Here is a 55,559-nt window from a genome sequence, read left to right as displayed (position 1 = left end):
ATTATAGATTTAGAAATTAAATATTTTAACGGATACTACCTAATATAATGAATAAATCGCGTTTAAAATCCGTTAAAATCTTTAATTTCATTTTATAACCTACTCAAATACGAGCCTCCTAGCCCATAGGTTGATTACAAAACTAATTTATCCTGGGTATGTGCGTAATTATTTTAGGATAAACTAGTATGGCCTAGAATAAACTGATTTATCCTATTGGTCTTAGGATGAACTAGTTTGGCCTAGGCTTTACCAGTTCATCCGATCGTGTATAGGACGAACTAGTTTAGCCTAGGCAAAACTAGTTTGTCCTGAAATCGGGTTTGGCCGATAACATTTAAGTACATCAGTTATTTACAAAAATAATAACGTCGTTAATTTTCAGTCATTTGTAACGAATATGCGAAGCATTTCGAAATCATTTTGCTCTAATTATAAAGGGACTCGATTTAAATGCCAAATATTTACCTTCGAATGTTAAATTTTGATGAATTATAAGGAATCTCGGGTGTTAAATATTTTGATAATAATTTGTTATTTTTAGCTTTTAAAATAATTGATGCAGTGGTTACTGCACTTCGACTTTGTATTAGAGGATGGATTCGATTCCCAGCATTGTTAAAATATCGTATAGTAATATTTGGGTTTTTATATACGTCTAAATATAGACGATATGTAAATACGTGGGTTGGTAGGTACATAAACTAATTCTATGTAATTCTTTATTATGACAACCAGCAAATAATATTTATTTAATATCAATTGCTTGGTAGTGCGTGACTTATCATTCAATTCAAGAATTAATAATTGTGCGTTTACATCGCAAATGCTGGCTTACCTTATGTTTAAAATTGGAAGTAGATCTAAATTAAGTATGACAGAAATTTTTTATCATAAACATTTTGTACCTCGTTAGATCTCGTTCTAAGGATCACAGATTTGTCTTTTCATTATTATTTCATCATTCAATGACAATAAACAATTAGGAAAAAATAATTGCTTCATAAGGAAGCTATGTTAAAAATGTAAACAACTCATATCAGTGTACATTCTGTACAATGAAATACATTAATATAGGTGCTTATAACGTAGATCAAAATTGCCTATTAAATTGAATATTGTTAACAATATCAAGGCCTTAAAATTTGTGGACAGATCGGCAAATCACACTTTCAACAATAACTTTTATATAATAAAAAAAAAAAAAATAAATTTGTATTGTGTCTCATGAAAACCAGTCGTAAAAATTGCATAAAAAGATATCCTATTTTATACCTTATCTAATTCTAGGTAATAATAGTAACAATCATTAGTATTAAGTAAACATTCGTAAATGAAGATATTTAGCTGTATTATTTCTACTACACTAGGTTATAAGTTAATTGTAAGTAAGAGAATAATTTCTCTCACTATAGGTGCTATAATACTCGAATTATTTATGTTGTCAAACCGATAATAAGTATATGCATAGAATTTAGTTTTATATTTAATATAGACAAAATAGGTTTTGCAAATAAAATTTTTTCCAAATCAAAGGATTTGGCAATATGTATTTTTATTTACAAAGGTAGAGTCCCCGAAAATGCGAACTCTCATGGGCGGTGACAGTCTTGTAAAAAGCGAGTCCGCTCTTTTGTTGGTTCTAGAATTTGAAACATCATCAATGTTAATATCGTATCAAAATAAATTATACATAATATTGTTTATAAAGCGGAGAAGTGAAACATGCATTATGCACGTGTATTGGCAGAATTGCAACATTAAAGCTACGAATTAATTATTCGTAGATTTCAAAAAAACAAAACAATTGAAATTTAAACGATCATAACCTCTCATATTGTCCATCTTAAATCTAATTGGACGATTTCGAAAAATGTTATGCACCTACTAGTTTGCTGTATGAAACTATAAATTAGATACAGTTTTTAAAGAAATAAACCAAATCACATTACAAAATAGTTAATTAAAATATATGTAATCGCGGAACTAAATCAAATCAAATGAAACGTCCGTTTATGTTTGTATATTGTACTGAGAAGTGACTTCACGGTGTCTCTTAAATTAACTAGTGTAAGACTTAATGTAGGTGCGACTTTTTAAATTTTCTTTTTTCGGTAGTATAACATCTAATGATCACATCCAAATGTGGTTATTTTTCTCGATTTAATTTACGTTATTATGTTAGCATACAAAATTTGTATTAACAGTTATCATATAAATACGCTCATCGGTATTACTGTATAATTTTTTTAATCAATCTTTAATTACTAAAAAATGATAAAATATTAAACTCGAGCAGTGTTAGAATAATTTCTTAAATTGATATTAAAATCCTAAAGCTTTTGATGCTGCCCTGCTCCAGTCAAAACTGTTAATAATTTAAATCAATGAACTGAAAGTAAAAGTCTTATCAACGCTATTCTGCCATCACTCGACACCGAAGAGAATCATTTTACAAACAGTATAAATAATAGTAGTTCAACCAATGGCGACAGTTTCTCCCGCGCGTCCGAGCCGACATCTCGCGTATTTATAAAATACGAATATGATACTATGAACACTTCTCTTATATCAATATGTCGCCGCTCAATTTACTTTTTTTCCTTTTAACTCCAAGCTGCTACTCGCTGAGCATCGGAGTGAGTGATAAAAATGTGACGAAGCGTGCTGCAAATAGCGAATTCTTTCCAGACTGGGTTCCCTTCAAGAACAAGCATGGTGAGGAGCTCGGAGAGTTCGTGGCTGTGGCCAAAGCGAAACCGAAAAAACGACTCGCACCGCCTATGAATTTCATACTAAAAGCTGTCGCTGAACCAAACGGCGATGATTATTATGATAAAGGTCAAGGCGAAAGCGATAACGAAGATTATTATGAAAAGAAGGAATGGTCTGACTTAAACAGACCTGCAGAGCCCGTTGATCCGAATAAACCTATAGGCCAAAATATATCTGATATAGATGGAATCGTAAATATAATTACCAAACCTGTAGACGATCCCGTGATAAAAGCTATACAAGTGCGTAACAAAGAAAATCAGGAAGCAAAGCAAAAATCAGAGGAAGAAAATCAAAATGTTAGTGAAGAAAAGGAAAGCCTTAAAACTAAAGATGAAAAACAAGATATACATCCAGAGGCTGAAAGTGATGAAAAAGAAGAGAAACGCCCGAGACGATATGAAGATGATGTCGAATACGAAGAAGCGAGTTCTGAAAAGCAAAAGCCTGAAGTCGTCGATGAAGAAAAGCGTGAAAGTGAGGAAAAGAAAGCAAAACTGTTAAGTAGCGTTGATGATTTAAAAGAACGACATGCACAAGAGCAACGTGCGATAAATGAAAAAGTAAAAGAGGAAGAATTATTCCGAGAAGATTTTGAAAGAGACAACTTAGGATCTAGTGAAGAGAATGATAAGTACGCAAAAGGTAAAGGACCCAAATGGAAGAAAATAACTGATTATGAAGAATACAACGATGATGTTGGATCAGTAGAGGATAAGTATAAACTCAATCATGAAAAAACAACAACAACGACTACTACACAATCACCTAAAAAGAGCAAAAAGCGCAAATCCAAAAAGGAAAAATCTGTTGCTACTGGTAAGCTGTCAGTTTTTAGAAATCCTCAACTGTATATGATCTTTGATGAAAACGAAAGTACAACACCAAAACCCAAAGCAGAAAAATCTAATGAAAAGTTTTCAGCCAAATATTCGGCAGATGATGACAACGTAAGAATATCATTAGTTCCAGCAGATGATGATTCAAAGGAAGGTGAGCCAACGCGATTCTTCCCTAAGAAAAGGAAAAATAAGCGCAATAAAGCAAAAACAACTGCCTCGCCCATAACATTTAATACAGAAAAGATAAGTCTGCCAACAACAGCGTCTGATACAACCGGTTTTGACGCATCGGCGTCTGACACAACTGCTTCGGATGTGGATTCGTCTGCGTCCAACACCGCACCGTCTGCGTCTGACGCAATCCCTTCTGCAACTTCAGGCGCAGACGTTGACTCTACGCATGCGTCAACTGATAAAGAAGAAGAGAAGAAGATTGCAGATTACAGCCACGAAAAAGGTGAGTTTTTTTGTAACATTAATTCAAAACGTACGTTAAGAGCTAGCGCGCACGAGCAACTTTGTCTCCGCAACTATTTTGTCTCTCCCATCAATTTGTATGGGGAGTTGCGTCGCTACGTGCGCGCACTTTCATACTAGCCCATGGGTGGAGAGACAAAATAGTTGCGGAGACAAAAAAGTTGCGGAGACAAAGTTGCTCGTGCGCGCTAGCTCTTATTTAACTTGCAATTATATAAAACATGATTCACTCAAATACTATTTTTTTATAAAAGCCGGTGATCTCAGTGAAAAACAAATCAAATCAAATAATAATTACAATAGTATTATTATAAAGAAATTATTAATTATGGTAAACAGAGGCTAGTGGGCTAGATCAAGATTTTTTATAGGACTTGGGCGTATCTATACATGAGAAAGCATAAATAAAAAATACAAATAAAATATAAAAATATCGTGTATTGGTTGGTAAAAACCTTTTTGTATACTGATATTGTTTTGAGCGCAAATTACGCAAGGTAATATCAAAAAATTACTTCACACTCGTAAATATAATATTTAACATTTTATACTAGAGCATCTACAAAAGAATATCTACATGTATTCAAAGTGCGATTTAAGTAAAATAGTAATCATATTTCATTAGAAATTCACGAAACAATTTCCAAATAGGTAATATCATAGGAACAATTCAGAGCTGTATATCGAGGTCCATCCACTTTGCATTTTCGACCGACGCATTTCTACCAAAATATACTGAAGCCTCGAGCGATACAGGCGAGAGACAATCTGCTCTACAAATTTGCTCCTTATTCCATAGTCATACGGTCTCATTTAAGTTGTTGTCAGGATTTTTAAGTTCACTCCGTCAAAAGTACCTAATTTCTAACAAGGGTTCCGAAAGATGGGTCAAGTAAGATACGACATGATTACCGTATTGACTATCACGCTTAAATGATCCCTTTTATCTTAATAAAATATTTTTATGAAAGTTCTTAAGGACGACAAATCTTATTTTTCTGATAATGATCCAAATATTTTTTTGAACCGATATAACTTACAACGTAACTTATAAAGTTTTTACTAACTTAATTATATGGGTGATTCAGGTAATCTACCTAAATCTTAAAATTATTCACATTCACTGAATAAATAGGTAATATTACAAAAACAAAAGTAGCTATGTTTGTCTATCCGATGAATTTCCATATAAATGGAGTCTAGGAAATAAGGAAACGTGATTTAGATAAATATAAACCGACTTATTTTAATAGATGTCCTTTGAATTTTGCCATGAAACTCAGAATTCATTTTACCTCAGAATTTAAGGACTTTACAATAAAAAATAGCGTGTTCTGCTTCTGACATGAGTGCCGAGCACACATGTCAGAAGTGAAACTTCTCTAGCAAGATTCAAAGATACCAAAATCGTCGCCTTACTCCATAACGTGACAGTATTGCCATGACGCGACTTTTAAATTTTACTTTCATCGCGCTTAAAGAAAAAATTTATCGAAAATAAGTGGCGGAGAAATTGATGAATATACACCAAAAAATATCTCGAACAAAGATTCAAATTTTTTGAAGTCATTAAAAATAGTAAATAGTATCATCGAAGTTTTTTTGGTTCAAACTGAGGGCAAGCGATACCTACGTGACCACTTTTTCGTCGTCACGGTGTTAAATCTATTTACCTATCTGTCGGTTCAATGGACCTTCGTTTGATGGAAAAAAGTTAATAGATTTTTTAACGGAGATTTGTAAAACAAATGCTTAATTGTTGGGTAAACAAAATAACTGTAATCTTAATGTTGTTTTTTGTGTTTATTTCATAGCGTTTTTCTAATAAGAAAATGCCGGTTACATTATATTTTAGATGTAAAAGGGTTTTGTTTGGACAAGATGATAGTGTATTTAAGTTTTCGGCAAAATGAAAATAAATGAATATTTCAGGACAGGGCACGATCTGATCCCATAATAAGCTTTCGCTTGTGTTATGGAAATCAAATGTCTGGTAAACAAACATATAAAATTTTAAATAAATACTTACATAGACAATTAAGACCTAGATACAGAGCAAACATCGATGTTCATCACACAAATATTTGCCCTGGGTGGGAATCGCACCCACGACCTTTGACGAAGGCAGGGTCACTACCAACCAAGCCAACCAGTCAGTCAAATAAAACGTATATTTTTTAAAACACTAGTTTAAGACCTAAGATTAGACAATAGACTTCTTTCTTACATAAATAGGAAGTGTGAACATTCTGCAGATTTTGCAATTTTATACTATTATGTAAGTCAGGCTTTGTCCACTTAAATTAAATTATATCACTTGGTGCAATACTTAGAACTAATTCCTATTTCTTTTATAGTAAATGATTTCTTTAACATAAAAGCTGAAAATTTTGGTTAAAACTAGTCTTGGCTAATCGGTAATGAACAACAAAAGCCTACGTTACTCAATAAAAACTGCTTTCTAGGAACCTACTGGTAAATAATAATTTACAATATAGGCATTAGGCAATGTATGTTTAGCTTTAGATAAGTGATAAATGTTTGGTAAGGTTTTTCAATGCATATCCTACTAATATTATAAATGCGAAAGATTGTGAGGATGTGTGTGTGTGTTTGTTAGTCTTTCATGCAAAATTCTACTGAACTACAATGGAATTTAGCACACATATAGAGGGAAACTTGGATTAACACATAGGATAGGTTTTATCCCAGAAATCCCACGGGAACGGGAACTATGCTGGTTTTCCTTTGAAAACGCGGGCGAAGCCGCGGGCGGATAATTATAATAATTATTAAGTACCCTACATACTATCAGATACTTTTGCAAAGAAATAAAGTTGTCATTAAATACGGATAAATCGCTTTATCCAAGTCAAATAAAAAAAAAATGAAATTTACACCCAAATCCCAATTGATTACAAAATCTGTTTATAATAAGCGTGATAATTTATATTTAGCGTACAATTAGTTACAGGTCAGAATTGAAAGTGTATCTATAGAAAGTGTACAAAAATTCCGACCTATTGAACTAATGTCAGTGACGAGATATTTAAAAACAATTGGGTCATTGTTTTCTTTTGCAATTGACTGTACGCAAAACGGCCTACTGCAAAAATTTCAAGGCCTTTATTTTTACTTGGTTTGTGATTTAACTTCGTTAGTTTATAATAAAAGATTCAAGGAAATAAAATGTCTTCAATATAGAAAATAATACAGTTTAGCGCTACAGCCTAATTAGGTACTTCATACGCTTAGGATATAATATGTAATCTTCCATTCAATAATTACTGTAAAGTGTATAACTTTGTATAAGTAACAATGAATTTACATCAAACGAACATGATGAGTACAATATGGAGGTCTTCAAGAGGAGAGTGAACAGGTAAATTCTAGGGCAGCGCGCTCCATCTTAGGCCACATCTCAGCTTACCATCTGGCGAGATCGTGGCCAAGCGCTCCCCTATTGTACTGTAAAAAAAAAACATAGAGCTAGAGCTAGAGCAAGAGCATTCTCGTGATATTTTAGTGTTAACGAAGACTCGTATTCAGTTTAGTCTTTTGGAACGCACTAAGAACAGCGAAAGAATGCTCTACGCCTGTTTACACTAAAAGAATTTGACATAGCGAGGTTAGAATGAACATTTGAATGTCTGATGTAAATGCACCATAATGTGAGGCTGTGAGCGCAAAATACTTAATTCTATCTCACTTTGATCACTTAAATAATCCGATAAGGCGAAATTGTATATCTTTTTAATAGTATTACATTTTATATTGTATCAGGGAATGAGTGTTTTCTTTGTAATAATAATGAAGAAATTAACTGTATTTTCACGCTTTTTAATAGCTGTTAGTTTTCCAACATCGATTATTTGTATTATCAAAGATTGTATCGGCAGGTAGTAATCGTTCCATAATCTAAATATCATAATTAAGGTGATTTTTTCTATTTCTAAAAATAGAGATAATAATTTTATTTATATGATAATCATTTATGTACCATAGGTGTTACACCAAGTTACACCAAGTTTAAATATATTCCTCATTCCTTTATAATTATAACGAGATTATTATTTATTAACAGAAAAAAAATCGCTCTTGACACAAGAGGCGAGTAGCTTTTTATGTATAGAAATATGTATTAAATAAATAATATTTTTTTTACCAGGTGGAGGTCGAAAACACGAGTCGGAATATTCAGAAGAACACGGAGAACACGGCAAAAAGGCTTATGAGGTAAGAGTTTGTTTTAAGTAGACTTTCTCCCACTTTTTCTAAGTGTGAAACTTTAACAAAGCAGTTATAAAGAGATGAAAACAAAAACACATTGCAATCGATATTACATTTTTGAGGTATTTATTAACTAAATGCCTAAATATGATAAAATCATTAATTTAATAGATATTATTAATTTTTAAATGTTTGATTCATTTGCTGCTACAGGACTAAAAAAAACTTATTTCTATATTATGTATAATAAATTAGAGATACCTACCTAAAATTATAATAGTCTAAATATAATATAAGTCATCTTGTTTCCTTCCTAGATATTATTTTACATATCAGCTGTACATATTTATATTGGTAATATAATGCAAAACAGTAGAAACGTGTTAAATAAGCGGTAACACCTCATAAAGGTTTTACAACCTCCCAACTTTGTTGATGCGTGTCGTAAAATACGGCATCATATATTTATTATTTTTCCCTTACTAGCTTTTACTCGCGATTTTGAACGCATTTTACAATTGAATATTTTTACGCTTAGTGAAATTACTTGAAAGTGAAAGATACGTTACAAATTACAATAATCGATGTCAAGGCGTTTAAAATTTGTAATAAAACGTTTTTTTGACTAAATACTACCATTACCGTAGTATATTATTATTAGTCTGTGCTATTACGCTTATTTTTTCCGTTCGCGTGTTTGCGTTGCACGTTGACAAACATTCATAGTCATAATACTGTTGTTTCTCGTTTCAGTTTTCAACAAAAAAACTAATCTACGGCACTTTATGATTATTAAATATATTTAAAAATCTATATTCATTCCTAAGATTCATTCAAAGACGTTTTACGGGTCGTGCATATACCTATAGATAGAGTCAACTGTATTACCAATATAAGTATGAATGCGATATTATAATAATTGGTTATCAATATTATTGTTCTATCAAAACCCCGTAACTAATCCCATAAGACGTATTATCCCATCTATTTTTATCTCCACAACATTCTCATAATAATATATGGGGTTGTTTCAAGGAAAAATTCTTAAAATAACCTTATTTAGCTCAAAATATTGGTCCCCCGTAGCTTGGTAATCCTTGCCATGGGTTATATGATTTATTAAGTCCATGGTGAAGTAAATCAGTTGCTAATAATAGCCCTTTGCCCTTCCGTGATTTCATAGCAGATTATAGTAACTGTTTTTGTTATCAAAATATGTTCCCGAATTTGTTATTAACGAGCCTGTTAGAAAAGTTCGTAATCGATTATTTTTCTACGTCTATCTCTCGAAAGAAGAGTAAAAACATGTTTGTAAGCCCTAAGCCGTTATATGATGTTATTATTGAGCTAGTTTACAATGAGAAGAACCTTATTTTTAGTTCTTTTTGCATCTATGAAAAATAAAAAAGGAAATTACCTACTATTTAGAAGTTGAATAAAACGGCAATCCAATTTGATCATACGATAAAGCTTTGTAAATATTTATTGTAAATCATCATCATCAGACCCTGTTTTTAACCGACTTCAAAAAAACCGTAAAGTTTTTTTATATCTGCAATAGTTACGGAATAATCGCCTGTGCACACTTAACGATTACACCCTGTATACTGTATAGGTAGATAGTGCTGTCACTCTCCCACACTGGAAATAATATTGCAATAAAATCATGGTACAGGGGTGCATAGTAAACAAGTTGTACCTAATATCGGATCGCAATTTCAATTCGCACCGCATCATGAAACAAATCTCCAGTGACCGTTATAATCCTGTTTCCTAATTTTCTCTATTGGCCTACGATTGGGAGTATTTGCGTAGTTTTAAGGGATACATAGATAATTTATTTGTTATTGTAAACTATATTTTTACCTTCCTGTTATAAGTAAATATTTTTACGTATAATATAGTAGAGCCCAATGGTTCAAAAAAAGTTTATTTGAAGAAGCCATAAATATAGGTATAATGGGGAAGAAATGAGCTTAATTAAGTTTTCTCTTTTATTCTTTTAATTTGCCTTTTTTCTATAAAAAAAAGTATTTCCTCAGGTAAATCCTAATATACGACTACAACAACAAACTTGAAAGGGCAAAATGTAATCCAATTTCAATGTGTTGATTTTGAATTATTTAATTACAAATGTATTATTTGTTTAATTTGATTTGGTTTTTGAGAGAATCATTTAAAGTTTTTAACTTTGATAACTTGAGCTCAACTTAGGTCAATACTAAGTCAGATTCTAGATATAATATTGTACCTATTTTACACGCGGACTTGAGCTGGAGAACGTTCAGTCTATCACAAAACTATTTGAATATCTAATATTTTCAATTTAACAATAATGAGATCTTTTGTTTAGGTTTAAATTGTTAATTTTTAAGCATATGCATCACTATCCATATTTTTAAATAATTATTAACTAGTATCCTACGTATTTCCGTTTCTGCAACATGTTCTCAGACCAACATTATGTAATGTTTTTTAAAATAAAAATATGTCTTAGCGTTTTACAAAAGTATGGTCACAAACAAACAAACTTTATCACTATAAATAATTAGTCTATACTAATATTATAAAGAGGAAAGGTTTGTATGTATGTATGGTTTTCACGCATAAACAACTATTGGACCGATTTTCATGAAATTTGGCACAGATAATCTTTAGACCCTGAGAAAGAACATAGGCTAACTTTTATTGCGAAATATGTACCACGGGCGAAGCCGGGGCGGACCGCTAGTAATTTATATTTTGCATTTATAGACAGCATCAACAAGATCATCTAAATGGAGACACACAGTCGATCCTATAAACTATTATTATACACTATCAAGATTAAAACCATGGTACATAATGGATAAAGTGAGTGGTGAATGTTCCTAACGTATGTAAATAAATATGTTTTAACATCTGTACCAATTTAACCCTATATTTTTTCAATTAATCGTCGATAAAATTGTAAAACAATGTCTTTAAATATTGCCTGTGTAAATAATTATTTAAATTATCTCTCTTTAATATTTTGATCAAAACATTAACAGAATGAATGAAATGAATGAATGAAAATCCTTTATTGCTAAAGGCATAAAAACAAAAAGCAATAGACAATAAATTTAAAAAAGCAAAGGGCGGCCTTATCGCTTGGTAGCGATCTCTACCAGGCAACCTTTACATTACTGTAAGGAAAGGAAAGAAATAAAATAAACTTTTTTAATTCTAGCTGAAATAAAAATGCTTTCAAATTAAAAATAATAATAATCGTCCAATATACTTGAAACTGAATTCTGATATCCAAATTTACAAGAGACAATCAAATTTTTCAACTATGTAGATTTCAGATGAATATCTATACATGGTCTAGACTAGACACTAGAATAACATAAGTTGTACCTACTACTTGCCACAGAACTTAGCAACTATATTCTGCTGAAACTAATCATACATTGTACATGTATACCTCCTACCCTAGAAATATAGAACTGATCTTATAAGCCACTATAGCTTCCGCCCACGACTTTGTACGTGCATTCCCGTTTTTCCCCGTTCCCGCAAGAATTTCGGGAAATCCTTTCTTAGCGGATGCCTACGTCCTAACATCTACCTGCATGCCAAATTTCAGCCCGATACGTCCAGTGATTTGGGCTGTACGTTGATAGATCACTATATCAGTCACCTTTGAATTTTATGCTTGAGGCGATAGAGAGGCGTGCCAAGAGGCTCATAAACGACGATGAGCTAGTAGGCAAAAAACTCCAGAGCCTCGCTCATCGTCGCAGAGTGGCCAGCTTATCGGTTTTTTACCGGATACACTTTGGTGAGTGCGCTGCGGAACTACACGAACTTGTTCCGCCATCCCCGTTCTTCCACCGATCGTCGAGGCGCACAGATTCTAGGCATCGCCATATGGTGGACGTTCCATGTACCCGGACTAAGCGGTTCGATTCCACATTCTTCATTCGAACCGCTAGCGTCTGGAACGCGCTTCCTGAATCTGTGTTCCCCGACGAGTACAATATGGGGGTCTTCAAGAGAAGAGTGAACCGGTACCTACTAGGGAAGCGCGTACCATCTTAGACCGCATCTTAGCTTTCCATCAGGCGAGATTGCGGTCAAGCGCTTCCCTATCTTAAGTAAAAAAAAAAAAAAAAAATGTATATTATATAGATTAGACATTTTAACACGATTTTATAAGCTTCACCTGTATGTTCATCGATTCCTTTAGACTCGAATTTGACCCACTTTAAACGGACAGATTTAATTCAAACTTAGTACACTTATCAAGGATGGGTGACAATATAATAATTTCAAGAGTTTGACCGCGTTTTAAGATTTTAAACTACTTACATTGATTACTAACTGTGCCCTGCTGTTTTACCCGCAGTACTCTGCTCCTGTTGGTCTTAGCGTGATGATAATATTATGTAGCCTATAGCCTTCCTCGATAAATGGGCTATCTAACACCGAAAGAATTTTTCAAATCGGTCCACTAGTTCCTGAGATGAGCGCGTTCAAACAAACAAACAAACTCTTCAGCTTTATAATATTAGTATAGATTTATCTTACATTATTTCTTACATAGGAACACCAGTCGAATGTTCATGAACAAAAACTACCATTGTTTTGTTTTCACGATGTGTTTTAGATGATCTAATAATAACAAACTTTGGACAATCGCTAATATTGATAAGTTTTGTTTTCATTATACATTTGTTTGTATAACACAGTAGAGCTAGTGTGTTGGTTATATAATAATAGTTCCCACAAATTGTTTCATGTATGTTTTATAATTCATGAGATTTCGTTTAGAGAAGTGTGGCTTACTTTGTTATATTGTAATTAATCTTAAACAACATTAAGCATTTTAGGGCTGATTTTTCAATCCTTGGTTAAATCTTATCCGTCCAATAAAGTATTACACAATAATATACAGATATCACCTAAACACTGTCAAAAAGTGGGCAAGTAACACATTTTTAAAATGGTTGTTTAATACGATATTCGATGAATAAGTTTTAATTAAGGAATGAAAAATCGGCTCTTAATGATATATTTATTATTTATTTTTTTTATCTTACGGCTAACATGTTAACCAACTAAAAATGGATGACAATAGTTGTATAATGTTGAATGAATCTAACGATAAGTACTTCAATGCATAGGTTCCTACTTTATCGCATGTCGAAAACAAGTACAAATAATACATTTTAATCTTGTATACCCAGAGAACTACGTACCAAAATCTACCAATAATTCAATTTAAAATTTCTTATTCCAATTTCTATACGTTCATATGGAATCTTTATCTAACAATGTCCAATACTTTCAATTGAAACTTCAATTATCTCCAGATAGAGTCTAGGATTCGATTCCAGTTCCAGCCATTAGACACTAAGCACTATAATTCATAACTTGCTATCTGGTCCGTTTTAATTTGTATAAATTATATAAGTTCGCAAGTTGTCATCAAAGACACTTTTACTATGAGTTCTCATTCGCAACTCGATCTTTCTCACTTCAATTTCGAAACTTATTTCATCTAGCTATGTTTTACAACCAACCTGTATTATCTGTATAACAGAATTATGTTTCTAAAATTGACAAAATGACACTTATAAAATAATAGTCACAATAATGATTAAACAGGCTTACCTTTAACTTTTAAATAAACGTTAAAAATGTAGGTATCTTGTGCCTGAAATAAGGACGACCATACGACGACCATAATAACCTGAATTTATTTCACACGCTTTTTTTGAAAGCTTCATTTCATATTTCCCACACATATACCTACTGCTACTTCTACTATTTAGTAATCTCTAAAAATTTTAAGACATAAATTTAAATAAAAAACTTCGAGAAACATTCGAGTATCCTTAGTACGCAAAGTTCACAAGTCAATTACAGCAGGACGGTACAACTGACATGACTCTGGTTTCGTTTTAATTAACCAACTTCCATTAACAAGATACCGGCTCTGATCTTTTATCAACAAGCTTGTCCGTTCATTTCGATGATTTTATTGTTTATAAGTCATTGTTCTAACTTCTAACCCGCTGTATTCAAAGGATTATGTTCCTTTATGCGTTCCAGTTAGTTCCTCTTTGGACAGGATTAATAAGATTATCTATTGGTATTAATTAATTAGTTTGCTTATGAGACTGCATTTTATGAAGTAAAAAATTGATGCATCTAGAAAATATTTTTTCTATCGATTTTTATGGAAAAAATTTAAACAGCGAAATACCTAGAATTAATTTTGAATACAACGAAATTCTAACATTCCAAAGATGCTAATGTAAACTAACGTAATTTTTTAACATCTGTAACCAAGCCAACTACTAAAAATAACCTTACAACTGAAATGTTCATTATTCAGGGGTACCACGAAGACACGAAGACCAGCAAGGGCCACCATGACAAGGAGAGTCACCACGACAAGTACAAGGACCAGGGTGGAATAGATAAGAAGCACCATGATGAGAAGGAGCATTATGGAGCTCATCATCATGAGGAACATGGCAAGAAACATGCGAAGGTAAGTTTTTATTCGCATCCTTAAAACTACGACTAAGGTTTTTCGAATGAAAATGTATCACCGAAATATGTGAAAGTTCCAATAATTAATTTTAATGGTAAATCCTTGGTAACTCCTTCTTAAAAGTTTTATAAGGTTGTTTACATTTGAGATATTTCTGCATTATGGTATCATTACGCCTTTTAAACCACTTTATAGCTATTTTATAAATGAAGAGAAACCTCTTACGACTTTTTTTTGTCTTAGTAATAAGAAAGATACAGACATAATATAAACTCTCATTTTAACGACCAGATTTGTAAATCAAACAATCATAGTTCAGAATAACTAACCATCTGTTTACAGTACGAAGAATCAGGCAAGCATTCAAAGGGACACAGCACTAAAGGTAGCCACGACATTCACAAGAAAGACGAATACGAGAAGAGAGTAGAATTCTTTGAAGAAGACGGAGATTCAGATGAAATAGAGATGCATGGAGGACATCATAGTGAGAAGGAACACTCTATGGTATGTATTCTATAGTTTTTATTCAGATAGACATGTTTAAATGATGATAGAGCAAGAGGGGCGTATGTCATTTGGTTGAAAATAAGGTTGAATATGTAACTAAAGATGGGGTAGGAATGTTTTGCAGTCTAAAAATTGTTAATAAATGAAATATATTTTAATATAATATGATAAGTATGTAAAGACTTGAAAAACTTCAAAAAATGCTCATAAGTTAAGTTACTTGATTTATTTTCAAAGAAGTAGGTAGACTTTATTTAACGGAAAATCAAAAAAATTTTAGTTTTATAGCAGAAACTGAATTTTTAGTTCTTTTCACCTAAGCTTTTCACCTATACCACATGCAACTATTTGGTACATTTGGCAAGTTTATTGCTCGGAAGGCCTTGTAAATCCTGCCGGAAAATTTGAGTTTTTGCAATTTTTTGTGTATTTTAGTATCGTAGTTTCGAATCCGGATTCATCGAAACTAAACTTCTTTTTTATATTAAAAATTTGAACCAATTGAATAGATAATCTGAAGGTATATTATATTATTTAAAATCTCACCTTTATTTGTTGAAACTGTAGGTGCAATTTCAAAACGAACATAAAACATTACCGTTAAATTATTCCGCTGTGTCAAAATACAAAAATTGTGTGTTACAAATAAATTGCTGCAGTCACGGTCTAGTAGACCAATATTATTCTCTTTTTTATCGTTTCAGCAAACTAGATCTTAAATAAGTGAATCCTAATATTTCCAAAGCATTCTAGACTATGAAAAATCGTACTCAAGGTCATTAGGGCTTGTAGAAAATTGATAAAAACATCCATTTAAATGAGTTGTTGCAAGAGTACCGAGATTGATTTTCACGGTATTTCATCATTATTGCAGTGGTTAAATACCGCCTTCTTTAGAAGAAGCATGAAACCGTCATAATTGAGAGGTCCTAGGTTCGACCCCGGTGGTATCATCTCACCCGTGAATAAATTAGATTAGTGAAATGATTGAGAAATATAACAATAAAGTTAGGTTTAGTAATGCACAGGCTGTGTTTCCAAACTGCAGTTTGCCTGTTGCCTTGTAAGTAATATCGATCAGTGAAACAGATGTAAACGCTCTTTCAGAATCAGACCTTCACTTTAAGTTTTTTACAGAGAGATTACATTTTAAGAAATGAGCTTACATGTTGTTGTGTATTTTGCTATCCCTTTTCTGAAGTTAGGGAAATGGTTCATTCCTAAACTATAGTTTTCAATTCGAAAATATCTTCCACTTTATTTAGCATTCAAAATGAAAATATACAAGTAAAACTACACAAATATATTGCCTTAACGTGATACGAAAAACTAATTTAAAAACGCAGTCACCTATAAAAAGCATCTTACATGGTATAGATATTTTACTTCCCACTGAAAGCTCAGTGCATAATTAAACGGGACTTTTATTAAAAGACGTGGACACAGGCTGCATGGACAACTATCAACTTAATTACAACTTTTCCTATTTACTATTACTTTATTAATTTATCCCACGCCTTTGAAATGTTATGAATATTTAAAGCTATTTAATAAAACAGTAGTCAGTCATGTGAATTCTGATAGGTTGGTTTAATTAAAAATGTTTTATGTTATTAAGTGTGGGTAGGTATTATAATATGTAGATGTCTGATTTTAGGTTACAGGTACCTCGTAAGTCTAGTATTCGTATCTAAATAATATGAAGTTTTTAGGTTTTTTATTCGTTACCAGAATCCAGTTAACATCCACAAAGAATTTTGTTAACCACGTTTTTTTAAATGATGCCACTATAGGAAAACTTCTTTTTATATCTAGATAGAGTGTTCAAAGCTTTTGTCTGTATTATCTGGTAGAGACTTGACCTATTTTGTTAAATGCGATAAAGATGTTAACGAATAATTTATTTCTAGGGTGGACATTACAAGAAGTCCAATTTAGAAGCAAGCCACAAGGGCCACGCGAAAGGCGACACGGGACATTTCAGCAAAAATGGACATGAACATACTAACAAGGTAATTATTTCTGAATCTTTCCTTAAGGTATATTGTTACAATGCGTTCATTTAAGTTTTTGTTTCAGCCTTATATTTAGAACAATCTTATTAATCTTTATGCTGAAATATTCGTTCCGTTCATAATAGATATGAATGCAGATTCGTTTTTATTTAGAAAATCCAGTATGAGCTCCTATAAAAGACATAACTTATGAAAAATATATTATTACGAGTACTCACGATACTAAGAAAATTTATGTTACATACCAAAAGGGATTTTTTTAAGATTTTAAGAAACTTTAAATGCTGTGTAGTTTATAAATCGACGCCATGGACCCCAAATTGGTTCTAACTGTTGATTCGTAATGACGTGTTCATCGTAGCGTACAAATTACTTAAAATTTATATTTACGTACCTACAGTATGAAGGATTCAATGTACCGTGATATTGTATTGCCAAAGAATTGGTTTTTTGCTTTACGTTGTGAAATAAAAATAGGAAAATTTAATAAGTTCTAGTGGGTGGAGTCTAGAGAGTTTAGATAGAGAAAAGAATATAATCCATTGAATATACATAAAAATAAATTGTCTGAACACGTGCAAGAAATGGGTCTGTTCTCTCAAGTTTATAGAAAAATCTAGCTATATCTACATATAAAGGAAGATATTCGGAAATAGAGCCAAGTAGACTCTTGGATGTAATATTATTTGGTCGACTTGGTAAAATAGAGCCTATTTAATTATTACAAAAAAATAGTTTTTAATACTTACGCGATTTATTTATTCAAAATGTCTGTAAATAATTTACCTTCTATTAAGTGTATTTTGTGTATTATCCATATATACAACTTTGGTTTTATATGATACTAGTATTATACTAAATAAAAATTTCTCCATTCCCAGGGTCATAGCGCCTCCGGTGGCCACAGTCACCACGGGCACCACGCTCACCAGCACCACGGCGAAGGTGGTAGGAATGGTGGCAAGAAGTGGGTCTACCACCACGGCTACCCCGCGAAAACAGCTAACTTGGTTGTGATAGATCGACGTAACGATTATCAACACGGCCCGCAGTATTTTGGTTAATTTTAAGTAGCCATAAGAATATATTTTGGTAAATTGGATGATTATGTTAGGGAGTTGTTCATAAATTAACTCATAATTGTCAACGATGGTCTATAGTTTTGTGAAGGGTTGTGTCCTGTGACGTCATTTGACGAAATTTTGAGTGTTAAGAAAGAAAAAGATAAATCTGTTAACAGACATGACGTCACACAATAGTGAGTAAGTCCGCAGTAAAAAGAGTGATAATTTCTTTCTAAATTGCTTTTTGAATTTCGCCTAGATATAGGAATTCCTTAATAATTAAAATGTTTTGATAATTAAGGAATAATAATTAATAATATAAAATTTTTAAATAAAGAGATTATCTAAAAGGTAAATGTAGCGCTCGAGAAATTTTAAAGTTTTGTGCATTAGTATACAACAATTGTTATTTGTATTCGTTTGAAATAATAAAGCCGTAACATTGTTTCGTTGTTGCATTGCTTAACAATTATCTATTAAATTCTTCCAACAAAGCACTTGTTTTTAAGTATTTTATTTTTAGATTATAGATCATTAGTATCATAAGAAATATTCGTCGTAAAAACTTATATTCAGGCGGACTAAAATATTGCCTTCTTTTCGTTTCACTGTTAGTGTATAAAATAAGCAAATCTTAACACATCAGTAAAATCTTAACTTTTATTTTTGGGGATTTACGTTACACTCTTGTGAATTAGTTTAATTTATTGTAAATAGTGATTGTAAATAAGTGTTCAATTGAATATTCTATTAAATTAATGTTTTATACGTTGTTTTTTAATAAAGTTTTGTTTTCACCATATTGTGAATGTTTTCTTTTTATTCCTACCTAGTGTATATTTTAAGGAACGATATTAACAGTAGCATTTTATTTGATCTATTTGCCTTGAAGGTTACCTATATTATTTATTGTTTCATTCGTATTACATACCTACATACCTACCTACTCCATATATCTAATGTGAATGTAAAATCTTGCTTGACTGTTGCTCAATAATACTACGTATAGCAAAAACGAGTGTTCGTTGGAAATCGAAGGAAAATCATCTAATAAATATACATATAATAAATTTTCTATAAATAGCCAGACAAGCATAACAATTACGATAATCTATATTAAAAAGATAATTGAGTAATTTATTAGCCGCACTAATTTACGAAACGTTACGTTTTACGACTCTGATGTGCGTGGGACAAAATTGGAGATATAAATCATGTTAGCGATATACAGATACCCTCATAAAATACACGTGTTACCTATAATATTATGTATAGTAATATGTTTATCTTTTATCACTATGGTGCAGTGGTAAAGGTAAACTATGCTATTAAGAGACAATTAAAATTAAAAGAATATGTGATGAATTTTGTTCGAATGTATGTAGTTAAATGTGTTTATAATATACTAGCTTACCGCCCGCGGCATCGCCCGCTTTATCTATAACCTAATAAATTATATACTCAAACCTTCCTCTTGAATCACTCTATCTATTAAAAAAACCGCATCAAAATCCGTTGTGTAGTTTTAAAGATTTAAGCATTGAAAGGGACATAGGGACAGAGAAAGCGACTTTGTTTTATACTATGTAGTGATGATGAAGTTTCAGAATAAAACAAATCTATTATCTAGGCATTTATGAATGCCGTGATCAATACTTAATAGAAATTCTTCGTATAGATTTACTTCTACTCATTCCAATCGCTATAATTAATAATACTATTATTGCACGTATTGCACTCAGCTCTGAATCTTAATAACGCTAAGCTATAATTTTTCAATGAGCTCACAGCTTTTCTCAGCAAACCGCATTTTAAGTAAACTGCAACAGGGTTTAAAGGGGTAGGAATAAATTCACGAGCGGGAGCGGATTTGCATATTTAGTCATGTAGAATAAATAAATTTAATAATCTAATATTCTACATGACTCATTTCATTACGTGCCATACAATGGCTTTTTTTAGGAATCGAACCCAGGATCTCACAGTTCTACATTTGCGTGCTAAGGTTGTGGTCTTAATATTATAAAATACCTACCTACCTACTACCTGTACTGTACCGCGCTTTACAAACGAGAAAAACAAAGCGTATTTCTATAGCTTAGGTATGTATATATTATATGAAACATTCGAGCTACATCACTGCAAAGTATCATCAAAATCAGTTCAGTTTTCACGTGAAAGAGTAACAAACCAACATTCATATTCCATACATCCATATATTACTTGAAACTGTATCGTTTATAGTAATAAATAATATCTAAATAATACATAATAATATGATTAGCAGCATTTATGTTTTTAAATCGCTAAGCTCGTTATAGACAACAACCTAAGCACTTGTGGCGTGCTCTCCGCAAATAAAACTCTTGTTTCAAGGCATGTCATTATTTCTTATGTCCTGCTCGAGGATGCTATTCTACAAGAGAACAGTTTCTATTTTTAATATTATAATAAAACCCGTTTTAAACTTCCTGTATATAGTTTAAGTAGTAGGAGATTTTACATAATTTATAAAAAATAAGATTAGTAAATAAAATAAAATGTTCTAAAATTCGTGAATATAAAAGAAGAAAAATGTAAAATTTTGTTTGTTTGTTGTCTGGTTTAGTGTACCTATTACGTATACCTACTGTATAGCATAGGTAGGTATAATATCTTAATTTCTAGAATGGAACGTTAAAAATTACTATTTTGTCATGCAATCGAAATCCTTTCTATTTTAAACAAAAAAGCGTGAAAATGATGGTCTTAAGAAATACATTGAAATCAATATAAGATAGAATACCATCGTTTTTCTATTGTTCGCTCGAATGGTTCCGATATGCACGTCTTGTCATCAATTCGATTCCCGTTTAAATCAATATTTGTTACTAATTCCCAAAAAAACTATAAGGAAAATTCATGGTGACATTTTGAACCATTGATGAGTTTTATTTAAAATTATTCAGTGCACGTACAATTTTTTACAGACATACCTAAGTTGTTGAAGTCTAGTCTAAAACAATGTGTGTTTTTAAAATGTTTTTAGAGCCAAGAGAAAAGTAAGCATATAACGAGAATACTTCTATGGATTTGCAAGTAGGTACTTACTTACATTTTAAATAATTCAGACTCCCTAATAACCTTCCTATAATTCCCTTTAAAACGTATAAATCTTTCGCCTTTTTAATATGAATCGCATTTGTTAAAAAGTACATGCATTTCATTAAATTAATACTTTAGCAAACATTATCATAACTTTCAAAAGCTAAAGATACGATATTCTCAAAAATCCATCTTCTAAATGAACCTTTCTTATTACAGAAATGATATTAAAACCGCATATTTTACCGTGGTTGATTAAAAATAGAGGCAGACAGCTTCACTGGGCCAGACTTCCCCTAGGAAATTATCGGAAATACGCATCCTGCTACGTGCTAAATTAAACACCGAATTTTATATCTTCTGTGTTGTTCTATGAAATGTTATTTTTATGGAATTGTTTGTTTTCATTTTGGGTTCTTATTATTAATCCAAAAATTTATTCTAACTTTATTTTGTATTTACCTATAAGTAGATATGCTTTTTTATCAAAAGATTTTCTTTGTCTACTGATGTACCTAGATACAATATTCTATGGTAACTATATACCGTAACTATATGTTGTAGTTTTACTACAAAATGACTGAACCAATATTGGTAAATTTAATTATTAAATAAAATATTTATAACAAGAGATTAAATTAGACATAGGAGGAGATAAATTTGTGTAGAGAACAGCTGTAACGCGATAACTTGAAATATTGTGGCTTCGCTTACGAGGTTAATTTTCCACTTGTGATTTCCAATTAGAATATTACACATTTATAAATAACTAGCTTTCCACACGCCGCTTCGCCCGCGTTTTCAAAGAAAAACCAGCATAGTTCCTGTTCTCGTGGGATTTCCAGGATAAAACCTATCCTATGTGTTAATCCAAGTTACCCTCTATAGGTGTGCTAAATTTCATTTTAATCGGTTCAGTAGTATTTGCGTGAAGGAGTAACAAACACACACACACACACACACGCACATACATCCTCACAAACTTTCGCATTTATAATATTAGTAGGACAAACAGCTTAAATACGATGGCTAATCAAATACTTCACAATGGCTATGCACTAGAATCAAGCTAGAATCTAGCAAATTGACATAATATTATGTAGGTAATGTTGTATTTTTCCTGTTATTAAAGGTGCAGTAGACAATATGGTACTCAATTATAAGCTATGTAAAATAATATAGACTGTATCCTTTGTTGGAAAATCATAAATAAATAAATGTAGAGTCCTTCTTTGAAATAAACTAATAAAGTTCTACTTTTATAATAAAGCTACGAGCAAATATGCCTACTGTAGATAGTTAAGGATTCCTAGCTTCTTCATGATCATCAGCTTACGTTAAACACAATAATATGTCAGTATTGATTATCGATTTAATAATTGAATTGCATCAAAATATCAAGTCTTCCACGAATTAGATACATCAGACCTCGTTTATTATTTCGGCCCGCGACACCGCGTCTCCGGGGAATAGTTGCTAAAATATAGAAACGTGACTAAAATAGGTACCTATAGCTTAGCCTTTCAAATTTACATTTTGTTTTGTTCGTTGAAATAATTTTTGATGGTCGGCCGCTGAGGGGGAAGCGTTAATAAATAGTATTTTGGTGTACCTACCTATTATGGTTGTTTTTAGGTTCTTATAGACACAGATATATTATTGAGGTGAAGATGAAAATATTATATTGTTTAGTTATTTATATGAGTACCTACCTCTACTTACGACAAGGGCTAATTAAACTTGACGACGTATCAATGAATGCCCAGTTATTTTAATAAAAACTATAATACGCTAAGATAATACTTACTACATCAATCATATTATATTTCTCTATTAAGAACAATTTGATTTAAACCATAATCACTAGTGCACGTCTTCACAATGCACTATAAAACTGTACAATTTCCCTGGCCAAATGAAATTCTCAGCTTATGATGAGCAAGGCTGTGTCTGAACATGGATATACTGTACTGGATATATTCATTATTATTTAAAGCTTGTTTACAATTTGTTGTTTCAAAAATTATAATACCTACGGCCAATTGCTGACGTAAGTATATATATCTAAGCAAGCATTGTAAAGTAACACCATTTACAAGAAACTTATATGGATTGATAGATGATAATAATATTATGTAAACTGTTGCCAAGGTAGGTACTACGAAAGACGCAAGTTCGATTCCCGAGGTATGATCGAATTTATTTTTTAAATGTTAAAATACTTAGTTAACTACCTACATAATATTCCGTATCTATACTTCATTATCAAATTCTATTGCCTTTATAACATCCGTATTGTTAAAATTCAGGACATCAGTAGGTATAAAATCTAAGACTATATAAATAAAATGTTTCTATGTTCACTTCCAGTAACCTATAGGTATGTGTGACATTCAAAAGATCAGTCGGCGGAGATGACTCGGCGATAGCTCTTGTTCCGGCGACAGAAGCCACGTGGAAATTTACTTCTTGACTGACATTTTATTTCAGTTTTCAGCCCATTATTGAAAATTAGTTTTAATTTTAAATGTCAGGTTTAAATTATCTGTAGGTAAAGTAAAGGCATTTCCTTGGCATTTCCCGTAAAAAAAAGGTTTCAATTATCTGTCCTGACGATGTTCTGAAACCGGTAGTAGTTTTTGTGGATTTCTATTATTCTAAACAATAAAAATACAATTCAAATTTAAATAATTTTATTCCCTTACACAATATAACATGCATTCATATTGTATTATCTAACACGTAAAATAAGCGCCGTATCACTACAAAACAACTTACATCGAAAAAGTCAAATCAAAACAGTGATATCAAAACATTCGAGTAGAAAAATCTCCCTTGCCTTGCTGGCTTACTGACTGACTGATGAAAATTGACAAGTGCCAACAAAGCCAAGGCATACACTATGGCACGACATTATCCCTTATTTATATTTACGTGAGAAAAAACATAACTCGGAATATCGAACACGTGTTTACAAAAGTATAACAATTCGCTCATACTACGTGCTATGTAAAGGTTGGTGCACATTAGGACGTACGCAACGTCACGCAACAAATTCGTAAAAACATTGAATTCTAGACAGTTGCAGTCCGTGATACAACTGTTATTGAAACGAAATTACTTATATTTTATGAGAGGGGGCAATATTTTTGTAAACTTCTTTTCACTATTGAATAGTGAATATTTGGTAATTCTCCACGCTGCTCGACTAAATTCCATTTTGTATCTAGCCCTAGATTCCGCAACAGAAGCCTATGTTCTGATTTTGATCCTATTTCACAATAGCATAATTTGATTTAACATTTTTATCTTGTATGAGTTTATCAACGTTTAACCAAAAACTAATGCAATCAGACTTTAAAAAATGTTACTTTTTTTGCGTTGCGATGCGTCCTAGTGTCCGTCAACCTTTAATGACTGTCTTCGTTCATGTCTAAGGTGGTATACAATTATACATGTAATCCATAAACGTCAACGCTTTTGTGTAGGCAAAAATTGATATATTACGCTGTGTTACATATTTCTATGATTACCCTCAAATACTAAATTTCAAAAAATCTTCGAATAATTCAGTTTTACATCTATTTTTATACCGTATGATAACGCTAGCTAAGTTTAAAATAAGCGAATCTATTTACTTCGTCGATAAAGTAAAGACAAATATATTATTGTTAAAAAAATAAGGGTTCTAGTATCATATTTATGAGCATTATATAAAATTTAGCTTACGTATTCAGCGCCATCTATATAAAAATCGTCTTCCCTTATAGGTATATTAAGAAGAGCTGGAACGTCAACACATTTACACATTGCACATGTTAGGCCGGGAGATACTGACACAAAATTTCGGGTCATTTGTAACAGGATGGCGGTCTAGAGGGGTCTTAGTACGCAATGACAAAAAGAAAAATGATGGTCAGAACGCTGGTACCGGCGGACTAGTCGCGTGGGCGTTAGTCACACTCGTAGGATAAATAGCGAAAGTCCAACGATTTGTAACACAAAAATTTTAGAATTTACCGATAGCCCTTATAAAAGATGTAGGCGGTAGTGTCATGCCATACTTTTACGATGTGACTTACAGTCCGCCATACCGACGTGAATGCGTTGATTTAAAAAAAACAATTCAACCATTTGTACCGGGCTCACTTTTGCACAGGTAACCATCGTCGTGCAGCCATTTACTAAAATCGCCAAGCCATACTTTTCGGACGATTCCAAATGGTCGCCATACCGCGGAAAATCTGCAAATTTTTGAATTTTTTTTTCTCGCCAAACGATTTGTACCACCCTACATTTTTTTTCAACAACTCCTGAATGATTATAAATAGAAGTGTGATAATGCCATACCTGTGGGAGGTGGCGAATGTGTATAAGATTTTTTTCTTATTGTAAGATTTTATTCGTAGTTTGAACGATTTGTAGCAGTATGGTACTAATTTTTCCCTCTATTAAAAGTATGGCAAATATAATAATGGTCACGTTGCATCATATACTTTCCAAAAATGCCGTACTGGTACAAATCGCCAATTCTTTTAATTTTTTTTACGTTTTGGCTTAAGTCTTACAATCATCCGCCCCATGTTTGCAATCTGCGATATTTTTTTCTAGGTAGAATTGTATACAAACAAACAGAATATAATAATCCCATACTGTAAAAAATTATTTTACGTATTGTACAGTCGTATTTTTGAAACGTGACGAATAAATTAATTTTCAAGTATGGCAGCACTTTTTCCCCCTACTAGAAGTATGGCAAATATAATAATGGTCACATTTTATCAAATACTCTCCAAAAATCCAAATGCAATACTGGTACAAATTGTTTGGCGAAAAAAATTTTTTTTTTGCAGATTTTCGGCGGTATGCTTGCCATTTGGAATCGTCCGAAAAGTATGGCATGGCGATTTTCGTAAATGTCTGCACGATGATGATTACCTGTGCAAACGTTAGCCTGGTACAAATGTTTGAATTGTTTTTTTTTTTTAATCAACGCATCGCGTCGGTTAAGTTACACCGGAAAAGTATGGCATGACACTACCGCCTACATTTTTTTTATGGGCTATCGGTGAATTCTAAAATTTTTGTGTTACAAATCGTTGGACTTTCGCTAGGTATTTATCCGACGAGTGTGACTAACGCCCACGCGACTAGTCCGCCGGTACCAGCGTTCTGACCATCATTTTTCTTTTTGTCATTGCGTACTAAGACCCCTCTAGACCGCCATCCTGTTACAAATGACCCGAAATTTTGTGTCAGTATCTCCCGGCCTATGTATGTGTCATATTTTGCAATTGTTTATAAATACAGGGTGATGTAATTGGTGTAGTACGAATATCTAAAAATCTATGAAGAATTTTGTGATACAGTAAATGGAAGAATTATAGACTATTTACAGTATTTAATAAAATCATTTAATTTTTTGTTCATTTTCATTAGAAATGTCAATTTTTCTCACTAAGGTGGAAATTTGGATGATAAGGATCTTGTTAGAAAAATATAAATTTTGACTAAAATCGGCATTTTTTTTTTTCAAAAATCAAATTACTAATTAATAATCAGAGTTATCACATTATTAAAAAAACGCCCGTTATTTAAATCATTATCAAAACAACCATCCGTGTGTTGGGAGTAAGCGCACGTGTTATTTGTATTGTTTTTATGACCTAAAATTTAATTATTATTTGATAATTGAATGATTATTAATACTTTTATCCAATTGATTATTATTAGAATAAATAATTAACTTCATCAATTGATTTACTTTTAAATTATAATTTTACAGGTAAATTATGAGAGCTTTCATAAGTATGTAATTATATTTGCATATATTTATCTACAACGCACCATTTTACAATTCAAGTCTAAAATGAAACTAGAGTCGCATTTATTTTTGAACATACTGTAAGTGAAATTGCATAAGTGTGAGTACTGTGAACATGCCAGCTTTCCTTAATTGACCGATACCACCTTTGGCAAGTACGTGAACCAGAATGGCTTTTTACAGTGATTGTGCCTTCATCTACACGCGCTAATGTAGAACCTACCCACATAAAAATAAGTTACAAAATTGTTTGACTTATACAATTTGTCAATCTATTCATTACCTCTATATATTAAATAATTTAAATATGTGCGATTATTGTGCTGTCGGTACATAAAAGGGCGTTTACAATACAATTAAAAGGCGAAAATTTCAACCAATGAGCGTTATGCAATTTTAACCAATCACGATTCGTATAATATCTACCGTGCCCTAATATGTACAGCCAAATAAAATATACATTTAAAAAGAATATTGCACACCGAATAGGCCTCAGAAATATTGTAAATAAACAAATCGTTGTACGCTAATAACATTGGCAAGAATTATTTAATACTTGTGTCAAAAAATATAATAAAAAATAAAAATAATACAAAATAATGAGTATTTTAAAATTGAATCTTAGATCCATTGTTTTAAGGTGCAAATCACGGAATAGTGTTTAATTCAATGTTTGTTTGTTTATACGTTATCCATCTTTATATGAGATGAAACTTATAATGACATGATATTTCAAACGTGTCAGTTTTTTACACATTTTAGTAATTGTAAAAGATCCAAACTTAAATTAGTCATCATTGCTTTTAGATTGTTCCAATAATTTCATTATAATTATACGCTTTTCCATGACCTGCTACATTTTTATATTAATTTAACAATTATTATACTAAACATAAAATTAAAGTGCAAACACTATCATAATATTACTGGAGGTGACAAAACAAACATTAAATACATATATATACAAAAACATAACACGATCACTAGGATTCACAAATTTCTTGTCAAAATAAACATGTATTTTTTATTTGTAAATTGCAAGATTTACCATTTAAATCGGCTAAATCGTTTAAATATTCGAATTTAAATTAATACGATTCTATGAAATTCAATAATGATTCTTTAAAGATTATCTTTATCTAACAATTCTGGACAAATTATGTCATTAAAACAAAAATCGGATCAAATTTTAACACTCATCATAAATTATAAAGTAAATAAAAAAAATAATACTGACTATACTTGATAGTTGTCTTTTAAAACTTATCATCTACAAATGCAATAATTAATACAAAAAACACAAGGGTACTTAAAAAACGTCATGGATTAGTTACTCTTAAGATTCCAGGCCAGAAACAAAACTAACAAAAATGTTAATAAAATTCCAACAATTGAAAAACATTAAATATACCGCGTCAATTATCAAACGCGAAGCGAATAAGCTACCTACATCTACATTATGATGATAATTTTCATCACCGACTCTTACGCTAGCCTCACTATATATAAACAATTATCATGAACACACCTACTTTATACACTTGAGTGCAGTCTTAACTACGCTACTCTATAATCACTGCCACTTTATACAATTATACCGCTTAAACGACGTTTTGGAGTAGATTTCACACGTAAAGTATCAAAACTTGTTGAGCCACACTTTTTTATGATCATAGAAAATTTCATAAAATTCCAATCAGCATATCCTACGCCAAATCTATCGTTTAAGCCATAGACAGAAAACAGATATAGCCAAATTGACAAATACTCGAGAGAACAAGCAATCGTATAGCTGTCTCTTTCTAACGTCAACGAATACGGTATATCTATCACATTTCCACACCTATTTCACATTTGTAGAGAACGCTCTATAGTCTATACGTTCTCTGTCTATGCGCCTTAAAGAGACATCTTAAAAATAAACTTTCACCTTTATTGCAACGTCATATCCGAGTTTTTTTATACTAATCAAAACTTTATTCTTCTAAGAATAAGATCTTTATTAGTTTACTTCAATAGTAAGTCACTGGTACCAAAGTCTGTCATATCATTTCGACAAATTAGACTTTATTGAGTTGAAATTTAAATTGACTTTTCAAAATCATGTCTCAATATTTATAGGTTGCACCTATTTTGTTACATCAATTAATACAATTTAAAGAAAGCTTGAAATCAAATTTCACGAAAATTAAACGCAATATTAATGTACATAAAAACTAAATAACACAAAGGTTTTTGTGAACAATCGCTAATAAATTTGACTTTTTAAGTTCATATTGTCCAGTCAACGTATAAGTATAATTGCAGGTGATATTCGCCTCTCTAATCTTGTTAATGATAACTCCAACAGCGGTAGAGTAAATCGCGAGCAGCTTTGCTCTCTAAGTTGCAAGTGCGTGCGATTTTCAGCGATCGGGTTGAGCAACAAAATCGTCATTATAGCAATTAATTAGCAACAAAAATACAACAAATTCTGGCGTTGTTTTTTTTAAATTCGCTAATTTTTTATCGCCAGCTTTACAGACCTGTGATAGTAACATAAATCCAGGGGCTCTCCAAACGACCCTACAACCCTGGTTATCCCATAAATGCCCATGGGTTTTATACGTGGTGCGTGCATACGCAGTTACTAATTTGGCTCTAAGTCCGGTAAATAGTAGAGCGACAGCCACGTGCTTTATAACGTAATTTATTACGTGGGGATGGCGAGGATGCCGGGGATAGGAATGGTGAGGATGCCGGGGATAAGGATGGTGAGGATGCCTGGGTTGAGGATGGCAATGATACCTGGATTGAAGATGGCGAGGATGTGTGGGTTGAGGATGGCGAGGATGCCTGGGTTGCGGATGGCGAGGATGCCTGGGTTGAGGATGGCGAGGATGTCTGGGATGGTGATGGAGAGGATGCTGGGGGTGGGGATGGCAAGGATGCCTGGGTTGGGGATGGCGAGGATGCCTGGGGTGAGGATGGCGAGAATGCCTGGGTTGGGGATGGTGAGGATGTCTGGGTTGAGGATGGCGAGGATGCCGGGGATGGGGATGGCGATGATGCCGGGGATGGGGATGACGAGGATGCCTGGGTTGAGGATGGCGAGGATGCCGGGGATGGGGATGGCGAGGATGCCGGGGATGGGGATGACGAGGATGCCTGGGTTGAGGATGGCGAGGATGCCTGGGTTGGGGATGGTGAGGATGGCGAGGATGTCTGGGGTGAGGATGGCGAGCACACTTCGCACCGCGTATAAAATAGGCCGCGGCGCGTGCAGTCTTCCTGCGCCTTGTGGACTCTATCTACCACAGAGTTCTCTAAATAGAGCGGGGGCTCTATGTAATGAGCCGTGGGGCGTGTAGTCCCAGCAGCCGCCTGGCGATGGGCGGGCGGTGGTGCGGGTGGTGATGCGGCTCATCATCTCTTGGCGCCCAGTCCTGAAGCCGCCCGCCCGCAGCCAGCCTGTGTGTTAACCGGTGCGCAATGGAAAACCCGCCGCTGCCTTCTAGCTGAGTTAGTACTATTATCACTTGTCTGAAATGGTAAAATACGTTTGGAAAATTAAAAATAAATACATTTTTATGTTACTAAACTAAAAATAATTGTAAAGTGCATGTTCATACAATATTTATTTAACTTAGGGCTGATTTTTCAATCCTTGGTTAAAACTTATTCGTCGAATAATGTATAAAACTACCATTTTAAAAACGTATTATAATAATTGCCCGTATTTGACAGTTTACGTGACATTTTAATAATATTATCTTGTAATACTTTATTGGACGGATAAGTTTTAACCAAGCATTGAAAAATCGTCCCTTATTGGGATGACACCTTTGTTAACCTTAATGTAGCGACACCTCGTAATGAATCGCGCAAGCGAAATGTTTTCGCTACAGAGCAAATATACTTTCAGACATCATATTTTAAACGGCCGTCGAATAGACTGGTCGAGGATCCTCCCTTTTTCGATGGACGAATTTTACCTTCCTTCCACCACCAGTATAATACTTATTTTCCGTAAATTTGAAGTCACTTCTCAAGTGACTTAACAAATTCAGAACAATTTCCGAACATTTAAGCAATAATTTATTGAAAAAAGACAGGATTTTAACAACATTTGAAAATGATAATCAAATTACCTGTGCAAAGGCGGCACCGAGTCTATAGTCTTCAGTTCCCCGCGCGTCGACACCACGTTGTAACTCTCTTGGCAGTCACATTTCACGTGTATCCACTTGTCCGTATGTCTGTTTTCCACCATTACTACCAGACCCGCCCAACCCTGGGAATGTTTATTTTGTATATTAGTGACTTGGTAACATTTTGTCGAATATATTAGGTATACATGAGTATAAAGTGGTAATTTTATTTTAAAAGTAATATCACAGTATTACCATTATTTCCTACAGTAGTGCGACGAATGTACTTGTGCAGAGAAACGGAGGGGAACTGGCGGGGGTCGGGCGACGCGGGCCGCGTAAAGCAAACACGCTTAGTTTGCTTTACCTAGCGCGAAAGGATGATGCAGTCGTATTTTTTGTGTAATAATTTTATTATACATAGGTACTTACATATTCTATTATGGCGCGCACAAACTGATGTAAATCTACATTGAAATCCCAGAAGGAAACAATATTTCAGAAAGATTATATTAATTGTATCTGTTGAATTAAAATCAAAGCTATGTATATGTTGTCCTCATTATTTTCTAATCAGATTGTACATCCCAATGCGAATGCATTACTTAGTTAAATGTTCCAAAAATAAAGTGTCCACGTAAATAATATTTAGTAGTGCAATATCTGTAATTATATATTTATGAACAAATAATTACATCAGATTTAATAATCGCAATTATTTTGAATGTACATATGAATAAAGATTTCATCATAATATTAATAATCACAATTGTTTTATTTCCCATTTGTTGCAACCCTAGCGTATTTTCGTGTGGCAGCGTAATTACCTACGCTGGCGGCGGCATCGCACGACATCAAAGGCGATTCCTTACTGTAGGAAATAATGGTAATACTGTGGTAATATTGTGCAACGCAGCGCTAAAAATGCTCATTAAAAAAAAAACGAGTCCTTTGCATTTTGCAAACATAGCTTGATGAATAATTCTAGGGCGACACCTACAATAGGCATGACGACAGTATCCATAAATGATCGTATTAGTGTTTTTAAGGGAAAATGTATAATAAATAAATTAAATATAGCGACTTAGAAATCTTAAAAACATTAAGATTAATGAGATTATCAATAAAATAAAACATTGAAATTCTGAAGTTCGCCATTTTGACTAAAACACGCGTGACGTCACGCATAAGTAAACAACTCACGTCAGATGTATTTTGTTGTTATGAATATGTTGAGAATACGCATTTTTATTTATTTTCTATTGTTTCACGTATGCTTTATCGACTCAGAACAGAAATGTAATTGCGAATTCACGAATACATGGTTCGGGATTCTCCGCGCCAACTTTATACAATAATTTCTTATTATTTTTTCGCTTGAAATAATTACTAACACATTTTTGAGCATTATTTTTATGTGGATTCACACTGCAATACTGCACACCACTTATAAACTTTGTAATTCGTTTCTATAACACATATTAAATAAAGACTTTTTTAATTTTCTTCGCAATGCGTACAAATAATTACGTATTTACCAAAGTTTGACGTCACGCCTACGCCATGACACCTGCGAGCTGTTTTGGCACAGATATTAAATATTTTTTGAAAAATGGCTTTAATCTTCGTTAAATTTAAGTATATTACCGAAATATAGGGTTTTTCTTGTATAGTAAACGTATACACACATTATGGAAGAGAATTTCAAAATCTTTCGTCATGCCAATTATATAGAAACCTAAGTAAATTACAATTTTCCTATTAAATCTCTAAATAAAAATAATAATTACGTAACCCTCAACACCACATTGTATGATATTCAATATCAAAATACACATGTAAATTGCTTTACAGAAGAACTTTTAACAATATTTGTACGTACCTTAGTCAAATAATACGCCGTCATGCCCTGTCTGCCTTCATGTCGCTGCCCCCTCGCTAGGGTCAGCCCTATAAATAAATAATTAAATAAAATAGCCTTTATTGAATTAAATATACGTTAATGGACGACTAAGATCCGTTACACAAGAATGCATAAATTGCGTGAGGATGTACTCTTTAACGCAAATACAACTGAACCGATTACAATGAATTTTGGTATGTCGCTGAAGACCCAGAACATAGGCTACTTTTTATCCCAGAAATCCCACAAGAACGGGAACTATGCGGGTTTTTTTAAATCTAATAATACCTATAATCGCGTCTGCCAATATATGCGGATGCAACGAAGGTCTTTCAACAGCCAGTGGTTTGGACGAGTGTGCGGCCAGTACGTGTCTCGGCCAGGCAGAACTATCGGCCAGTTCTAGGCCAGTATGCCAGTGGTTGAAAGCCAGACATACGACCAAGTAGAAACCCTTCTCGAGCATCTTGTGGCAGCCGACGAAACCGCGCACCTGGAAAGATAATCGTTTATAAGACTGTAATATTGAAAAAAAATTGGTTGTTTGTAAAGTAGGTTTACGATCGAGATGTTTACGTGATAACGTCTTATTGGTGGCAGCGCTCGAGATGAGACGGGAGATCGGTCCGTCTCTCTCTCGTTATACCTACGATCGCGCTCGTGAGGTTTTGGTGTGACACAAGTTTCGTAAAACGATTTTAAAAACGTTATCACGTTAAAAGGTAGAGCATGCAAAATATATAAAAAAGGCTGAACTGGCCTACAATTTAGTTTCAAATAAAAAAAAGGAGAACAACATGGATAGTTCTTTTAAAAATTTAATTAAATGAATAATAACACGATTTTTGAAGCTCTTAACGTTTGACAACCCTTAATGTCGTAAAATAATGTTCAAAAAATATTTACAAGAATTTTATAGCAATCTTATTACAATTTATTAAGTGCCTAGTACAGACATGAGATAACACAACTATAGTAGAGCCATTTTAATAGGCAACATTTGACAGTTCAACAAAATTCAACAACGTAACCTAGTAACGACGACATAGAATAACATGATATTTCGTTTTGTTGTAACTGCACATTTGCTTAACTTTTTTCAATTACGATTACATATTTATAATAATAATGACCGATGCAACTAATTTTAGGATTTGATTTTACTGATAAACCATTCTAAACATAATAAACATTTTCTTATTTAAAGAACTGACGTCGCTACAATTTTGTGTCAATAAACCTTTTTTCTTTTTAAATACCAGAGACGTTACTCTAAAAATCGAAATCTGACATCTAGAATCGAATGCATAGATTACTTGGGAATAAAAAGCATCATTAATTATTGACATGTGTTTCAAGTTCGATTGACAAATGTTTCAAGTCCGTATCGATTAATTCGCTTTAATCGATGTTTTTAAGCAGGTTACCACCCTATGAAGATAAAATTGATAGACGTCAAATGTTGCCTATTAAATTGGCTCAACTATAAATGTTGCTAAAATAAGTAAAATATTTACAAAATAAGTTGGAGTTAATTTGAAAAAAACATACCTGACGCTTGCTATGTGCAACAAGTTTGCCAACCTGTGCGCTTGGACCGGATTTCGTCCTGAATACAACTACACACAGATCGAGTTGCGAGCGTTGACTTTTCGCTGAGTTTCTGTAAAATAACTTTACATTATAATTTTTATAATCAAGTAAAGTTTATGGAAATGGTTTTTATACGTATTTGAAGTATAATTTGATATTATCGATTAAGAGTGCTGCATAAAAATGTCACATGCAAAATTCCCTTGTACTTGTTTACTAGTATTTGTTTTGTAACTTCATTTTAAGTATCATTTAATTTGGATTATGAGACCACACATTTTTATAACACAATTGAACTTGACTTTAATTTTAATTTGATACAATATTAATGAAAGAAAGCATGTATTTCTATTTTAAACAACAACACAATAGACCACACATAAACGAGTAAAAAAAATGTGTGCGTGTACTAGTGTACACACGTAAGAAGTGAAACTTCTTTATGACCTTATTTTTCAAAAAATAATTTACTATATTGTAACTTTACAGAAATACGTCGAATCACGCGAGGTAGGGATAAGAAAAAGATGGCGCGTAACGGAAAAATGTCACGCGTAACGAAAAAATGTTACACTAAATTTTTTTCCAACCTCGATAAAGAAGTTCCACTTCAATAATAAAACTAAATAGAAAATAATACATTACCTCTGTCCTTCTTGAAAAAGCGTGAAATCCACTTCGGTAGGTTGTGTCGCAGTTAACAACAAACAGGTTAAGTGTCGAGTCGAAGACATAGGCGGTAGGATACCGGCCAGACGCACCTCGTGCCAACCGGCACGCACTTTGCATATGTCGATACAGTCGAAATATCTGGAAGGGTATTGTACGATTAAACTACCGTGCAAACAATGGGACTTCGCGGAATACTCAGCGCTTATTACATTGTATTATTTTAATATATCGAATCTGGTACCACAGTATTACAATATCTATACAGTACGGAAACGAATGTACTTGTGCAGGGAAACGGAGGGGAACTGGCGGGGGGTCGAGCGACGCGGGCCGCTTAATGCAATCACGTTTAGTTTGCATTACCTAGCGCGAAAAGACGACGCATTCGTATTTTTTATTATACATAGGTACTTACATATTCTATTATAGCGCGCACAAACTGTTCCGTTTACGGATGTAAATCTACATTGAAATCCCAGAAAGAAACAATATTTCAGAAAGATTGTATTAATTGTATCTTTTGAATTAAAATCAAAGCTATGTATATGTTGTCCTCATTATTTTCTTATCAGATTGTACATCTCAATGCGAATGCATTACTTAGTTAAATGTTATAATATACAATTAAGAACATCCAAAAATAAAGTGTCTACGTAAATAATATTTAACAGTGCAATATCTGTAATTAAATATTTATGAATATATAATTACATCAGATTTAATAATCGCAATTATTTTGAATGTACATATGAATAAATGATTTCATCATAATATTAATAATCACAATTGTTTTACTTCCCATTCACGTTACGAAGATTCATGCTCCGCAGCGAGTCGTCGAAGTTAATATAGAACAAAAAATTCCACCAACCGCAGCACATCCTCAAAGCTGATCCAGAACACGCCCTGATCCCGGTCTGCACTGCGCAGCGGCTCGGGCGGGGCGGGCCCGCGCCACGTGTAGTGCCCCCACGGGTTGCGCAGGCGCAGCAGCCGCCCCGGCGGGCTCTCCGGCAGCTCCACCACGTCGAGGACGGAGTACGCGTGCCGGGGGCGAAGCCCGAGACGCTGGTACTCTTCCTCGTCCACCTGCACACAAGCAAATATTAATCAAATTCAAATTACATCTATTTGCAAGAATGTAGTTACAAATTTTAGATGTTTTGATTACAATAATAAGTGGCTAATACATTATACCCATTGGTGAGTGTGCAAATATTAAAAAAGAAAGTTGATTAGTTTAATTATTCAAATGTACACACAATTCACTTTTCACAATTACGCGAACGCACTACAATTTACACGATTATATCACACACTTATCACACACAATTCAGTTTACACTACTTCAAAGTCATCCTACTATCCTACTGTAGTGTTTGAGTAAAGTATAGGTACTATATCCCCGGATGTCTCCGGTTCGCGGGTAGCAGGCACAGTCACGCAGCAGCCTCGGGCGTGAGCGGACGTGTGTTTACCCTAGTTACTGGCGACGTAACGAGCCTACTAATATTATAAATGCGAAAGTTTGTGAGGATGTGTGAGTGCTCTTTCACGCAAATTCTACTGAATTACCGATCATTATGAAATTTAGCACACATAAAGAGGAAATCCCACGGGAACGGGAACTATGCGGGTTTTCCTATGAAACGCGAGCGAAGCCGCGGGCGGAAATCTAGTTAATCATATTTTCTTTAAAACACCAGCAAAGTACGTGTACCATTGTTACAATTGTTTATTGACGGTAATGAGCACTTAACATTTTTTTTATTTATTGAACAATTTGTAAGTTAGGTAGAGATTGTCTAATCTAAAAATGAACGCCCCTCCACTAAACTTAATTGTTTCAATGTGTGAGGACAAATAATTATTGAACCACTTTATATGTGTGCGCGCGTCGATTCTACTGCAAACTTTGACACTCGCGCACTGATTTGTCAACTAATCGGGCGATCAGTTCAGGTGCCTAGCATTGTATGGCGGGGAGAGCGCGCTATGTACGGAATGACACGTCCGTTCTGTCGTGCATCGCGTCATTTATGCACTAGTTGGCCAACTGGTCCTGTCGTTCGGGCATGGACGGGACTGGAGGACTGAACGACCAATGAGGCAGACCAATTTGTGTGTATTGCGTCTATACACGTACTTTGAATGTGAGCGTAAACACAGTGGAGGGGCGTTCATTTTTAGATTAGACAATCTCTACAAACATTTGGACCACCATTAGTTGGTCTACCTGCTGTTTTGATTGCTCTGTCACGAAAAAATACAGCTAAAACATCTTTCAAAACGTAAATAAATAAAATTTAACACTATCTCACATAAAAACATCGGTATTGTGATTATTATATTCTATATAATATTTATGTATATGTGTTACTATATATATTATTGGTTAAATATTTATTACTCATGATAACTATTGGCTCATACTACCGAAGTTATTATATTTTTATCCTTTACCCGACGGTTGCCTGGAAGAAATGGCTTATAGCCATAAGGCCGCCCATTGTATATCTTTTATTGTGTTTTTTTTTTTCATTTTTGTATTTCCTTGATATGTATACAATGAAGAATAAATAAATAAATAAAAATAACATCGGTATTTTAGCTTCCAACTCAATTTTCTTCCCAACCTATATAATAAAACGCAAATAAATAAAATTTAACAGTGTTTGACATAAAACTCAATTTTTTCCCCGATATATAAGTACAAGGTCACCTTCATGTTGCCGCCGCCGCAGCTGGCGCCCATGAGGAAGCAGGCCTGGCGCGAGGACAGCAGCTGCGCCCACACGAGGTCGCGGTCGAGCTGCTCCAGCGGCGCGCCGCCCGCCGCGCCGCCCGCGCCGCCCGCCTGCAGCGACACCGACTCGCACGGCGCGCCCGTCAGTGTGCATAGACCTGTATATTTGAAGTGAAACTTCTTTATCGGAGTTGGAAAAAAATTGAGTGTAACATTTTTTCGATACACGTGACATTTTTCCGTTACGCGTGACATTTTTCCGTTACCCGCCATCTTTTTCTTATCCCTACCACGCGTGATTACGTATTTCTGTAAATTTGCATATAGTAAATTATTTTTTGAAAAATACAGTGCAGTACACGCACACATTTTTTTTAAGAATAAATAAAAAAGACACCGACTCGCACGGCGCGCCCGTCAGTGTGCACAGACCTGTATATTTTTTTTTAAGAATAAAAAAACACACCGACTCGCACGGCGAGCCCGTCAGTGTGCACAGACCTTTATTACACCACACACGTGAAAAAAAAAGACGGGTTGCACTCCGGGAGTGCCAGCAGAAGTGAAAACTTGATTATTAACGTTGATCATGTATTTTGATATTTTGGAATGGTATCTGTCTTACGCTTTTTCGATCAGGTCACGTGTCCTGACGCGAGTTCAAGATTTAATACCCATTACAGAAAAAGTGCTCAACGCCGCTAAAGAAGTTTTCACTTCAAAAATTGGTTGTCTGTAAAGTCGGTTTACTGACGATAGTTGAACGTGACAACGTCTTAAGGCCGATTGTGCTTCTTTGTCGCTCGTTGCTCTCGCTTGCACTTCAAGCCTTACATGGAATGCCTCAGAGCGAGGTAACGCCGCATGAGTCATGTTTTTTCACGCGTGCAGCCGGCTCTATCAAATTATAAGACGTTGTCACGTCAAACATTCGATCACGACATGGAAGTCGAACCCATATCTTCTGCCTAGACGGGGCAAATTTTTTTATTCGTAAAAAGTGCCGACCACACGTGTCAAAAGTGAAACTTCTTTGGCAAAATTCAAAGATACCAAAATCGTCACATTACTCCATGACGTGACTTGAAAATTTACTCTCAATACGCCTTAAGAAGTTTTACTTACAAAAATATATTTATAAAGCATTTAAATGCTATAAAACTATAGTCTGCACGACGAGACATGATCCATACGACAAGACTTATTCCCAAGACACAATCTTGTAATGGCAATCAACATTAAATGAAAAACGTATCGGAGGCGTCTAAATATGGTATTTATGCAAAAATGCAGTTTATAATATTTGTAAAAACATATTATACGACGTGTCTGAATCGTGGCCTCGCCTTTGCCTATAAAATAGTAAAGTATCGACACGACCCATCACTAACACGAACTGTTATAGGATTAAATGACTATAGTTGTAAAAAACCCGTTAGCTACCGTTATTTAACAAAATTTTTGGTTAGCTACCCATAAAGTGCGGTAAATAACGGTTAGTTATCCGACTGCGACCTATAAAAATGGTACTGTGTTTTGTTTTTTTGTAAGTCACTTAACGTAAACTAAACACAATTTAAGTATGTATCTAAAATATTCATACTACAAACCTATACCTATAATAATAGACCGGACGCTCAGTGGAGTTTCGTTTGCAAAAATAAATCTGACTTCTGATATATATTGTATAGATTCCAGACATCCTATAGACAGATGTTGCCAACCAGTTTTGTGGTCCCCCCCCTCCCCCCACTCCGGTAATTAGGTAAATATGGCATACAAAGAAAAAAATAAAAATTTCCAAAACATGCCGTGTGGGGTATCAAATGAAAGAGCTTATTGAGTAGATCACGAATATATAGCATACTATAACATTTGTTACACTTTCACTAAGATTTTTTTAGAAAATTTACGAAAATGCTCCATTTTTGAGTTAACTTTAAATCACTATAGATTGAAATCGGCTAGCTGGCAATTGGCATCACCGCGTAACACGCAACGCGCATTTCAAGCCACTAGTGCCATCTAATGGTGCTTATTAACCGTAAAAAGCAAAAAAAACGGTTAATTAACCGTTAATAACGAAAAATGAATTTTTAACCGCACGGTTAAAATAGTTAATAACCGGCTTTACATCTATGTATAGGAATCAAGGTTCGCCGTGCCGACTATAAAATATCAAATTCAAATACACCTTTTTAAACTATTTTTACCACAGATCTTTCTATTAATAACCAGCTGGCCCGTGCCCATTTCGTTGCGCGTTAAGAATGCGACACGTTTCTTATTAAGAGGAGGCTCCCTAACATAATTTCTGGCGCTAAGAGACCGGTTACGGTACTAGACGCCAACACAGTCGTAATAAAGTTGAATATCGCATGCGCTCTTTGATCGCGGTCGAGCTCAATTCTTATTTCGTTTATAACTAAAGTAATAATTGATCTAGAGAAAAAATATCTTGGGATTCGATAGCAAACTCTATTTTCTTACTGTTAACATTTATTTTACACATAGAGTCCAAGTAAATCTTTAAAAACATGTAATAATCCTTAAAAAAGGCTTAATTTTTAAATAAAAATGAATCGAGCGAAAATGTTACAATTACGTAACTGTCTTGTACATCGAAAGAAAAAGACCCAATTGATCATATATGTACTAAAGTTCCATTTTGATTGTATGTGTCCTGTTTCAGAATATTAATGCAAATTCACATAAAATTTATGGAGCCTCCCCTTAACATGTGTATCAATGAACTTATGTATATGTATAATAAAAACATTGATTTATATAACGTTAATGAAAATCTTGAACAGGACGTTTTTAACTCACAAATTATCACACTATATTACCTTCTATCGCCCTTCCAGATACCAGGGCTTCATAACATCCATGTAGTTTGGCGACTGCTTTCTCTATTAACGGAACCCACAGTTGCTTTCTTTTCGCCTGTAATAAAAGAACATTATAGCGTCAAATTAAACGAAGCTTCTAAAATATTCAATGTATATATAATCCCGCAATTTGTTGTTCTGATAAATGCATTTTTTTATATTTTAGGAGAATCTACAGCTCAATCTATTTATAAAAAAAGTCATAATATGATACAATCACAATGAGCCATTACAGATTCTCACGGCTAGAGTAATATTAATAAGTAACAATTAAAAATGTGAGTGATTACGCACACAAATCAAACTTTCCACTTATCTAATTATAAGACAACTTTATAATCAAGTTGAATTTTTCAAGGAAACTTTACTTCTATTTTTATTTACGTATACGTCACAACACACACACACACCTGTGAATACACCAAATGTCCCTTTTTATTGCACGGCAGCTGATCATCCAACGTGAGCGTCAGCCAGCGGCCATCTTTGCACAGTCGCAGCTGATAAGCGCCACGCTCGGGTTCAGCGCGAACAACTACGCTGCGAACCAGCGCTGAACGTTCCGCGAGGACAGCAAGCGCTGATAATAGCCAGCAATTGCCGAGTACACCTGCAAATAAATAATGTTTATTTAATGATAGTTTTTAAGCGTAATTTCAATTATAGTATGTAAACATCACGGGTATATAATATCTGTTAACAGTGAACACATTACTAACAATAGAATCTGGAACATATTTTTATTACTTAATTTATAGTATTGTAAGATAATGTTTTCATTTTATTTTTTGTATTGAAAACTCTTGCTATCCCTAGACACTGGGGGGATATTTATATCATTTCTCCATACCCTGCATTATGGGAGGAAATTACTTTTACTTTAATTCTAACTATTGTCGAGCCAATTTAATAGGCAACATTTGACGTCTATCAATTTTATCTTCATAGGGTGGTAACCTGCTTAAAAACATCGATTAAAGTGAATTAATCGATACGGACTTGAAACATTTGTCAATCGAACTTGAAACACATGTCAATAATTTATGATGATTTTTATTCCCAAGTAATCAATGCATTCGATTATAGATGTCAGATTTCGATTTTTAGAGTAACGTCTCTGGTATTTAAAAAGAAAAAAGGTTTATTGACACAAAATTGTAGCAACGTCAGTTCTTTAAATCAGAAATTGTTTATTATGTTTAGAATGGTTTATCAGTAAAATCAAATCCTAAAATTACTTGTATCGGTTATTATTATTATAAATATGTTATCGTAATTGAAAAAAGTTAAGCAAATGTGCAGTTCTAACAAAACGAAATATCATATTATTCTATGTCGTCGTTACTAGGTTACGTTGTTGAATTTTGTTGAACTGTCAAATGTTGCCTATTAAAATGGCTCTACTATATGTATATATGTTTACCCTGCGACATATCCGAAGGTCTGGGATCCCGTAACACCGCCCAGGGCAGTCTATGATCAGCGTCCACGTGTATCTGGTGAGGACGGAGCCATCTTACTGCAGCACAGCATACTAGACACTAAGGAGGGGGATATTCATGTGGTATTCGACATACCATACGATATATTCACTACCGCGTCGAGGTATATCACTCCGCAGCACTGTTGTAGCACGAATTCTTGCTCTCCTAGACACAGTGGGGTGTAACCATGTAGTGTACGACATATCATGCGATATTTCACTGCCGGGTAGGAGTATATCACTTAGCAGTGCCATTGTATTGAAAACTCTTGCTATCCTAGACACAGAGGGGATATTTATAAGATTTCCCCACTATAAAAAAGGGGGGATATTTATATAATTTCTCCATACCCTGCGATATATCCGAAGGTCTGGGATCCCGGAACACCGCCCAGGGCAGTCTATGATCCGCGTCCACGTGTATCTGGTGGGGACGGAGCCATCTCGCTGCAGCACCGCTCTCACCGGCGCCATTGTAGTATAGAGATCGAGCGGATGCTGGGAACGATTCGTCCACGTACATCTCGCCCGTCTGGAAGACACAATTCAATGTTTTAATATAAAATTGCCGTTAAACAAAAAAAATACTATAAAGGCACACGTGTGAAGTGAAACTTCTTTCAAAGATACCGTCGCCTTACTCTATGACGCGACGGTACTATTACCTTGAAATTTCGCTCTCAAGGCGCCGAAAGAAGTTTCACTTCAATATATCTTATCAAAGGTAAGTAAAATTGATAAAGGGACCAATGTGTGAGGCAAAAAATATAACTGGTAGAGTACGTATGAATGTTATAGGGTTTTATAAGAAAGGAACAAAAGTTACTAAATGTGCTTTTCAAAATTATTTCCGTGCACATCGAGCAAATTCGTCGCAAAGAATAAGATAACAACAACTATTATTTTTTAATTAAAACAAATTAACTGTCTTTATAAGTCGATTAAATATACAGCGACCTCTTATCGACCCAGAGATACAAAAAACAACAATTTTAATTCTTTTTTTATATCAGAGCAAGAAAAGCAGTATTTCGTATCAACTTACCGCCGCACATTGCAAAGTAAAAAATTATTTTTTTATAGTAGAGCAAAAAAAAGATCAGTAATTTTTACAACTTACCGCAGCACACTGCGCCAGAACCTCTTGCCACTGCGTCCACGCGTGACTCTCCTCTCTCAAGCGCAATATCTCCATCGGAGTGCTCTCTTGTCTCTCTCCGTCCGAACCCTCTGCTGTCGGAAATCATTTCGGGTTGACTTTAGAAACGTGCGGCACGAATTTCGGCGCGATTTTAATTTTTATCGATCGATAATGATGCCCCGAAACATACATTAGCGGCTTTTCGTGCGGAAACGTGTAATTACAGAGAAATCTTTTTTTTAATTTTTGAGATTATGTTCAAAATTGTTTGAGTTACATTGACAAAACTACAAGAATTGTGTTTGAAAGAGATAACAAATGTCTTAATGTACATATTAAAAACCATAGTTCATTCAAAAGCATGTTGCTGAGGGGACAACAATTCATACGGGTTATTGGCGAGCATATGATTGTTTGGGGCAATATGGGTATGTTCATAAAAAAGTTAATCACTCAGACACAGACAACCCATTTGTTGCCTCTGACCCATTTGAGTCCCAGTGGCATGTTGTAAAAAGATTTTTTAAAAAAGATAACTATAACCACCCAGCAAACTTCGGTGATAATATTATAGAATATGTGGAGACGATGGGTGGAAAAAAATAAAATGGATCCATTCATTGCCATTGTAAATTGTATCAAATATGTATACAAGATTTGAAAAATAATTATTTAAAAAAAATGTATTATTGTATGTAAGTAACTATATTGCACACAAATTGTTAATCACAGAACCGAATCTGTCCACCCCGATTCCACGTGGTACTTGTCTGTCATACACTAGAGTGTATTTAAAAAGTCGGAGGCGCGGAGGAGCGTGGCGCCCGCGTGTGCTGAGGAGCAGGCAGAGTCAAGCGAGCCGGAGTGGCTGAGGCTGGTCGCCAAAGGCGACCAAAAAGCCGAAGCTACGAAGGCGAGTGAAGACTCCTGCCTGCAACGAGGTACACGGGGGCAAGCGCCACGTTCTGCAGCGCCGGAGCAGTCAAGAAAGCCCATAATCTTCGTTATATTTCTAACTACATCACTACATAGTATAAAACAAAGTCACTTTCTCTATCCCTATGTCCCTTTGTATGCTTAAATCTTTCAAACTACGCAACGGATTTTGATGCGGTTTTTTTTAATAGATAGAGTGATTCAAGAGGAAGGTTTTAGTACATAATTTATTAGGTTTAAGTCAAAGCGGGCGAAGCCGCGGGCGGTAAGCTAGTATAAATATAATCTCAAAAAAAATTAAAAAAAAAATAGAAGGGGGGGTTTCCTCACCCCCCCACTTTATAGGGGGTCTCCCCTTACCTCCCCCCTCCCTTTCCCTCCCCTCCCCCCCCTTAATTCGTGCCGCAAATTTCTAAAGAAATACCATAATTTCTACTGTTAGACAGGTTTTTAGCTAGATATTTATCTAGTTACACTATAGAAACATAAACGTATTTTCCTGATTGGTTAATATTTTATTATTAAAGTGACCATCGTGTAAACTAGCTGGGTTATAATGTATTTTATAATGCCAATTATAATTGCGCATATGATAGAAGAATAACATTGAACTAACTTAATGACCCGATAAGAGCCTGAAAACTTGATAAATGTTATAACTAAAGTGCCTTCACACAGAAGAAAAGAAGACAGAAATAAACGGTTTCTTTTTGTCTTGTAACTTGTTGTTGATCAGAGAAAAACAAATACAACAAAAACCAAAAACAAGTACCTTCCTAGAAAAATACAACAATGTGGTAATAGCATAACTGTCTGTCTAAACATTAATATTAATGCACTTAGATAGCTAGATAAATCGTTTATTCATAGAACACCAAACATACAATTAAACACAAAACATAAAAAATCAATTAAACAATACAAAAAAGACACACGGAATAAATAACTTACGTGAATCATCATCATCCAAGCTAGGTTGATCTGGGGCTGCTGGCAATAATCTAGTTTTGGGCGATTGGCACATCTCGCACGATATAGCACTCTCACTGTTCATATACGTGCACTCGGAGCACGGCCACTCTGTTGTTTCTGGCCTGGAATTTGCGACTCTATGTTAACGGGGATAAGGTCGTTTGTTGTGTGAATATGAGCTTGGAGGTGACAGTAAACATTAATGTTCTTAATACATATTTGTAGGATGTTCGTAGGGATATTAGGGCTCTTTCTATTATTCTTTGTCCACTTATCTCCAAAAAAGAGTAAAACATATTTTATGAAAATATTGCTATTATCAAAACAACTTAATTATAAACGACTGGCACATCTCGCACGATATAGCACTCTCACTGTTCATATACGTGCATTCTGAGCACGGCCACTCTGTTGTTTCTGGCCTGGAATTTGCGACTCTATGTTAATAGGGATAGAGTCGTTTTTTTTTTGTTTTACATTTTGGAAATGATGGTATAGATTGGTGTTGTTTCTGGCCTGGAATTTTAGTCTCTGTGGTAATAGGAATAAGGTCGTTTGATGTGTGAATATGAGCTTGGAGGTATATATTGGTGTTTTTACACAGATTTGTGTAATGTCTGTTGGGATATTAATTCTACACAACTTGTGATTTTAATACCAGCTGTTTATGTAACATACCTATTAAAATATATTATGTCTCTTACTCTACAAAGAAAGACTGAAATACAACATATGCGTTCAATACAACAAAATTAAGAAAACATTATTTTGCTTTTCAAACTCAAAATTTTTAAAAATACTTTATTTTAAACAAACATTTATTTATTCGAATTTAGAAGCCCTTTTGAATCGTCATAACTTATTTTTAACATTTACCACCGATTCCAATTTTACAATTTTATATTATTACATTTTTTCTATTGTAATTATCAAAATGATAATCACTAGTTACTTACTTAGCATCAGGCGGAGGAGTTTTATGTCGTGAACCACGGCGAGGCAAAGCTGGTGTACCCCGGGCTCCACGTCTGGGTGAAGGACTTCGCCCCGCTTTAACAGAAATAAATAACTTGTTACTCTACTGTAAGTAATAAAACTTGTAATGCACAGAAAGGTTGTAATAAGCTAGCGACATATTAGAAATATTGATTATTGAAGCGAAAGGCTGCGACACGCGTTCAAGTACAGATCATTAAGCATATTTATTATATTCATAGTGTTAAATGTTTATGCTTGTTATTTTTATAGTATTTAAAAGTGCATTTTGTTATTGTTATTATTTTCAGTGGTGGTGGTACTTTAGTGTGCCTGATAAATTTATTTTATTATTTCTTTATTCTAATCAAAATAATTTCTTTTTATCTCCTATATCTATTCAGTGGGTAGAGAAATAGAGAGGATTCTTTGAGCATTTTCCTACATTAAAGAAAAAATTACCGTCAAGGCAGATGGTCCTTCGAGTCGGATTTTTCATTTTATTAACTAAATTACGCTATAATACCCACCAGCCGCCTGGAAAGTAGTTGTTCGAGCCGGTTTACTATCAGGCAACCTAACTAACCTACCCGCTCTAACACAAAGAAATACACATAACGCTATCTCACTCACCAGCCACGTGGTTATCAGTAGGCACTGCATGCTTCGGCACGGGCGGCGTCTTGCAAGCCAAGCAGAGATTCGCAGATACGGGATTACGTAGCGTACATGAACTACACGACCTGTAGGTATTGAATTAATATAATAAAAAAATATTGACAGAATATGAAATGTTATTAATAATAATCGACCATTCTGGAAAACTGGTTGGCAGATGTCGCTGTTATCGAACTAAACATTCTAACATCCCATTTGTTACTTACTTATACTATATAATATTACAAAGCTGAAGAGTTTGTTTGTTTGAACGCGTTAATCTTAGGAACTACTGGTCCGATTTGAAAAATTCTTTCCGTGTTAGATAGCCCATTTATCGAGGAAGGCTATAGGCTATATATCATCACGCTATAACCAACAGGAGCAGAGCCACGCGGGTGAAACCGCGGAGCACAGCTATTGATAAAGGCTGATAAAGGACTCCGATAATTTTAAGCTATTGCATAGCTTTTATCTCAGACTTTGAGCGCGGCGACCGAATGTAAAAATTCCGTAACGAAAAAACCTAACACTCCCCCACTCCAACCGACACAACGATGCTATGCTATACAATAGCTTTACCGCGGCAGTCCTCGAGTGCCACACGTATTTTATTTATTTTTTCCATGTTTTTCTTTCGTGTAAGGGGGGGCTACCGGGGGGTGACCGCCTCCTTGGTACAGTGGTTGACGCGTGAGCGTAGCACCGAGGGGTCCTGGGTTCGATTCCCGGTGGAGACGAAGAAAAAAAAAATGTCTCGGTCTGGTAGGACACAGAAGGCTGATCACCTACTTGTCCCTAAAGAAAATCGATCAGTGAAACAGATGTATAATGCATCTGCCCCTTACCCCACTAGGGGACATGGGACTTCACTTCACTTTAAAGGGGGGGCTATAGGTCGCGTCATGTAAAAAGAACGCTGACGTTTAAGCTGCGCATTGGCGATTTATTGGTCTATTTGTTGTTATGAGGTGGTATAAGAATAACACATATGTAGTTGCGATGCCACGACTCGAGAGCCTACTTCAAAAATAAAATAAGCAGCAAATAACTTTCGTGCTAAACTCGATACATGCCAAAACACACCCCATCACTTTCATCCAGCGTTCTTTTTACATGACGAGTACTATACAAAAGAGCGGCTCACCAGTAGGTCTGCGCAGTGGGCTTGGAGCCCGCGCACGCGGCGCACGCGCTCGCGCTCGCCTCGTTCACCAGCGTGCAGCGGGAACACGACCACGTCAACTCGGCTGGCGTCGACGTGTCTAGAACGAGATATTCTTTAATCAAAATCAAATCAAAGGCCTTTTGTGCACCAAATTGTAGAGAAAACATAAATACAACGAAAAAATCTAGCACAAAACGCGATCTTAGCGCATAAGCAACGAAGTCTTCTAGAGAGAAAAGATTATTCACCAAAGGTACAGAAAATATTTTCTACAATGATTAGGTAACACAGAATTGTAAGTATTATCTGCAAAAAAGGGTTGAAAGAAATTTGTCACATTTTAAAACCAACTAAAACATATTCAAAGCAATTATTATTTTCCTTCTTTGTGAAATAATCATTTCATAATACATTGTAATAGAAAACATTTTATCGTCAACTCACCAACAGCGAACAGCAGTTCATCACTGTTCAAATCATGGTCCAGAGAAGCGATAGGCACTGTGAGCTTCTTTGGCTGATCCGGTCGATTTAATTCAGCCTTCGCGCCGCTTGCTTCTGTTGTATTTAATCTGTAATCAACATAAGATAATGTATGAACTCGAAGGACCATTTATATAATTTAAATCAAATCGTCAAATTTATTAACGAAAACAAGTTGTTAATTAAAATATATGTACATGGAACAACTTATGATTTATAATTTTTTTTAATCACGTCGACGAAAGAATCACTATTATGATTTCGGACGCTTCAGGACGCTCGGACGTCCCAGTGAATATAAATGATCATATTCTTATTTGAATAGCATAACATGTATAAAGATATGAAAAATTATGGTTTCTAATAAAAAATCTTTTTTTTTAGAGATATGCTAGCTATTGAATAAGTAAATAATACCTAGCGTTAGGTTGCGGCGTGGGTGCCAGCGTGGTAGCGTGGGGCGGTCTCACGCTGCGACACACCTCACAGCGTGAGCCCCACGCGTTGTACGCGAACCAGCACTCGCTGCATTGCCACATGCGACCGCTGGTTTCGCGACTGCAGAATATAATATAGAAAAAACTTAAAAAATTGGTTGTTTGTAAAGTAGGTTTACAATCGAGATGTTTACGTGATAACGTCTTATTGGTGGCAGCGCTCGAGATGAGACGGGAGATCGGTCCGTCTCTCTCTCGTTATACCTGCGATCGCGCTCGTGAGGTTTTGGTGTGACACAAGTTTCTGAACATGTCATCCGACTAAAACGATTTTAAAAACGTTATCACGTCAAAAGTACAAGATTTTTTACATTTTTTAAAATAGATATAAAGATATTATAATTATGTTTAGAAACAAGAGTGATCATGGAGCTGGCAATATGATTACTTATTGATTTTTGTGTGGCAAAACTATTATTATAATCAGTTTATAAGTTGATAGATTTTTTTTTTATATTGTGAGACAATAAATGGTTCTGGACGAATTGAATGGATGAATATATTTGAGTTTGAATTATTGAATGACACAAAATTACAAAAGTTTATCCTATTTTACATTTAGACAAGATTTCTCAGTTTGGACACATTAATACGTTGATAAAATGAAAAACATGACTCACGAAGTTTGTGTTGAAGGCACTTTAGACGGCTCCCGCGGGTTATGCGACACTTTGCCCATCGACGGCAACATATTGAACACTTTGCCGGTTTCCTTCGCACCGATATGAGAAGTCCTTAAATTACTTTCACCGACCGGCGACAAACAGTTCTCCGCGCCTAATAACTCATCTATCCTCGCATAGTCCCCATCACCTATGTCGTTGGAATACAACGCCTCGTTCTGTGAATTCGACATCACTGTTTTCGTATCTTGAACCGACACATACGAGTATCTTGTACCATTATTGTTCACTTGTAACTGCAGGTTCAAGTCCTTGTATTTGCCCTTATTGGGCAACGCGTATATCACACCCTCGGCGTTCGTGTCCCAACTACATTCTTTGTCTACCAATTCTGCGTTCGATTCGTCAATTTTCTTCTCCGCCAGGCTTTCCCGTCGCTCGTCCTTCAGCGAGCAATAACTTTCTAATGACTTCTGATAATCATTCAAGCTCCGTCTACTGGATATGACTTTTCCAATCGGCCGATTTTCACTCATCTGCTCTGAAAACGAGCGGCGGTACGTCGGCCTTATTTCTGGAGAATTCTGCGCACTGACAGACCGTTTCAAAGATTCTCTTAGACTCCCATCTGTCTGTGGCCAATCAGGGACAGTTATCATTACCCCTCCAGATGTAGGTAACGATGTAGCTCCTCCATCGCGATTAAATGTCTCGTGCCTTCCTAAAGTCGTAACACTGAGACCACGTGTGTTAGGAATTCTCGCTAACGGCGATATTCTTGGGGACAAGCAGGCTTCACAATGCGTCCTAATCCCCGAGTTTTCTAACGTACACTTACTGCACGCCCATTTCTTCAAATGCAGCGCTCTGCTCTGCTCCCTTTGATATTCCTTCACGTAATTCAGCTCCCAATTTGACTTGCTTTCGTTACACTTTTTCGGTCTTCTTGTAACAGTATGCAGACTCCTTAAGAACGATTCTCTGGGGTTGTATGTTGACGCGTGGCACCCGTATCTCTCGGAGACCATTAAACTCGTGGGTCTGCTGATTGTGCTCCTTGTTTCTTCAATGTTCCACCATTTGTGCTGGGAATTGATCACAGAGCCGTGAGACAGGGAGCGTGTGACACCGTGCGCCTGGTCCGTGAGCTGAGTGGGGGACAAACGCAACGACTGCAGGTCGAGATTCAATCGGCGGCCATCGGAGTAACTGGACGAGGGCTTATACGACGGAACAGCCAGGGTGTTGGACCTTATCATACTGTCTGTAAGTAAAAATATGAACAATATACATATTATGTTCGCTAAAACTAACTTTTTAATACTAATTATATATAATGACATAAAATACCACCTGTCCAGATATTTATTCTTTAAATATTAACTTATATTACCTTTATCAGACTTGTCTTTGTCCGTCATCCCTGCAGCTTGTTCTTCATCATCAGATAATCTGGAATCAAGATAACCAAATCTTATTATTAACATTCCAAGCATGCATTGAATACACAATTGAATACACAATTATTTAGTTTTGTTTTTTAACCAGCTGCTGAATACATACTTGACCATGAACCATTTAAAGATTCTCACGAGCATCTAGTTAATATTGAACAAAAACAATGTGACCAATTACATAAGTAGATGAATCAATTGCTTAAAAACCATTTTATTACTTATCCAATTATGTATTGGTGGAACACTGAATTGACTTGTCTCTAATAATTTATTGGTCGAATACCAAATTGACTTTAGTTATTTTTGCAACGTAATAAAATGATTGTTTTGTTTTCTAGCACTTTAATTCAACCATCAATTATTATGAGATGGAATATGAAGAGCAATCATCCAATGAGTAAGCTATTTTTTTAACGGTTTTTTTAAGTAGTCAGGAAGTTTGGTGAGACAAAATGTAAATCAACATTTTCTTTTGAAGTTAGACTTCTTTAGGTGCACTGAGAGAAAAATTTCAAGGTCGCATCATGGCAATCCGTCACGTCACGGCGACGATTTTTGTATTTTCGAATCTTATCAAAAAAGTTTCATTTCTGACAAGTATGCTCGGCACATCCGCTCTTTTTTCTCTGTAAAGTAAAAGCCTGTATGCTATTTATGTACTACAGACGAAACCCGGGGCGAACCGCTAGTACCTAAACCATGTATACCTGTAAACAGGCGCGTGCAAAGCGAGCGAGTCGCACGCGGCGCATCGCCACGACGCAGACACGTTGCGCAGCCCGCACGCGCACCGCCACGCGCGGCTCGCACCCGGCGCGGAGCCCACGCTCGACCATCCACTGTTGGCCATATCATGTTTACATACATAAAAGAAAACAAGAAATTCTATGGTAAAAGACAGAAAGAAAAAACATTTATTAAACCGGCTACTCACTTACCTGCTGCAGGGGAAATATTGGGATTGTACCCTTAATAAGCATATTAATTGTGATAATTATAGGCAAGCGGGGCAACTTAGAGAACAATAAATTGCTCAGTCCAACCGATATTGTTCCAATATTGCCTCTGCGGCAGGTATGTGAGTAGCCTGCTTGAGACTCCGCAATATAAAAATGAATGAAGCAAGTACTAAACCTCAAAATGTAAAACACGCAGACAGACTGAAAATCAGTATTGTGTGAGTGTCTAAGCTCGACAGCATAGCTGTGTATACTCCAATTATCACATTTTTTTATCAATTCAGTAACTACCTAGATTTTACTTCTTTCATAAATAAAATTTTACAACAAAAATTGAAGATACAAGTAGAGTCAAACAATTCACTTTGGAACCCATATATCCCATGTGATTGCGAGATCTTAGCGCATACTCATTGACAATAAGCTTACACTCAATCGTCCACTATAAAACCTTAAATAATTGAAATCCATATGTGAAAGTTTTTATTACACTACACAATCCCCTGAAAAAGCAAACTACAACAATGTGTGTGTTTTTTACTAAGTTGACCTTGCACTGTAAAAAAAACAGTATGAATCCTTATCTCACACTCAATCACCAATGTAATGTTATAATTAACCAACAAACACACTCAGTTCTTATTCTTCTGAAATACTTTTTCTAAAAGTATATCATTTTAGGCATGTAATACATGAATGTAACTTTACACTATCCAACACAACTCTATAGTCATCGCTGACTCAAAGTCCCTAAATAAAATTAGAATTAAAAAACACATAATAAATTCACTTCTTTTTCCCATACTAGCAAAGAGCACCTACAAAGCTTCACACATTTAAACAATTAACCCAGTTTAAGATATACACACAAACATACACACATGTTCAATACAGACTGATTAATGAGTTATTCAATACCTTGTGTTCTATATCAAATATCCAGGACTTAAACTAATTGATACTTGTAATGAAACAGTATTTATTACATCAATGTATGTAAATGTAACATCTATGTAAAACATATAGTATAAACTGTCTTTGTTTATGTTAAACATAGATTTGTATACCCATTGTATAATAAATTTATTTATAGAAATTTTAACATCTTTTTGTTATCATGAAATATACTCAATATCTTTATTTGATAGTTGTGTTGAAGATATTCATTTAACTAACCAATACATTTAAACTTTAACTACTAATGAGACACTATCATACAATATTGGATTAATCTTTACCTCTTGCTTTGTTTTAGTTACACACAGAAATCACAACACAACAAACAATAAACATAAAATATCAATTTACTTCATACAGTACATTCTAGTAATATAGTATTCTTTCAACAAGGCCTATAGTGACAATGAATGCTTGGAATCAGTCACCCATAACAACAAAGGACTGATACATTAGCTTTAAATGCAACAACCAATCAAGAAATCCAAAACAATAGCAGCCAGTTATTTTCACAGCTTTTTTTGTATTCTTAAAAGCATTAGTTCACACAGAAATTAAAGGCTTTTAAAGACCTTAATAACTATGACCTTGTAGGCTTTCATTATTAAATGTAATGATCATTTGATTGTAATGAAAAGTGCTTTAAATAATTATTTACATAAAATAATTATATTCCAATTTACACTTCGATAAATTAAAATTTAATACATACCTATAATCATCGTAAGGGTACTCCCTCTAAAGTTACATTTTTAACGAAATTACATATATACACACGGTCGCGATGCTAAGAATATAAATCGATAATTTATATCAAGGGCTACGTATTGTCACACGCAACTTTAAAATACAAAGGGAATATAACCTAAATATGGTCCAAAGAAAAATCGATACGGTTTGACACGAGCAACAATGAACACTCATGTCAATATATTGGATAAAAAACATACCGATTGAAGTTATTTGTTGTTGGTATAACAATAGCTTCTGATCCGGGTGTTGTACCGCCGCTTTTTTCCGTACGAGAAGCGTATTCCGATGAAGAATCCCCCGTATAATATTGTTTTTGTAAATTTGTGTCATGACTCGAAACCCTTTTTGTACCACATTTTAAACACTTTACACTCTCTGTTGGATTGATCTGACCACACGCTTGACAATGCCATTGCAGCACAGATGCGATTGAGCCCATTTTAATTCACACATGGCTATGAAACCATAACAATACGCCGTTTTATAGAAATAACTTGCGGCTTAGAAGAAATGAAAACAGCTGATCCACCATGTTGTTTGTATATAACTTTTTTTAAACAATGTTACCAGTTAAATAAATAATAAAATATTTTATTATCACTTTGTATTTTGTAAAATATATTAATTTATTACAGAAAAACTGAAAAGATTTATAGAATTTAAAAATTTAATGGAGTATCGGAAACTTTCTGAAACATTTCTGTTAATTTACACATTTCAATTTCGTAACTGGCGCCATCTATCGAATTACAACATTTACTTTTTGGCTGCATTGCATTTAATTTAGTTATGTTGTGTCATTTTGTCTTGAAGATTTTTAAAGATGGCGCTGTTTTAAAATACGCTTTGAAGCCGAGCTTTGAAGAAAATTGATTATTTTATATACCAAATTTAAACACGATAATAATAATAAATTACTACAAAAATAGAAGTTCATTTGAATGCGAATATTACATTAAATTTTATAACAGTGTTATCCTTATCTGTGTTATGTGGGTGAAAACGTGGTAAAAATTTTTTTGCGGGTAGCGAAGAAAGGTTTGTACTTAGTACAAAAAGTGAGAAAGGAGGACCCAGTTGATTTAAAGGTATGTATTTATACTTTTTTTAACACGCCAAACAAAACCTGATAAACATTATAATTAAATATAGCCTAACGAGCGAGTGCGCAATTTCCACTTATGATTAAAATTTAATAATTGTAATTCGTGCT

The 55,559-nt window shown here is 34.3% G+C and overlaps 2 protein-coding genes across 2 annotated transcripts; one reads left to right on the top strand and one right to left on the bottom strand.

Annotated features, from left to right (window-relative positions):
* The first annotated feature begins 2,519 nt into the window (after positions 1 to 2,519).
* LOC149897329 (uncharacterized) lies at positions 2,520 to 18,793 on the top strand. The gene is made up of 6 exons (XM_090116860.1): positions 2,520 to 4,074; positions 8,263 to 8,330; positions 14,692 to 14,850; positions 15,196 to 15,360; positions 17,274 to 17,375; positions 18,260 to 18,793. Exons 1-6 carry the CDS (start codon positions 2,577 to 2,579, stop codon positions 18,440 to 18,442), a joined length of 2,175 nt encoding a protein of 724 aa, XP_089972986.1. The 5' UTR covers positions 2,520 to 2,576; the 3' UTR covers positions 18,443 to 18,793.
* Positions 18,794 to 30,548: 11,755 nt separating this feature from the next.
* On the bottom strand, positions 30,549 to 54,870 carry sol (calpain 15 small optic lobes). The gene is made up of 23 exons (XM_090116922.1): positions 54,544 to 54,870; positions 52,385 to 52,516; positions 51,614 to 51,672; positions 50,218 to 51,484; positions 49,518 to 49,658; positions 49,062 to 49,189; positions 48,597 to 48,714; positions 47,426 to 47,535; positions 47,383 to 47,385; positions 46,774 to 46,867; positions 45,797 to 45,939; positions 43,889 to 44,001; positions 43,120 to 43,300; positions 41,696 to 41,895; positions 41,244 to 41,340; positions 38,371 to 38,552; positions 36,520 to 36,737; positions 35,622 to 35,786; positions 34,935 to 35,046; positions 33,672 to 33,876; positions 33,363 to 33,430; positions 31,481 to 31,623; positions 30,549 to 30,872 (listed from the first exon to the last, which is right to left on the bottom strand). Exons 1-23 carry the CDS (start codon positions 54,783 to 54,785, stop codon positions 30,674 to 30,676), a joined length of 4,320 nt encoding a protein of 1,439 aa, XP_089973048.1. The 5' UTR covers positions 54,786 to 54,870; the 3' UTR covers positions 30,549 to 30,673.
* Positions 54,871 to 55,559: the final 689 nt, after the last annotated feature.

The sequence above is a fragment of the Colias eurytheme genome, chromosome 26 (genome assembly GCF_061535395.1).
Source record: "Colias eurytheme isolate Ceu_HAF_F1 chromosome 26, ilColEury1 Martin Lab GWU primary, whole genome shotgun sequence".
NCBI lineage: Eukaryota > Metazoa > Arthropoda > Insecta > Lepidoptera > Pieridae > Colias > Colias eurytheme.
This window is presented reverse-complemented; position numbering and strand designations above follow the sequence as displayed.

Bases quoted from the DNA above. Each gene is read 5' to 3' on its own strand.
- sol (XM_090116922.1), bottom strand. From the start codon at position 54,785: ATGGGCTCAATCGCATCTGTGCTGCAATGGCATTGTCAAGCGTGTGGT. The intron at 49,659-50,217 runs GTGAGTCATGTT...TATATTCTGCAG, and splicing joins GTGCCTTCAACACAAACTTC to TCGCGAAACCAGCGGTCGCA. The intron at 49,190-49,517 runs GTATTATTTACT...TGTTGATTACAG, and splicing joins ACGCCGCAACCTAACGCTAG to ATTAAATACAACAGAAGCAA.
- LOC149897329 (XM_090116860.1), top strand. From the start codon at position 2,577: ATGTCGCCGCTCAATTTACTTTTTTTCCTTTTAACTCCAAGCTGCTAC. The intron at 4,075-8,262 runs GTGAGTTTTTTT...TTTTTTTACCAG, and splicing joins AGATTACAGCCACGAAAAAG to GTGGAGGTCGAAAACACGAG. The intron at 14,851-15,195 runs GTAAGTTTTTAT...ATCTGTTTACAG, and splicing joins ATGGCAAGAAACATGCGAAG to TACGAAGAATCAGGCAAGCA.